The sequence below is a fragment of the Anolis sagrei genome, chromosome 11 (assembly GCF_037176765.1).
Source record: "Anolis sagrei isolate rAnoSag1 chromosome 11, rAnoSag1.mat, whole genome shotgun sequence".
Classification (NCBI taxonomy): Eukaryota; Metazoa; Chordata; class Lepidosauria; order Squamata; family Dactyloidae; genus Anolis; species Anolis sagrei.
In genome coordinates this window covers 23,510,830-23,575,829 of record NC_090031.1, presented here as the reverse complement: position 1 = coordinate 23,575,829, position 65,000 = coordinate 23,510,830, and the positions used below count along the sequence as shown (strand labels likewise).

The 65,000-nt window shown below is 40.2% G+C and overlaps 2 protein-coding genes across 2 annotated transcripts in view; both read right to left on the bottom strand.

Moving 5' to 3' along the window:
- AATF (apoptosis antagonizing transcription factor) overlaps positions 1-154 on the bottom strand; it is a 108,861-nt gene extending 108,707 nt beyond the window's left edge. The window contains exon 1 of the mRNA XM_060757024.2: positions 34-154. Within this exon, the coding sequence (XP_060613007.2) occupies positions 34-121 (88 nt within the window). The 5' untranslated portion in view covers positions 122-154. The remainder of the gene's footprint in view (positions 1-33) is intronic.
- Positions 155-8,386: 8,232 nt separating this feature from the next.
- LHX1 (LIM homeobox 1) lies at positions 8,387-63,260 on the bottom strand. Its single transcript, XM_060757027.2, is given in 6 exon segments — positions 8,387-10,539; positions 15,639-15,804; positions 30,839-30,907; positions 30,909-31,117; positions 36,626-36,852; positions 61,342-63,260. Coding segments are annotated over 6 exon segments (1,224 nt in total). The 5' UTR covers positions 61,512-63,260; the 3' UTR covers positions 8,387-10,156.
- Positions 63,261-65,000: the final 1,740 nt, after the last annotated feature.

Sequence of the window (65,000 nt, the reverse complement as noted above, 5' to 3'; positions counted from 1 at the left end):
AGGCCAAGGGGGTGCTCTCCCCCGGGTCCTCACCATCCTGGGGGTCGTCTTCGGGGTCCTGCGAGGGGCGGGGAAGCGGGTTCAGGAGGCGCTCCAGCTCCTCCGCCAAGGGCGCCGCCATCTTCACCGGCCTGGCTTACCGGGGGTTTCTTTCCCGCCTCCTCTCCGGCCTCGCCGGGCGCGAGACTCCATTTCCCAGAAGCCCTCGCCATTGCCCAGCCCAGCCGAGGCTTCTGGGAGTTGAAGTTCCCCTGCTGTGAGGCGAGCCAATGAGGAGGCGGAGAAGGCGTCCCTCGCTGGAAAGCCAAACCTCTTGGGCCTCAGAGAGCATGCGCAGAATGTTTCTCTCACTACTATCATCACTATTATTTCATTTACCTATTTAAATTATAGTGCATCTTATTTTATTTACTATTTATTCTCTTATCCTATTTACCATTTATTATATTTATAATATATTACTTTATTTACTATTTATTCTATTATTTTATTTACTGTTTATGTATTTATTTTATATTATTCTTGTTTTACTATTTGTTATATTGATTATATATTATTTTATTAATATTTATTTTATTATTTTACTTATTATTTGTTATATTGATTATATATTATTTTATTAATATTTATTTTATTATTTCATTTACTGTTTATTGCATTAATTATATATTAATTTATTTTCTATTTATTTTATCATTTTACTATTTATTATATTGATTATATATTACTTTATTTACTATTTATTCTATTATTTTATTTACTGTTTATTGTAGTAATTGTATATTATTTTATTTACTATTTTTTATTTTACTTACTATGTTATATTGATTATATATTACTTTATTTACTATTTATTTTATTATTTTATTTACTATTTGTTATTTTTATTATATATTACTTTATATACTATTTATTCTATTTTATTTACTATTTATTATATTCATTATATATTATTTTACTATTTTTATTTACATTTATATTTTAAATTATTTTATTTACTATTTATTATATTATTTCATTTACAATGTATTATATATTTCTTTATTTACTATGTTTATTTACTATATTTATTATAAATTATTTCATTTACTATTCTATTTTATAAACTATTGCTTATATTTATTCTATATTATTTTATTTAATATTTATTCTATTATTTTATTTACTGTTTATTATATTTATTATATGTTATTTTACTTACTACTTTTATTTACTATATTTATTCTATATTATTTCCTATTTTTAATATTTGTTCTATATTATTTTGCTCACTATTTTTATTTACTATGTTTATTATAAAAAAAATTTACTATTCTATATTATTTTACTAACTATTTTTGTTTATTATATTTATTCTATATTATTTTATTTACTATTTATTCTATTATTCCATTTAATATTTATTATATTTATTCTATATTATTTTCCTTACTGTTTTTATTTACTATATTCTGTATTATTACATTTAATATTTATTATATTTATTATATATTGTTTTACTTCCTGTTTATTTACTATATTTATTGTAAATTATTTTATTTACTATTTATTCTATTATCTTGTATACTATTTATTATATTTATTCTATATTATTTTATTTATTATTTATTCTGTTATTTTATTTTCTATTTATTTTATTTATTCTATATTATTTTACCTACTATTCTTATTTATTGTATTTATATTCTTTTATGTAGTATTTATTCTATGACTTTATTTTCTATTTATTGTATTTATTCTATTATTTTATTTACTATATTATATTTATTATATATTATTTTACTTACTATATTTACTTACTATGTTTATTCTATATTATTTTATTGTATTTTATTTTATTGGATCTGGATGTGGTTATATTGTTGTTAATAATGTTTTAATTGATATTTTATAATCGAATGTTCTAGCCAATGTTTAAAACATTATTGTTTCTGTAGTTATTATCATCACCATCATCCCATTTCTATCTCTTGATTGAGACGCAAAGAACGCTTGTTATTCTGTCAAGAAACAGGAAAATCGCCTTCAAAACACTCCCGACAGATGGCCATCCAGCCTCTGTTTAAAAGCTTGTATCGATCTACACATATATGTGTGCATATGCATGTGTATGTCTGCATGTAAATGTGTGTATATGTATGTATGCATACAGACACACGTGTGTGTATATATATGTATATACATATATACATATGTGTGTATGCATACATACATATACACATATATACATGCACACATACACATATACATATGTGTGTGTGTATATATATGTGTGTGTGTATATATATGTGTGTGTATAGATACGTATGTGTGTATATGTATATACGTATATATGTGTATACATATAGATATAAATGTGTGTGTATATGTGTATATATGTGAATGTATATGTGTGCTTATATAGAATCATAGAACCATAGAGTTGGGAGAGACCTCATGGGCCATCCAGTCGAACCCCATTCTGCCAAGAAGCAGGAAAATTGCATTCAAAGCACCCCTGACAGATGGCCATCCAGCCTCTGCTTCAAAGCCTCCAAAGAAGGAGCCTCCACCACACTCCAGATAGTTCCACTGCTGAACTCTTCCTCATGTTCAGATGGAATCTCCTTTCTTGTAGTTTGAGGCCATTGTTCCATTGCATCCTAGTCTCCAGGGCAGTGTAAGTGATCACGGGTTTAGGGTGCGGGGTCCCTTTTCGAAGAAATCCACAGAGTCCAATAGGTTCAGGTAAGGCACCGTTTATTCAAGCTGATCAGCATGAGGCGAATAGACATTATTTCTGTAAGTGCTTTCACAGACTGCCGCGCCCCTCCTCGGCTGCAAACCTTTATACTCAAGTAATACAAGAGTGTTTTTGGTCATGGAAAGTACTCTCTTTCCAACCCCCCTCCCTTGACCTTTTGAGGGAAAGTACCTTTTTGCACCTACAGACTTTGCGCTTAACCACAATCCAACTTCCTATGTAAGCTCAAACTTTGTATGACCTCTACATGTCACCTCTTGTTTTTAAAACATTTTCTTCCGTGTTTCTACCCTTTTTTACAGAGAAAGGGTACCTTTCTCCTCTGTTGCTAATTTCATTCAAAGTCCGTTGCTTAGCTATTGCTAATTTCACTCAAAGACCCTTTCAGCAGCAGAAAACAAGCTTGCTCCATCCTCCCTAGAACTTCCTCTCACATATTTATACATGGCTCTCGTCATGTCTCCTCTCAGCCTTCTCTCCTGAAGGCTAAACACGCCCAGCTCTTTAAGCCGCTCCTCACAGGGCTTGTTCTCCAGACCCTTGATCATTTTAGTCGCCCTCCTCTGGACATATTCCAGCTTAGAGTCAACCTCTCTCTTCAATTGTGGTGTCCAGAATTGGACACAATATTCCAGATGGGATCTAACCAAGGCAGAATAGATGTGTGTATATATGTATATGTGTATATATGTGTATCTATCTCATACTGAAGGGAGCTAATGAGACAAACTGACCTGTTTTCCTCTTTTCTCTCTGCTTTTGCTATTCATATGTTCTCCCATATATTTTTCTCTCATATATGTTGCTATTCATGCAATCTGCAGGAAGCTGTAGTTTACCTTACCTCTTGAAGACGGCTTACAGAATAATCCCAGCTCAAACCTTCACTTATTTCTTTATCCTGCTGCTTTCCAGCACCAGAAATCTATTTTCCTAGCCCATGCTGCTAAAGGAGTTTCCAGCTGGATAGAGGAGGAGGAGAAGGAGGAAAAGTAGCACTGAGCAGAGCAATAAGGATTTGTAAGAGAAGAGCTTTGTTGCCAGAGGCTTCAATCAACAAGGTATGCCTCTGATTGTATAATTATTTACCTCATATTTACCTAAACGTTGCCTTGATTCGTTCAGTGTGGCCAAGGATCGGCGCTCAACCAAGTAGGATAATGTGAGGACAAAACACAACATGGAACGCGCAGAGAATTCAATAGCTGATCTGGGTCCTTACGGAAGCATTCAACCTTGTCGCAAAACAATGCCGATATATCGATCGGGGCAAAAAAATTGCATTCCTGACCTCCCAGAGAGAAAGATGAATGCTCCCCCCCCCACCCCACCCCCAATAGAGAGAGGCAGTAAATCTTAATGGGGAGGCCATGCGTCGGTGAGCATATTTCAAACGAGTAGCCACATTTATGTGCAACAGCAAACCTACAAAACAGATAGAATTAATCCTTCGTACTGCAAATCCCAGTGGTAAAGAATACCGGGAATGGCATTTTGGGCACGATTTGGCGGTTCCCATCCTTGCCATCCAAGCAAACCATTTAATTTGGCTGGAGCATTGGAGAAAAGAGAGCAATTGGCCACAAAACTCCTTCATACCAAAGGGAAAGCATCCGCCTCCCATTCTGACACAGCCTTATGCATAAACAACAAGCTATGTGTCACCTTAGTTGTCGATGCACAGTGTTGTGGTGCTATAATTCACTTGGGAGGGGCATAAATGTCAGAATGGCTCCTGCAGTTAGGACCCAAGACACCCCAAACGCAAGAAGAAAGCCATAAATAACAGAACGGCATAGGGATGTGGCCTTGCCCTCATCCTCCATATGCATGTTTCAGTCTTATTCCGTGGAGCTTCTTCACAAAGTTTGGGAATACTCTTTTTTTCTCAATTTGCAAATCTCGGAATCCCCTTTTGGTCCAAACATTAACTTTCCCCAAAGCTCTGTTTCCTAAAGGATATGTTTCAGAGGGTTGAGTAGAGATTTCTGTCTTAGGATGCTGGGAGACCAGCATGTGAAACCTTACTTACCTGTTGAAATCCATTGGGACAAAGCATACTTTCTCAGCCTCAAGGAAAAGCCAAAGTACACATTGGAGGAATACGAGGGTTGAATGAAAAGTAATGCTGCTTCTTGGCAGGGGGTTGGACTGGATGGCCCATAAGGTCTCTTCCAACTCTTTGATTCTATGATTCTATGTGAGGGAAATAAACTGTCAGTTGGAATTTTACTTTGTACCGTAATGTATGAAGAAGGTACTGGCTTGTTCAGTAGACTCTCCTCTACAGTTCCATTTGGCGGGAAGCATTAGCATTGAATGGTGGTGTTGTTAAAGTGCAGAGTATGCAACCCTGCACAGACGGTCGGTCAATACAACTTAAGCAACATGCAGTCATTGAATTTTTGACAACAGAAGGTGTTACCCCAAAGGAGGTTCATCAGAAAATGCAAGTTGTTTAGGGTTATTGCGTTGATGTGAGTTCTGTGCGCCGTTGGGTGAGAAAGTGTAAAGATGTTGAGGTGGGAACAACTGACTTGTGTGACAAACAAAGAGTTGGACATCCTGTGACAGCAACCACCGAGTTTCACAAGCAAAAGGTTGACAGATTGATTCAGGACAATTGTCGTATCACTCAGAGAGAAATTTCAAGCATAATCGGCATTTCACAAGAACGTGTGGATCACATTATTGCTTTGCTTGGCTATTGGAAGATCTGTGTACAATGGGTACCCAGGATGCTGACGCCTGAAATGAAAGTGCACAGACTTGAAAATTCAGAGACTGGATCTCACCACCGTACAACATCCTCCATACAGTCCAGTTTTACACCATCTGACTTCCATCTGTTCCCAATAATGAAAGAAGATCTGCGGGGACATCATTATGCTTCTGATAAAGAGGGAACTGTGAGACGCTGGTTGCAGAAACAGAGTGTTTACTTCTTCCATGACGGCTTCAGAAAACTTGTGTGACAATCAGAGTTGGACATCCTGGAACAGCAACCACTGAGTTTCACAAGCAAAAGGTTGACAGGTTGATTCAGGACAATTGTCGTATCACTCAGAGAGAAATTTCAAGCATAATCAGCATTTCACAAGAATGCGTGGGTCACATTATTGCTTTGCTTGGCTATCGGAAGATCTGTGCATGATAGGTTGTGGAAACAGAGTGTTGACGGCTTCAGAAAACCTGTTCATTGTTGGCAGAAATGTATCCAATTGTCTGGTGATTATGTGGAAAAGTGAATAGTGGTAGTTAAAGAGCACATTCTAAGGATGATTTCTGAGTTTGATTTATTAAAATATTCCCATCCAAACCCAAGTAACAAAGGTGGAGGCATTACTTTTCATTCAACCCTCGTACGTCCATCCAAGGAAACATTAGGATGGTGTTACTGTAAGTTGCCGTCGGCTTTAAGGAAGTTAACAAGAAAGATGACAAATAATAATAATAAACTGGTAGGCTGGCTGGGATTTCTGGGAGTTGTAGGCCAAAACATTTGGGGACCCACAGGTTGAGAACTATGTAAAAAGAAAGATATTATGGTATAATAATAATAGGAGTTGCCTTAAAGGCATGTAACAAGAGAGCCAATATGGGATATTATTAGTGTCCGGAATCGGATTCTGAATATCGGGCTCTTCCCAAGGGCCTGGGATATTATTATTATTATTAGTAGTAGTAGTAGTAGTAGTAGTAGTAGTATTAGTATTATTATTACTAGCCATCCCCTGCCACACGTTGCTGTGGCCCAGTCTGTGTATATGTGTTTATGTGTGTATATATATTTGTGTATAGTATATATATGTGTGTGTGTATATATTTGTGTATTTCTGTGTTTATATGTGTATATGTATATTGTGTATATGTGTGTCCTTGTGTATATACATATATGTGTGTATATATGTGAATGTATATGTATATAGGTGTAGGTGTATATGTATGTGTGTGTATATATGCGTATATGTGTGCGTGCTTGCATATATATGTATGTGTGTGTATATATTTGTGTATTTCTGTGTTTATATGTGTATATGTATATTGTGTATATGTGTGTCCTTGTGTATATGCATATATGTGTGTATATATGTGAATGTATATGTATATGTGTGTAGATATATATGTATGTGCGTGTATATATGTGTGTGTGGTTGCATATATATGTGTGTGTGTGTATATTTGTGTATATGTATATTGTGTATATGTGTGTCCTTGTGTATATGCATATATGTGTATATTGGTGTGTGCTTGCATATATATGTGTGTATATATATATGTGTGTATTTCTGTGTTTATATGTGTATATGTATATTGTGTATATGTGTGTCCTTGTGTATATGCATATATGTGTGTATATATGTGAATGTATATGTATATGTGTGTAGATATATATGTATGTGCGTGTATATATGTGTGTGTGGTTGCATATATATGTGTGTGTGTATATATTTGTGTATATGTATATTGTGTATATGTGTGTCCTTGTGTATATGCATATATGTGTATACATGTGAATGTATATATATGTGTGTGTGTAGGTGTATATGTATGTGTGTATATGTATATAGGTGTATATGTATGTGTATATATATGTGTGTGCTTGCATGTATGTGTGCATGTGTATATGCATATGAATGCATGTGTATATGTATATATGGTTTATTTTGGGGGGGGGGTTAAAGTTTGTTCTGTTGTTTTTGTGTGTTTTTAGGGGTGATGGACACTCATTGGACTATTAGGTGTATTGTGTCAAAATTTCATGTCAGTCCATCCAGTGGTTTCTGAGTTATGTTTCTCCCAGTAACGAACATTACATTTATTTATATATATATATATATATATATATATATATATGGAGCCCCCGGTGGCACAGTGGGTTAAAGCCCTGTGCCGGCAGGACTGAAGACCAATAGGTCGCAGGTTCGAATCCGGGGAGAGGCGGATGAGCTCCCTCTATCAGCTCCAGCTCCCCATGCAGGGACATGAGAGAAGCCTCCCACAAGGATGATAAAAACATCAAAATCATCCGGGCATCCCCTGGGCAACATCCTTGCAGATGGCCAATTCTCTCACACCAGAAGTGACTTGCAGTTTCTCAAGTCAATTCTGAGACAACAACAAAAATTATTATTATTATTATTATTATTATTTGAAACACAACAAGATGAGTCCACAGCAGACATGATCACTCTGCTGGCTGTTGTATTGGATCACACGTCGGACACTTCCCGAGTGTCTAGGACTTTGTGATGTATCAGCAAATAACGTATGCAGATCCCAGTATGGTGGCCTTCTGCAGCTGGCAGATGGTATATTTTGTCAGCGCTGGTTGTGTTTAAGTGCAGGCCAAGACCTTAGGCACTGCACCCAGTGTGCCCATCACCACTGGGACCACCTTGACTGGCTTGTGCCAGAATCTTTGCATTTCGATCTTTAAATCCTCATATATTACTATTTTCCCTTCTGTCAGAATATGAAAGCAGACCATAACACTGTGAGAAAGAACCAGACGACAAAGAGACAAAACCAATGGGTCGCTTTGGATGCTGTTACAAGAAGCAGCCGTCATTCCCTTCCTTCGGTCAGAAAGAAAGACAGAACGCATTGAAAGCACCGAATGAAACACAGGTTATCTAAACATCCGATTTTCTAGTTTTATTAAAAATTCACAAATTCTTTGAATCCGCCTTCTCCGCCCACCTACCCACCCCCTTTTTTGTCATACAGTGAATGGTCTAATATGCACTGGAGGTCACACAAGCTTAGGTTTTATTTGAACAATAAAAGACATATGAGAAATCTTAATATATAAAGTGGGGGGGAAAAGCAGCCGCTGCTGACGGCCTATTTGACCATAAAATTTAAATATTTTGGACTTCTTTTTTTCTTTCAAAGACACAAAAATAAAACCTGTGTGGGTCTATATAAGTCATATTAACAATTCCATTCATGTCGAACAGGACTAAACATTAGCAAAGATGTTCATTGTTTTCCCCCCCTCCCCAGGCTGCGGGCGCCGCGCTCCCAAAAATTAAAAAAAAAGAATATTTGTGCTCTAGAATTGTTTTATTTGGCAACGATCTTGATTTTTATAAGGTATTTTATTATTATTTATTCTTAGTATTATTATTATTATTATTATTATGATTCTTTGCCTTCTGTAAACACCACCTTTACAAACTAGCACAGTGAAACACAAAGCCCTGTAATGCCTTTTAACAGCTACAGAAGAAAAAAAGAAGGAAAATTAACGAGATTTAAGAGGAAAAGGAAACAAACTATTTTGGTTGATTGCTCAAAACACGTTGCTTTTGAACAAGAGGTTCTAAAACAGGGTTTATTTTTCCTTTTAGTTAATAAAACGTTGAGCTCCTGAATTTAACATTCGACGTAAACAGTTGACTGTTCTTTTTTTTTTCTATAGTTCCATAGTCTTTTTTATATATATTTTTTTGTTTGTTTAGCTTTGATTTCTGTGAAGGTAGAATACTTTGTGGTTCGTTTCTTTCAAGTCTTTTTCCCTTTCTTTCTTTAGAACTTTAGAAGTCTAAACAAAGACTTTTTTTTTTGAGGATTATTGGTGTGTGTTGCTCCGAGAAGGTAGAAGAGTTGACGCTGAGGGCTTACGTTTCGATATTTGCTATTTCGGCCAAAACAAAAACCCAAAACAAAACTTTCCCCAAAAAAGAAGAAATAATAATAATAATAACCAACCGCAAAATAAACTACATTTCGTTCGCCTCACCTGACCTTTCTGAGGCTTAAAAGTCTGCCGGTCGGTCGTGTCGCGGGGACGCGTTCGGTTTTCAAAGGCGAAACGAACAAAGCGACAAAAGCGTGGTTTCGAAAACTGCGAGGGATTCTTTGAAGCTTTTCTTCTCTTGCTGCCTTTTGTTCGACACGAGTCTCTTTTCCTATACGAGAAAAAAAAAGTCTTGAGTGATTTTTCCGTGTTCCAGAAGCACTCTCTCCTGACGTTTCGCCTGCATGTATGGCAGAAGTGGTGAGGTCTTCATCTTGCGCACATATTTATGCCATCCCATCCATATTATGTATATGGCAGTAGTATCGAAACACATCCACTCCATCGCTTATACAAAAAAACAGTTTTCTTTCCCTTTCTTTCCGAGTCTCTGTGAGGACGATTGTCCCTCCCTTCCCTTGGTTCTTGGTTCAGTCCGTAGCAAAACTGTAGCTTTGATCTGAAGCAAATGACCGCCTTTGTCTCAAAAGGAGAAACGAAAAACCGGGCAAAAGAGAATCCTTTTAGCCCCCCAAAAAACACAATATATATATATTGTCTTAGGGCAGGGGCGAAAGGAATGTCCGACACGTCTGTACACCTCTCAGGATAAGCGAAGATGGAGGTCGGCCGCTACTCAGGTCCAAGCCCAGCCTTGCCGTTCAAAGCTACCATACGGCGGCTTCGTTCATTTCGGGCGGATGGGACAAGTGGTTCGCGTAGGTGCTGCCCCCGCCGTTGACGGATATCGAGGAGAACGGAGGGCTGGGGCCGAACACTTCCGCGGACATGGAGTGCAAGGAGCCGGGCAAGTTGGGCTCCGGGCTGGGCGAGTCGCCCGGCGGGTGGGACAGGATATCCGTGAAACGCTGGGCCTCGCTGGAAGGGTGGTGCCCCGGCAAAGGGTGCTCCATGCCCCCCAGGGGTGTCCCCGAGGGGCCCGAGGACGGCACGAATGGGAGGTCCACCGGCGTCTGGGCCTGTGAGGAAGGGGGTCCCTGCGGGAAGAAGTCGTAGTTGCTCCCGGGTCCATAGTATTCGCTCTGATAATCTGCGGGACGGAAGAGAGAGAATGGTTGGCATAAAGTCAAGTTCAAGAACAGACAGCAGTTAATGCACTAAACCAGGCACAGGCAAACTTAGGCCCTCCATGTTTTGGAGTTCAACGCCCACAATTCCTATCTAGGAGTCTTAGCGGCTGAATGTAAGTCAACAAAAAAGCCAATGTGATTCTAGGCTACGTCAAGAGGACCATCAAAGGACACCATAGTCCCACTCTTTTCTGCTTTAGTTAAACCTCACCTGGAATAAGCCTGTGTCCACAAACCAAGGAGGATTTATGTATTTTTTATTTATTTATTTACTGTATTTTATACCGCCTTTCTCAGCCAATCGGCGACTCAAGGCGGTTTCCAACAAATCAGTATACATAAATCATAATCTAGATAAAAAAAACATTAAACAGTACAAGACATCACAAAAGCAGGATATGGACAAGCTGAAAAGTGGACAAAATGTTCAAAGGACTCCCAAACTCAAGGTCAGTGCCCACCAAACCCCTCCCAGCATTTTCTGTCTGTGATGGAAGTTCTGTGTGCCAAGTTTGGTTTAATTCCAACATCAGTGGAGTTCAGAATGCTCAATGATTGTAGGTGAACTATAAATCCCAGCAACTACAACTCCCAAATGTCAAGGTCTGTTTTCCCCAAACTCCACCAGTGCTCACATTTGGGCTTGTTGAGTATTCGTGCCAAGTTTGGTCCAGATCTATCACTGTGTGAGTCCACAGTGCTCTCTAGATGTAGGTGAACTACAACTCCCAAACTCAAGGTCAATATCCACCAAACCCCTTCCAGCATTTTCTGTTGGTTATGAGAGTTCTGTGTGCCAAGTTTGGTTCAATTACATCATCGGTAAAGTTCAGAATGCTCTTTGATTGTAGGTGAACTATAAATCATAGCAACTACAACTCCCAAATGTCAAGGTCTATTTTCCCCAATCTCCACCAGTGCGCACATTTGGGCATGTTGAGTATCCGTGCCAAGTTTAGTCCGGATCCATCATTATTTGTGTCCACAGTGCTCTCCGGATGTAGGTGAACTACAACTCCCAAACTCATGGTCAATGCCCACACAACCCTTCCAGTATTTTCTGTTGGTCATGGGAGTTCTGTGGGCCAATTTTGGTTCAATTCTATCGTTGGTGCAGTTCAGAATGCTCAGAATGCACCAACTCTGGGGTTGGTGCTCATCTCCATTTCTAAGCCAAAGAGCCGGCATTGTCCATAGACACCTCCAAGGTCATGTGGCCACTGGCATGACTGCATGGAGTGCCATTACATTCCCGCCAGAGCGGTACCTATTGATCTACACACATTTGCATGTTTTTGAACTGCTAGGTTCTGCCAACTTAGCAATTCGAAAACATGCAAATGTGAGTAGATCAAGAGGCATTGCTTCTGCAGGAAGTGAAAAACTGCAAATGAAGATATTGCTATTGTTTTCCAGTCCAGCTCTGTGATCAATGGTTAGTGGAAACCGAGGACAGAATCACATGGGAGGACGCAGAGTTTCCTGGAGAGTTCTCCAAATCAGAATGAACTCTCCTCCCATCAACCTCATCCTCGTTTTGACCCTATGAAGCATCTGCACAAATCTGAACTTGATATATGTATGATAATGATGATGATGACTACTAAGGTTTCCAGTCAGGTTCTGGCTGGTTGGAGTGAATGTAAAACCCATAGGATCTCAGTGTCCTAAAGGGTGGATTGAGTAGGAGAAGGCCATCCGAAAAGACAGTGAAAACTCACGGCAACCCAGATCCTTGTGGCACTCCTGCCTTACATCTAAAGTTCATGTTAATGATTGCAATACATTTATTAGGCCTATCTCTATTTATTATCCACCGCATCCTATTGGCGCAACAGGTTCGGGAAATGGCCAGAAGGGATTCACAAGGCCTTTCCCTCCCTGCCAATACAAAACAAAACGAGAAACTAGGCAAGTAGGGTTTATATATCTGTGGAATAATGCCTAGGGTGGGAGAAAGAACTCTTGCCTGGGTTTATGTGAGTTTTCCAGGCTATATGGCTATGTTTCAGAAGCATTCTCTCCTGACATTTCACCCACATCTATGGCAGGCATCCTCAGAGGTTGTGAGGTCTGTTGGAAACTAGGCAAGTGGGGTTTATATATCTGTAAAATGATGTCCAGGGTGGGAGAAAGAACTCTTGCCTGGGTTTATGAGTTTTCCAGGCTATATGGCTATGTTTCAGAAGCATTCTCTCCTGACATTTTGCCCACATCTATGGCAGGCATCCTCAGAGGTTGTGGGGTCTGTTGGAAACTAGGCAAGTGGGGTTTATATATCTGTGGAATAATGTCCAGGCTGGGAGAAAGGACTCTTGCCTAGGTTGCTGTGAGTTTTCTGGGCTATATGGCTATGTTTCAGAAGCATTCTCTCCTGACATTTCACCCACATCTCTGGCAGGCATCCTCAGAGGTTGTGAGGTCTGTTGGAAACCAGGCAAGTGAAGTTTATATATCTGTAAAATCTATAAACTCTTGCCTGCTTGAGGCAAGTGTGAATGTTGCAAAGGTCCAACCTGTTTAGCATTGAATGGCCTTGCAGCTTCAAACCCTGGCTGCTTCCTGCCTGGGGGAATCCTTTGTTGAGAGGTGTTCGTTGTCCCTGATTGTTTCATGTCTGGAATTGCCATTATTTTTAAAATGTTGCTCTTTATTTACTGTCCTGATTTCAGAGTTTAGCCAGATTGTGTTCATTTTCATAGTTTCCTTCTTTCTGTTGACATTGTCCACATGCTTGTGGATTTCAGTGGCTTCTCCGTGTAGTCTGACATAGTGGATGTGAGAGTGGTCCAGAATTTCTGTGTTCTCAAATAATATGCTGTGTCCATGGTTCTGATTCCAGCCATGAAAGCCTCCGACAACACATTGCGATACCGCTGCTCGCTCTATATATTCCATTTACGGCCTCCTTTTCTCTCAAAACTGGGACATCACACTTCACCACGACTGATTTACCGCAGACTGAGCCAGGGGGTGTTGTGTAATGTTTTCGATACGTTACTAGGTTTTTAAATGGTTTTAACCCTCTATTTTTAATAATTTTCATCTTGAATCCTATTTCGGTGTTTGTACAGTTTTTAGTGTTGTTGATTGCTGTGAGTCTCTTTCGAGAGAGGAAAAATTGGTCTATAGTAACTACAATCATAATATATTGTCAAAGGCTTTCATGGCCGGAATCACTGGATTGTTGTAGGCTTTTTTGGGCTATATGGCATGTTCTAGAGAAGCATTCTCTCCTGACGTTTCGCCTGCATCTATGGCAAGCATCTTCAGAGGTTGTGAGTTCAGACCTCACAAACTCTGAAGGATGCTTGCCATAAATGCAGGCGAAACGTCAGGAGAGAATGCCTCTAGAACATGTCCATATAGCCCGAAAAAACCTACAACAACCCACAATCATAATAATCAATAATAGGCCCTCTTCTTAGAGAGAAAACACAGCTATGTTGTTGTTGTTGTTGTGGTTGATTTATACCTTGCCTTTCTTTGCAAGGTGGCAAACAGCCACACACTTGGATCAATTTGAAACAGTGTTTCTCAACCTTCCCAATGCCGTGACCCCTTAATACAGTTCCTCATGTGGTGGTGGCCCCCAACCATAACATTATTTTCGTTGTTTCTTCACAACTGTCAATTGCTACTGTTATGAATCATCATGTTAATATCTGATATGCAGGATTATTTTCATCCACTGGATCAAATTTGGCACAAATACCCAATATGCCCAAATTTGAATACGGATGGGATTGATTGTGTCATTTGAGAGTTGTAGTTGCAGGATTTATAGTTCGCCTACAATCAAAGAGCATTCTGAACTCCACCAACAATGGAATTGAACCAAACTTGGCACACAGAACTCCCATAACCAACAGAAAGTACTAGAAGGATTTGGTGGGCATTGACCTTGAGTTTGGAGTTATAGTTCACCTACATCCAGAGAGCACTGAGGGCTCAAACAATGATGGATCTGGATCAAACATTGCACGAATACTCAATATGCCCAAATGTGAACACTGGTGGAGTTTGGGGAAAATAGACCTTGACATTTGGGAGTTGTAGTTGCTGGGATGTATAGTTCACCTACAATCAAAGAGCATTCTGAACTCCACAAACAATGGAATTGAACCAAACTTCCCACACAGAACTCCCAAGGTGAAAAGAAAACACTAGAAGGGTTTGGTGGGCACTGACCTTGAGTTTTGGAGTTGTAGTTCACCTACATCTAGAGAGCACTGTGGACTCAAAACAATGATGGATCTGGACCAAACTTGGCATAAATACTCAATAAGCACAAATGGGCCAAACTTTCCACACAGATGCCTCATGAACAACATAAAATACTGGAAAAGTTTGTTGGGCATTGACCTTGAGTTTGGGAGTTGTAGTTCACCTCCATCCAGAGAGCACTGTGGACTCAAACAATGATGGATCTGGACCAGTTTGGCACAAATACTCAAAATGTGAACACTGGTGGAGTTTGTGAAAATAGACCTTGACATTTGGGGTTGTAGTTGCTGGGATGTATAGTTCACTTCCAATCAAAGACCATTCTGAATCCCACCAATGATAGAATTGGGCCAAACTTCCCACACAGAACTCCCATGACCAACAGAAAATACTGTGTTGGAAATAAGACACTCCCAGTTGTAGGTGAACTACAACTCCAAAAATCATAAATGACCCCCCCCCCAAAAAAAAAAAACCCTACCAGTATTCAAATTTGGTTGTATTGTGTATTTGTGCCAAATTGAGCCCAGTGAATGGAAATACATCCTGCATATCCGAGATTTACATGACAATTGCAATCAGTAGCAAAATGGCAACAGAAATAATGTGATGGTTGGGGGTCAGCACAACAAGAGGGGCTGCATTAAGGGGTCAAGGCATTAGGGAGGTTGAGAGTGGATAAGGCCTGAGTGTTTCTGCAGGGAGTGAGATTGGACTCAGAGAGAGCAGCAGGCTTTGGGGTTGGCCTAGCTCTCTCCCCCTCTTTCTCTGCGCCTTTCTCCCCCTGGAGAGGCCGCCCCACATTCCCCGCCGGCCCAAGCCCGCGACCCACCTCCGTAGAAGGCGAAGGGCCCGTTGGGGAGCAGCTCTCCGGGCTCGAGGCGGTCCACGAGCGGCCTCATGCGGCGTGGGCTGCGGAAGAAGGCGTGCCGCCGGGCCCCCAGGGCGCTCAGCTGCTTCATGCGCCGCTCCTTGGAGCGCCGGTTCTGGAACCACACCTGGAAGAGAAGGAGCAAAACAAAGCCCAGTCAGAGCAGAGGAAGGGAGGGAGGAAGAGGGGGAAAGGCCCGGAAGATGGGGTTCGGGGTTCGGAAGGGAGCCCGGGAAACAGACGCACACATTTGAAAGGTTTCCCTCCTTCCAGCGCAGAGAGAGACCCTTTGCAAAGGGTTTTGGGGAGGTTTGGGGACCTTCCATCCAGCGCAGAGAGAAAGGTCGTGGGGGCTTTTCGAAGGACATTTTGGGGGACCTCTTCCCAAGCCCACGGAGAGGACATTTGGAGAGGTTTTGGGGACCCTCCTTCGAGTGCATCGAAGGGCATTTGGAGAGGTTTTGGGGACCTCTTTCCAAGCCCACAGAAAGGCCGTTTGGAGAGGTTTTGGGGACCCTCCTTCGAGTGCATCGGGCATTTGGAGAGGTTTTGGGGACCTCTTTCCAAGCCCACAGAGAGGCCCTTTGGAGAGGTTTGGGGGACCCTCCTTCGAGTGCATTGGGGGGCTGTTCGAAGGCGTTTGGAGAAGTTTTGGGGACCTCTTTCCAAGCTCACGGAGAGGTCATTTGGAGAGGTTTTGGGGACCCCCCTTCGAGTGCATTGGGGTTTTTTTCGAAGGGCGTTTGGAGAGGTTTTGGGGACCTCTTTCCAAGCCCACAGAGAGGTTATTTGCACAGGTTTTGGGGACCCTCCTTTGAGTGCATTGGGGGGCTTTTCGAAGGCGTTTGGAGAGGTTTTGGGGACCTCTTTCCAAGCCCACAGAGAGGTCATTTGCACAGGTTTTGGGGACCCTCCTTCGAGTGCATGGAAGGGCATTTGGAGAGGTTTTGGGGACCTCTTTCCAAGCCCAGAGAAAGGCCCTTTGGAGAGGTTTTGGGGACCCTCCTACGAGTGCATTGGGGGGCTTTCCGAAGGGCGTTTGGAGAGGTTTTGGGGACCTCTTTGGCGATGTTTTCGGGGGCCCCTTCAAGCGCGCCGAGAAAGGTTGGGACGCCTTTTCTAATGACATTTGGAGAGCTTTTCGGGACCCTCTTTGAAGCGCCCAGAGAGGCCCTTCGGATAGGTTGAGGACCCTTTTCAAGGGCACTTTTGGGAAGTTTTAGCGACCAAGAGGCCATTTGGTAAGATTGGGGGCTGTTCTAAGGCATTTGGAGAAGTTTTCGCCCCCCCCCCCCTTTCAATCGCAGAGAAAAAAAAGTTAGAGGAAGGGTTTTCCGAAGGACATTTTGGAAAAGGTTTTGGGGACCTCTTCCCAAGGTCCTCCAACCTCTCCAAATCCTCTTTGATAAGAGGTTGGGGACTCTTTTCAAAAGGGATTTGGAGAGGTTTTTCCAAGAGGCCGTTTGGAAAGGTTGGGGGACTTTTCGAAGGCGTTTGGAAAGGTTTGGGGGCCTCTTCCCGAGCCTTTGGAGAGGTTTGGGGGCTCCTCCTTCGAGTGCACTGGGGGGCTTTTCGAAGGGCATTTGGAGAGGTTTTGGATGTCTCTTTCCAAGCCCACGGAGAGGCCCTTTGGAGAGGTTTTGGGGACCCTCCTTCGAGTGCATTGGAGGGCTTTTCGAAGGCGTTTGGAGAGGTTTTGGGGGGCTCTTTCTAAGCCTACTGAGAGGCCATTTGGAGAGCTTTTGGGGACCCTCCTTCGAGTGCATTGGAGGGATTTTCGAAGGCGTTTGGTGAGGTTTTGGGGGCCTCTTTCCAAGCCCACGGAGAGGTCCTTTGGAGAGGTTTTGGGGACGCTTCTTCAAGCGCACAGAGAGACCTTTTGGAGAGGTCGGAGATCCCTTTCGAGGCCCACTTGGAGAGGTTTTGGGGAGCCCTCTCCAAGCCCACGGAGAGGCCCTTTGGAGCGGTTTGGGGGACCCTCCTTCGAGTGCATTGGGGGGCTTTTCGAAGGGCATTTGGAGAGGTTTTGGGGGCTCTTCTTCAAGCGCCCAGAGAGGCCCTTTGGAGAGGTTTGGGGACCCGTCTCAAAATGCCTTTGGAGAGGTCGGAGATCCCTTCCGAGGCCCACTGGGAGAGCTTTTGGGGAGCCCTTTCCTCACTCGGGGGGGGGGGGCTCTTTCCAAGCGCGCGGAGAGGCCGTTTGGAGAGGTCGGGGGACCCTTTCCCAACCACGCTTGGAAAGGTTTTGGGAACCTCATTCCGAGCGCCTTTGGAGAGGTTGGAGGGAGCCCTTTCCAAGCACAGTGCGGATCCTTTTCAATGCGCATTTGGAGAGGTTTTGGGGACCCCTTTCCGCGCGCAGAGCTGTTCCCTCGCCTGGCAGCGCCGAAGGAAGGAAGGAAGGAAGGAAGGAAGGAAGGAAGGAAGGAAGGAAGGAAGGAAGGAAGGAAGGAAGGAAGGGGCCCCTGCTCTTCCCTTCTCCTCTTTCCCCTGCCTCTCTCCTTCTCTCTCCTTCTCTGCCCGAAATCCCAGCCCCGAAGACACCTTGCAAACCAGGACAGTTCACAACACGGGGAAACACGCGTCACGCATTCTCATTTCGGCGGAGGGAAGAGCGGGCCTTGCTTTCCCCAACGCCCAAAGGGAACCGCGATTGAAATCATTTCACGACCACCTTGTAGACGCCCTCGGAGCGCAAACCAAAGCCTCCTCTGCGTCCCCTCCGAAATAAAGAAACCAACGCGAGGCGCAAAACCCGGCCCGAAGCGAACACGCAAGGCTCTGCTCGTCTGAATGCAGGACACGCGGAGGGAGGATCGGGCCCTGCCATTCCACATACATCTCATACCCACAGACATTGATTGACACACATCGAGGCCCCGTCTACTCGACTATGGAATCCGCAGTCCCAGAATGCAGATTAGCTGCATGCCACGGATTTCTATGGCAGTCCAGACTCATCGAATCCCCATTACCACATCTCATCCAGATGCCATTGCAATGTCGTTCAAACTACATAATATATCGTATGTGTTATATATGTTAGATTTTTTATATATCACATATATACATTAATACACATATCCATATTTACACATATACACATATCTATCTATTAGGCTTGGGCAATCCATGGTTCTAAAGTACTTACAAAACTAAAGTTCTGGTGGTGAAAATTCCAGAATTCTAACAAAACTCTCAAAATTTCATAATAAATGGCAGTTCCTAATTGGTTCTGTCATTAAAATCACCAATAATGAAATAATAATTAAATTTTGAAAGTTTTGTTAGAGTTCTGAAATTTTCACCACCAGAACTTTAGTTTTGTAAGTACTTTAGAACCATTTAGAACCATGGATTGCCCAAGCCTACTATCTATCTATATGCACGTGTGTCTTTAGTGTTCTAATGTAGCACAAATCCTATGTAAAACCATACTACGGACTTTTGACATTAATATTGAAATCTGAAATATATACAGAAAATCTTTACGTTGCACACATATATACATGCCCATTATATATACATATATACACACATATACACATAACACACACATATGCACATAACACACACACATATAAACACGCGCATATATACATATATACACACACATATATGCTCATAACATATATATATGCACACATATATGTACATAACATATATACATACACATATATACATATATACACACACATATATGCACATAACATATATACCTATATATACACATATGCACAACATATATACATATATATACACACATATATGCACATGACATATGTATACACACATATATACATACATATACATATATGCACAACACATATATATGCACAACACATATATACATATATATACACACATATATGCACATGACGTATGTATACACACATATATACATATATATACAGATATGTGTACATATATAACATATATGCATGCACATGTACATATGCACATAACACACACATATACATACATATATGCACATAACATATATACATATATACACATATATGCACATAACATATATACATATATACATATATATGCACAACACATATATACACACATATATGCTTATGACATACATATATATGTCATATATAGATAAATGTATACACACATATATATGCACATAACATACATATATATCTATATGCACATAACACACACATATACATATATATATACACACACATATATATGCACATAACATACACACATATATATATACACACATATATAAGCACATAACATATACACACATGCACATAACATATATGCACATAACAAATATATATATACGCATATATATGTATACACACATATTATGCGTATAACATACACACACACACACACATATATATATATATGCATATAAAATATATATATACACGCGCACACAGGGTGTCTCCTCCCCAAATGTATCCATACTTTGAACAGTTAATAGAAAGGCAATTGGAAGGCTAAGGAAGAATAATCCTTATTTCCTATGTTCTGCACAAAGCATCTCTTCTCAGCAATCCAGGGAAGAATAGTTTGGGGGCACCCTTTCCGAGGGCACCCCCCCCCCCCAAAGGCCTTCTTGAGCCACAGCTTTCCCATCCAACCCTGTTTCTGGACCAACCTGGGCAAACTGTTACCAACAATTAACACACCAATAAACATGGGAAGGGCCACAGAAAGGGGGAGTGTAAGCCAGGCCTTGCCTGGAGGTCCCTTCTCTCCTTTGTGGCTCTCCCTGCAGCATTCAGAGAGGGGACGTATGATGGCAAGGTCTCCCCTTGGCTCCAGAAACACACACAAGCACAACAGGGCTTCGGCAGATCCCTCTGCCTTGAGCCAGAGACCCTCTGGGCATACGCAGAGTGCCATAAATCAACCACACTTCCATCTCCAAAAAAGCAGGGGAAAAACAGGTTGGCACAATTTGATACATGTTGTTGCATCCCAAACAAGCCAAAGTGAAAGACTTCTGAGCCAAACAACAACAACAACAACATGTTAGCTTTGGCCTGCTTCTTACCAAAACAGAGGGGAAAGCCACAGTTCAATGACTAGGGAGAGCCCTTCCTCATCATACATGAGATGTGCCAACTCTAGGATCCTATTGGACTCATTTGTGGTGGTTCATGTGGAACACTATTGTGGAACACTATTGTTACAATTGGGGAGTACAGAAGGGTCCATCACCCCCTCAATAATGCATTGAGACCCATTTTTTAAAAAGGCCCTAAAGCCAACTGGGCAAAAAAGGGACTTCCTGGGCCTACATTGGCTTGAAAGTGTGGTGGAAAAGCCCCTTCAGCCACTGGAGGGCATTATTGATCTGAATTTAATGACCTTTGGTTTGTCCCTTTGGGAGCCTGAAATTATGGAAACAGTCGCAATACTAATAATAATTTTATTTCAGGTCAGGAGCGACTTGAAAAACTGCAAGTCACTTCTGATGTGAGAGAATTGGCCATCTGCAATGATGTTTTATCATCCTTGTGGGAGGCTTCTCTCATGTCCCCGCATGGGGAGCTGGAGCTGACAGAGGGAGCTCATCTGCACTCTCCTCGGATTCAAACCTGCGACAGGGGTTTTACCCACTGCACCACGGGGGGGGGGGGGCTACTAATACTACTACTACTAATAGGTTAAAGGTAAAGGTTTTCCCCTGACATTAAGTCCAGTCGTTCCCTGGAATCGAACCTGCGACCTTTCGGTCAATAATAATAATAATAACGAATAATAATAACGAATAATAATAATAATTTATTTATTTCCTATACCTATACCCCACCCTTCTCACCCCTGGGGGGGGGGACGGACGGACCTCAGGGCGGCCTCACAACAAGCATCGTAAGATGCATTACTATCATAAAACAATTAAATAGCATTCAACGAATACAATTAAAAACAATTGATTAAACACGCCAGTTAAAAATCAAATCCGAGTTTGGGCCAATTCATTGTCATTGCTCTCCTAGGTTTCCTGATCATCATCATCATCATCATCATCATCATCACACAGTCCTAGACACCAAGAGAAACTACTGGAAAGGCTGACACAATAAGAGGATTTAAAGATCAAACTGCAATGTCTCTGGCACAAGCCAGTCAAAGTGATTGCCACAATGGGTGCAATGCCTCAAGACCTTGGCCTGCACTTAAACACAATCGGCGCTGACAAAATTACCATCTTTCCGCTGCAAAAGGCCACCTTACTCAGATCTAGACACTTGGGGAATGTCCGATGTGTCATCCAATACAAGCCAGTCAAGGTGATCGGCACACTGGGTGCAATGCCTCAAGACCTTGGCCTGCACTTAAACACAATCAGTGCTGACAAAATTACCATCTCTCCGCTGCAAAAGGCCACCTTACTCAGATCTAGACACTTGGGGAATGTCCGATGTGTGATCCAATACACACAGTCAAGGTGATCGGCACACTGGGTGCAATGCCTCAAGACCTTGGCCTGCACTTAAACACAATCAGCGCTGACAAAATTACCATCTGTCCACTGCAAAAGGCCACCTTACTCAGATCTAGACACTTGGGGAATGTCCGATGTGTCATCCAATACAATAGTCAAGGTGATCGGCACACTGGGTGCAATGCCTCAAGACCTTGGCCTGCACTTAAACACAATCAGCGCTGACAAAATTACCATCTGTCCGCTGCAAAAGGCCACCTTACTCAGATCTAGACACTTGGGGAATGTCCGATGTGTGATCCAATACAACAGTCAAGGTGATCGGCACACTGGGTGCAGTGCCTCAAGATCTTGGCCTGCACTTAAACACATTTATTATTTATTTTATTTATTTATTTGATGCACTTATTAACCGCCATTCTCAGCCCATAAGGGCGACTCATGGCGGTGTACAGTACACATAAAAGACAATTACAAAAAGCCAGTTTCAACAACATATAAACTATACAACAATTACAGACTACACTAAAAATCCGCTTCGTCTCTTAGTGGAATCATAGCCAGTCTCATATTCCTTGTTCCATTCCAGTTCTCATTACCGTATTGTTTAGCACTTAATTAAATGCCCTCTCGAACAGCCATGTCTTAAGGCTTTTTCGAAAGGACATGAGGGAAGGCGCCTGTCTGATGTGTGCAGGGAGAGTGTTCCACAGCCGGGGGGCCACCACCGAGAAGGCCCTCTCCCTCGTCCCCGCCAGCCGTGCCTGTGAGGCAGGCGGGATCGAGAGAAGGGCCTCCCCAGACGATCTCAAGGTCCTCGTGGGCTCGTAGGCCAAGATGCGGTCGGAAAGGTATTTTGGGCCGGAACCGTTTAGGGCTTTGTAGGCCAAAACCAGCACCTTAAATTGGGTCCGGTAGCAAATCGGCAGCCAGTGGAGCTGGGACAACAAGGGCGTTGTGTGCTCCCTGCCACCCGCTCCAGTTAGTAACATGGCACTGGCAAAATTACCATCTGTCAGCTGCAAAACTGGGATCTGTACGCATTATTCGCCGATACATCACATAGTCCTAGACACTTGGGAAGTGTCCGACGTGTGATCCAATACAACAGCCAGCAGAGTGATCTTGTCTGCTGTGGACTCATCTTGTTGTGTTTCAAATAATAATAATAATAATTAATAATAATAATATGGGATTTCAGTGGGGATTGAATAAACAAAATAATAATAGTCCCAGTGGTGATTGGCATGCTGGGTGCAATGCCTAAAGACCTTGGCCTGCACTTAAACACAATCAGCGCTGACAAAATTATTATTATTATTATTATTATTATTATTATTATTATTATTATTATTTCCAGTATTTATATTCCACCCTTCTCACCCCGCAGGGTACTCAGGGCGGATTACAATGTACATATACATGGCAAACATTCAATGCCACAGACACACAACATATATAGACAGACACTCAGAGGCTATGTAACGTTCCAGCTTTTCAAGAGGGTATTCCAGCTACCAGGGGAGCTGTTGCTTCATCGTCCATTTGTGGACAATATACTTCCTCAGAACTAGACACTTGGGAAATGTCCAATGTGTGATCCAATACAACAGCCAGCAGAGTGACCTTGTTTGGTGTGGACTCATCTTGTGTTTCAAATAATAATAATAATAATAATAATAATAATAATAATAATATCCTAGGCCCTTGGGAAGAGCCCGATATTCAGACTCCAATTCCAGACACTTGGACCTAATGTGCATGTTTGCTGTGTTGTTATGTACATGTAAATAAAAATAATAATAAATAGTATCATTCATTAGATGTTAGGTTTTAATGCTACTTTTATATGCAGGGTTTTCTTGGGATTTTACGTTAGGATTATATGTTTTATGTATGTTTGCCATTGTTATGTTGGAATCCGTTGAGTCCCCTTGGGGAGGGGATATAAATATAATATATTGTATAAAATATAAATATGAAATATAATAATAATAATAATTTTCTGCCCATCCTGGCTCTGAGGATTTGCATGCAAACTGCACACCGCACTTTGCCCACCCCTATAATATTGGAAAGTGCCGAACATCTCTATTTTTTATGGAGTATGAATGGTTTTCCATTCTTTCACCGTGTTGCTTTTGCTTCTGGGACTGATCCATCTTGCCAAAGAAGCCATGGGCTTTGTGATCCCTATACCTGGGCACCAGACAGGGCGGAGTTTGCACCTTCCCTGGGAATGGGCAAGGCCCCCATACCATTAACTTCAAACGGGAGAGGTGAGGAGGGAGATTATCGCCTCTGCAAACTGGGAATGTCACAACTTCGAGTGACACTTCCTTCCTGAAAGTGTCCTTGGTTCCATGGTGGTTGCGCCACTGATGTTTACAACAGGAAGATGTGCTTTAGGAGGGATTTGCCACCAGCCATGGCTCTTGTTTGGGGATGCATCAAAAGGAGCCGAGTGTCCAGATCAAGGGAGGTTGTGATGCCCCTCTCTTCTAATTTGGTTGGACCTCTTTCCCTGGAATCACCTTGTCTCCAGTTCCGGGTTCCAGAATTTAGTTATTGACTCTAAGCTGGAAGTTGTCCAGGGAAAGAGGGCGACTACAAGGATCAAAGATTTGGAGACCATGAGGAGTGGCTTAAAGAACTGGGAATGTTCAGAATGTTGAGAGGAGACATGAGAACCATGGGTTGTTGTGTATTTTCCGGGCTGTCTGGCCTTGTTTTAGAAGCACTCTCTCCTGACGTTTCGCTTGCATCTATGGCGGGCATCCTCTGAGGTGGTGAGGCCCTCACAACCTCAGAGGATGGCTGCCATAGATGCAGGCGAAAGGTCAGGAGAGAGTGCTTCTGCAACATGGCCAGACAGTCCGGAAAACACACAATAAACCAGTGATTCCTGCCATGAAAACCTTCGACAACATTGTTTGTATGTTTAATAATAATAATAATAATAATAATTTTTAAACATACAAACAATGTGTTGTATGTTTGTGTCTTCACAACCTCAGAGGATGCCTGCCATAGATGCAGGCAAAAGGTCAGAAGAAAATGTTTCTGGAATATAGCTACACAGTCCGGAAAACACACAACAACCCAGTGATTCCTGCCATGAAGACCTTTGACAACATTGTTTGTATGTTTAAAATAATAATAATAATAATAATAGTTATTATTAGTATTTTAAACATACAAACAATATGTCATATGTTTGTGTCCTCACAACCTCTGAGGATGCTTGCCATAGATGTAGGCGAAAGGTCAGGAGAGAATGCTTCTGGAACATGGCCACACAGTCCGGAAAACACACAACAAACCAGTGGTTCCTGCCATTAAAACCTTCGACAACATTGTTTGTATGTTTAAAATAATAATAATAATAATAATAATAATATAATAGATGCTTATATATTATTATTTGAAACATACAAATGATGTGTTGTATGTTTGTGTCCTCACAACCTCTGAGGATGCTTGCCATAGATGCAGGCGGAAGGTCAGGAGAGAATGCTTCTGCAACATGGCTACACAGGCCGGAAAACACACAACAACCCAGTGATTCTGGCCACAAAAGCCTTCGACAATACATGAGAGCCATGTTGAAAGGATGTCCTAAAGAAGAGGGAGCAAACCTTGTTTTCTGATGCCCTGGAGACTAGGACTCAATGGAGCAATGGGTTCCAATGATAGGAAAGGAGAACCCACCTAAACCGTAGGAAGAACCCCATAGAATCCTAGAGTTGGAAGAGAGACCTGGTGGGCCATCCAGTCCAAACCCGTTCTGCCAAGAAGCAGGAAAATTGCATTCAAAGCACCCCCAACAGATGGCCATCCAGCCTCTGTTTAAAAGCCTCAATAGAAGGAGCCTCCACCACACCCTGGGGCAGAGAGTTCCACTGCTGAACAGCTCTCATACAATAGAATCATAGAATCCTAGAGTTGGAAGAGACCTCATGGGCCATCCAGTCCGACCCCGTTTTGCCAAGAAGCAGGACGATTACATTCAAAGCACCCCAACAGATGGCCATCCAGCCTCTGTTTTAAAATCTCCAAAGAAGGAGCCTCCACCACACTCTGGGGCAGAGAGTTCCACTGCTGAACAGCTCTCACAGTCAAGAAGTTCTTCCTAGTGTTCAGAAGGAATCTCCTTTCTTGTAGTTTGAATCCATTGTGCCATTGCGTCCTAATCTCCAGGACAGCAGAAAACAAGCCTGCTTCCTCCTCCCTATGACTTTCTCTCACATATTTATACATGGCTACTGTGCCTCCTCTCAGCTACTCTTCTTCAGGCTAAACATGCCCAGCGTTTTAAGCCGCTCCCCATAGGGCTTGTTCGCCAGACCCTTGATCATTTTAATCAACCTTCTCTGGACACATTCCAACTTGTCAATTGTGATGCCCAGAATTGGACACAATATTCCAGGTATGGTCTAACCAAGGCAGAATAGAGCATGGGGAGCATGAATTCCCTGTTCAGCAGTGGAACTCTCTGCCTCAGAGTCCAGTGGAGTCTCCTTTAGATGATAAAAAGTACACTTCAAGGTACTTTTAAGAACATCGACTACAGATTCAGTTAGGTTTGTCTGCCTTTCTTGTTGACTTAGGGTACCCCTCTTAGAAGGTTTTCTCAGCAAGTTAGATCAATGAAGATCAGAGGCTGAGAGAGTGTGAGGCTCCATCTACACTGCCACTTAATGCAGTTTGAAGATGCAATAGGGCTGCAGGTAAATTCCCTCGGATATGGTTTTTCCTTTGAAGGAAGACAAGATTCCTCCCCTTCCTCTCCTCTCTCCCTGTTGAGTTGAGACCAAACTATTTCCAAACTCTTGGAGTAATTTGATGCCAAAACGGGAGGGAGAGAAACTAGGACTTTGTAAAAGCAGCAGAAACAGTGGGATAGCGGGTGGTGAATCGGCTAAATTGGGACAGTTGGAGGATATATGGGTGGTGGCGCAGCTGGTTGGGAGTCAGCTGCATAAAAATCACTACTGACCGAAAGGTCACGAGTTCAAAACCAGCCCATGTCAGAGTAAGCTCCCGACCATTTGTCTAGCTTGCTGTTGACCTTTGCAGCTCGAAAGACAGTTGCATCTGTCAAGTAGGAAATGTAGGTACCGTTTATGCGGGGAGGCTAATCTTTTTTACAACACCATAAAACTGTCCAGCAGCATGCAAAAGAATGAGGAAGTACTCCATTGGTGTCACAAGTGGACGGTGAAGCGACAGCTCCCCCGGTGGCCGGAATTCAAAAAGCATACCCTCATGAAGCTGGAAAGTTAAATAGCTTCTGTGTGTCTATATATGTTGTGTATCTATGGAATTGAATGTTTGAAATGTATATGTGCATTGTGATCTGTCCTGAGTCTTCTGCGGGGTGAGAAGGGTGGAATATAAATGCTGCAAATAAACAAATACTAATGTTGAGGCCTTTCTCCCACTGAGGCCTCTCTCACTCTGAAGGTTTTCTCAGACTGAGGCCTCTCCCACACTAAGGCCTTTCTCCCACAGAGGCTTCTCTCACACTGAGGCCTCTCTCACTGAGGTCTGTTAACATTGAGAGCTCTCTCAGACTGAGAGCTCCTAAGCTACAGACACACCTGCTTATATTGAACTGCAACTTTTGCTGAGTTGTGTGTCTATGGCATTCAATGTTTGTCATGTATATATGCATATGTGATCCACCCTGAGTCTCCTGCAGGGTGAGAAGGGGGGAATATAAATACTGTAAATAAATACATAAATAAATAGCAGTGGAATCCAATGCGTATCCCTACAGATGTTTGAGAATACAGCTCCCAGAATCCATGGCCATTGAACAAGCTGGCAATAGGGGTTTCTGGGAGCTGGAGGCCCAATCTGCAAGTTTCATCCTTCTGATATAGATGAATTGGAGTCCCACAACAAACAATGGGAGGGCAATGGGAGCTAACTAGCTTACTAAGTCTTATCTTCTAAAGGAGGTAAAAAGTAAAAAGATCCATGCAGCTACATTTTGCCTAGAGAGAGGCAAAATGCATCCTTACTGGAAGAAAAAAAAGGGAGAAGAGGAGACTTAGTAAGCTAGTTACCTCCAAGGCCTTTTCTATCAAGAATGTATTTCTTTTACTTCAATAAATATTTTCGACTCGACAATCCTGTGTTGGAGCTCAGCCTGTGAATGTGTTTCAGGATCAGGGTGCTTTGGATGTGGGGAGTGATGTCAATGAGTTGCAAGATGAGTTTCAAGATGGCAATGGTTTAACCAGTGATATTGATGAAGAGAATGACCAGGAGACCCCTGTTCAAAGTGTAGTTTCCCATGAGCATGTTCTTGAGGGGTGTGGGGATGATGGTGTGCTTTCTGAATTGTTACCGGAGAATTCCCATAATAGGGAACATTAAAATAGCTTGGCACCTGGGCCAGCTGCTGAAATTAATGAGCAAATGCATAGACGGGAGGATCAGTCAAAACAGGAGAGCCAAACAGTGGCTTTGGCGATCTGCCAGGCTCCAAGAGAAAAAGATAAGAAATTCTCAGCTAAAGCGAAACCAATTTCTGAGTGCTAGGGACAGACATGTAGCCGGGGGGGGGGGGGGGGGGGTTTCGCGAAAAGGCCTTACTGATGCATTATTTAAACTGTTATGTTTATTCATATCATGATCTGATCACCATACTCAATATATCCCATATGCATGGGGTATTGGGGTAATGGTACAAAAGGTTTGCTAGGCTAGACCCTCTTTCACTCAGACTCAGCCACCCCCCAAAACTCAGCTCCCTCGAACCCCCCCTGAAAAAAATTCAGCCCCCCCCTCCCCGAAATGAAATCCTGGTTATGGGCCTGGCTAGGGACATAGCTAATGAGGAGATAAAAGTCCCAAGTAAACCGCATAGAGTCGCCTGTCTGGCTGAAATATGCGGTATAAAAATAAAGCAAATAAATAAAGCAAATAAATAAGTACTGGATATGTAGTCAGATGAAGCATCATTTGGAATCAAGTCAAGATCTCGTCCTTGTTCATGGAAACTTCGCTTGGGAAATTCATATTTAAGTGCCTTCGATCAGGCCCGTAGCCAGGATTTCATTTCCCCCTGGCTACATGCCTGCCTTCGATTCATGGTTTTGGTCTATGCTTTTATATTGATGCCTTGGATTCATGTTTCCTGATTTCTTGCAGTTTGTTTGGAAAGTTTTGACTTTGTTTTCATTGACTTTGCTGGACTGTTACCCTGGACTGCTTTCTTCCTGCTTATCTTCCTGCCTAATTGGATTTACCTATTTCTTTAAAGTGCTTTTTCACCTTAATGCTTTTTAATTATCTTCAATAAAAGGATTGTTTTCCATCCAATGGTGTGGTGTTTAAAGTCAGAGAGCGTTTTCCTGTCCTGGAGTGCAACATCCTGATCCAGCCGAAGATATAGAAGGCTATCCTAGTTCGCCACACGTACGTTTCTACTGGTTATAAAGTTTACTTCTGGCACTCTGCTACAGTTATCGTGGAATCACACCAACTGAGGGTTATCTTGAACCTAACGGCTCAGATTCTCCAACAAAGGGTTATGGGCCCAGCACGATTCCGCTGCGCAGCTCTACCGTTGTAAACCTCGAAGAATCATCCGTAAACGTCAAACTGTATATATTTTTGCGAATAGATTGAGTTCTCAAAAATGACACAAGCTAGTAAGCTAGTTACCTCCAAGTCCTCTTCTATCAAGAATGTATTTCTTTTACTTCAATAAATATTTTTGGACCTTAAATTCTGACTCGGCAATCCTGATCCATGCTAAGATATAGAAGGCTACCTTAAAAACTCTGGCATAGACACTGAGAACTGGGAAGCCCTGGCCCTTGACCGCTCCAGCTGGAGGTCAGCAGTGACCAGCAGTGCTGCAGAATTTGAAGAGACACGAATGGAGGGTGAAAGGGAGAAGCGTGCCAAGAGGGAGGTGCATCAAGCCAACCCCGACCGAGACCACCTTCCACCTGGAAACCAATGCCCTCACTGCGGAAGAAGATGCAGAGCAAGAATAGGGCTCCACAGCCACATACGGACCCACAAGAATATTGGAAGACAATCATCCTCGGAAAATGAGGGATCGCCTAAGACCATAGAAGGCTATCCTAGTTCATCACATGTACATTTCCGCTGGTTATAAAGTTTACTTCTGGAGTTCTGCTATATTTATGGTGGAATCACCCCAACTGAGGGTTATCTTGAGCCTAACGGCTCTGATTCTCCAACAACGGGTTATGGGCCCAGCACGATTCCGCTGCGCAGCTCTACCGTTGTAATGCGTTGGAATCCATCTGCAAAGCGTTGCAGCAGCAGAGTAATAGCACGTGGGATTCTTATCATGCTTTTGGGTTTAATACAGTTCTGATGTGCCATTTTTACGTGTGGTTGTAAAATCAATATGCATTCCATTCGCTAAAATCTCACGAAAATGGTCGTTTGAAACTTCTGTGCAATATTAGGATTATTTGGGGAGGGGGGGAGTGACTAGGCAAGTACTCAAACAGATTGCCAGGAGCCAGCCTGACGTGATGTGATGTGTCAAAGGACAGTATTTTCCAAATGTTAGAATTGGGCGTGACGGGGTCAATAAGCATGCCATCTGAATATAGTATGCATCTAGTCCTAAAAAAACCTGAGTAGTGATATAACGGCGGTGTATAAGGTGATAAGGTCCCTCGAGAGCAAAACAACGATGCCGTATTTCCCGGAGAGGCTGTGCCTCGCTTACCTGGATGACTCGCATGTTGAGGCCTGTCTCCTGGGCCAACTGCTCACGGATGTGCCGAGTGGGTTTCGGGGGTGGCGGCGAAGGCAGCCTTGAGGGTCTCCAGCTGCTTGGCCTTGATGGTGGTGCGGGGGCCCCTCCGCTTGGCCCCCAGGTTTTGGTCGTCGTTCTCGTTGCTACCCACCTCCTTGTCGGAGGCATTGGCGCATTCAGAGTCCTTGGCGTCGTCCTGGCAGGGGTCCTGGGAGTCCGGAGAGAGACTGGGGTCGCTGCCAGTGGTGACTGGAAGAGAGGGAAGCACATAGTTAGGTCAGGCAACCGTCCAGAGTTTGGGCCTCCGACTCTAGTTTGTCCAGTGGCCTGGAATCCTGAAAGCTCAAGTCCAAAACACCTGGGGGACTGGTCCAGAGATGCATTGCAGAGTACAATTTAGATCAGGTATAGGCAAACTTTGGCCCTCCAGGTGTTTTGGACTTCAACTCTCACAGTTCCTGATAGCCAGCCAGCTTTTCTGCAGCCTTGGAGACTAGGCCTCAATGGTGCCATGGCGTCAACATGAGGAAAACATCCTGACCATAAAAGCTGTTCAAAAGAGGAACTCTCTGTCTCGGAATCTGGTGGAAGATTCTTCTTTGGAGGCTTAGAATCTGGATGGCCATCTGCGGTGGGGCTGCAGTGGCGCAAATTGGTTAACCCTTTGCGCTGCTAAACTGCTGACCTGAAGGTTGGCAGTTTGAGTCTGTGAAACGGGATGTACTCCCGGGTGTCAGCTCCAGCTCCTGCCAACCTAGCAGTTCAAAAACATGCAAATGTGAGTGGCGGGAAAAGGCAAAAAGGACACTCCAAGCAGTCATGCTGGCCACACGACCAGGAGGTGTTTACAGAGGCAGGCTCCTAAGTTGGAAATGGAGAAAGAGCATATCTCCCAGAGTCGGAAATGAAAGGAGAAGCCTTTGCCTGTGTATTTGTGTCTCAGTGTATGTCATTGTAACAAGGCATTGAATGTTTGTCTGTGTCTGTGTATATACTGTAATACACTCTGAGTCCTCTCAGAGAGATGGGCGGAATATAAATAGTCTTGTTGGTGTTGTTATTACTATTATATTGTTATTATCTGTTGGGAATGCTTTGATTGTGCTTTTCCTGCATGGCAGGGGGTTGGACTAGATGGCCCATGGGGTCTCTTATTCGCAAATGCTTATGCAAATAAAAGAACATATGATGAATGGCTGTCATGGGTCGACATTCTGTTATGTTTGTATATATTGTAGGGCTCAGAGATTATCTTACTGGAGGATTTGACAATATAGATTTCATACAGATGGATGGTGTTTAGAAATTACGTCAGCAGAGAAGCAAAGTGTTGGGCAAACTATATTATAGAGTAACTGACAAAAAGGAAGCATTTCTTTTATATTATTATTATTATTATTATTATTATTATTATTTTTCTGACACAAAAACACAGCAAACGAGATATATATGCTGGATATTGTTTTGCAAAATACACAAGTCAAATACTTCCCAAGCATTTAGGACTGTGTGGTGTATTTTCAAATTATGTACGCAGATCCAAGTAAGGTGGCCTTTTGCAGTTGACCGATCGTGATTTTGTCTATTATTATTATTATTATTATTATTATTATTCTGACACAAAAACACAGCATGTCACAGCAAACAAGATATATATGCTGGATTTCATATCACAAAATCATAAGTGGAACACTTCCCAAGCACTTATTATTATTATTATTATTATTATTATTATTTAATTAATTATATAATATAATAGTATTATTATTATTATTATTATTTAAAACATACAAACAATGTGTTGTCAAAGGCTTTCATAGCTGGAATCACTGGGTTGTTGTGTGTTTTCGTGGCTGTAAGGCCATGTTCCAGAAGCATTCTCTCCTAACGTTTCGCCCACATCTATGGCAGACATCCTCCGAGGTTGTGAGGATCTCACAACCTCGGAGGATGCCTGCCATAGATGCAGGCGAAACGTCAGGAGAGATTGCTTCTGGAACATGGCCAGACAGCCCAGAAAACACACAACAACCCAACATACAAACACTTAACATGGAATTAAAACATCAACAATCAGGGAAGTCCTAATTAAAAACCTATTCATAGTGAAACGTTTGTTTGTATTTGAGAGTTACCTGTCGTTAGAGATGTTAAGAGAAAGTATGTCATTATGTAATTGTTGTTTAGGTCTGTTTATGGATCGATATGTTGCTTCCTTTAGGTGTGGTTTTCTTACTGTCCAATTATAAAGGGAAAGTCACACTCTCTCTACCTCAAAGGAAGGCAAATTGGACCCATTTTGTCATGAAAGGGATAAGACTGCCATAGATTAGAACAGTGTTTCTCAAGCTGGGGATCGGGATCCCGGGGGGTGGGGTGGGATTGCGATTGGGGGTGTCAGAGGGGTCGCCAAAGACCATCAGAAAACGCAGTATTTTCTGTTGATCATGGGGGTTCTGTGTGGGGAAGTTTGGTTCAATTCCATCGTTGGTAGAGTTCAGAATGCTCTTTGATTGTAGGTGAACTATAAACCCCAGCAACTACAATTCCCAAATGTCAAGATCTGTGGGAGTTCTGTGTGCCAAGTTTGGTAGCAATGAAAATAATGTTATGGTCGGGGTCTCCACAACATGAGGAACTGTATTAAGGGGTCTTGGCATCAGGAAGGTTGAGGAACATTGGATGAACTGTACATCCCAACAACTACAACTCCAAAATGTCAAGGTCTATTTCCCCCAAACTCCACCAGTTTTCACATTTGGGCATATTGAGTATTGGTGCCTAGTTTGGTCCAGATCCATCATTATCTGAGTCCACAGTGCTCTCTGGATGTAGGCGAACTACAACTCCCAAACTCAAGATCAATACCCACCCAACCCTTCTATTGGTCATGGGAGTTCCGTATGCCAAGTTTGGTTCAATTTCATCATTGGTGGAGTTCAGAATGCTCATTGATTGTAGGAGAACTATAAATCCCAGCAACTACAACTCCCAAATATCAATATCTATTTCCCCCAAATTCCACCAGTATTCGCATTTGGGCATATTGAGTATTGGTGCCGAGTTGGGTCCAGATCCATCATTGTTTGAGTCCACAGTGCTCTCTGGATGTAGCTGAACTACAACTCCCAAACTCAAGGTCAATGCCCACCAAACACTTCCAGTATCTTCTGTTGGTCTTGGGAGTTCCATGTGCCAAGTTTGGTTCAATTCCATCATTGGTGGCGTTCAGAATGCTCTTTGATTGGAGGTGAACTACAAATCCCACCAACTACAGCTCCCAAATGTCAAGATCTATGGGAGTTCTGTGTGCCAAGTTTAGTAGCAATAAAAATAATGTTATGGTTGGGGGTCTCCACAACATGAGGAACTGTATTAAGGGGTCGCGGCATCAGGAAGGTTGAGAAACATTGGATTAGAAACTATTCTAATCCAAGTAAGTGTTTTTGACATTCCTGAGATGAAGCCATTGGGTCTGGAAAACAATTTTCTTACTCCTTTGTTTCTCTCCTCCTTTCTTTGCTTAAGAGGGGAGGAAATAGCACCCCAGTTTTCTCAGGGAATCGCAAGAGGCCTCCACACTTTGCACGTGGGCCGTGACACTCGGGTGCCAACTCCACACCAAACACACGTCTGACACAAGGTGTGCCTCTCTCTCCCTCCTCCTCTGATCTCCTCCCGAAAATGGAAATCCCATCTTCAGGGAAAAGGAAGAGATCCATAGGCTCCCAGCAGGTTGGCATCCAAGTGTGGACTGTAAACTCCACAGATAGGCCTTCTTCCCTCTGATGTGTGGGCCTCCAGAGGCTCTCAGCCCCCCAGGAGCAAATGAAGGGAGAAGAGGCGCCTTTCATCCTGTGGATTGCAAGCCGCAAATATTTGCTCGACTACGAGGCTGGCATTTCTTTCCCTTCCTCTCCTTGAGTTTGTGGAGGCTTTCATCCCTATCACGGCAAGGAAGGTGAGAACTTCCCCGTTGGCAAGCGAGAAGAAGAGCCAGCCTTTGCTTTCCCCCAGATATGAGGCTTCTTTGAAGGGAATAGAAAAAAGGAAGAGAGGGAGGGACAAAGAAGGAAGGAAGAGAGGAAGAGAGGGGAGGGAGGAAGGGAGGGAGGAAGGAGAGAAGGAAGAGGAAAGGAGGGAGGAAGAGAGGGAGGGTGGGATAGAGGAAAGAAGGAAGGAAGGAAGAGGAAGGAAGAATGACAGAAAGGGGGAGAGGGAGAGAGGGAGAAGAAGGGAGGGAAGGAGGAAGACAGGAAGGGAGGGAGGGATAGAGGAAGAAAGTAATAAAGAGGATGGAAGGAAGGAGGAAGAAGAAAGGAAAGAAGGGAGGGAGGAAGGGAAGGAAGAGGAAGGGAGGGAAGAAGACAGGAAGAGAGGGAGGGATAGAGGAGGGAAGAAATAGAATAGAACGGAAGGAAGAGGAAGGAAAGAAGGAAGGGAGGGTGGAAGGGAAGAGAGGAAGGGAAGGAAGGGAAGGAGGAAGAGATAGAGAAAGGAAGGAAGGATGACGGGAAGAGGGAAAGAAGAAAGGGATGGATAGAGGAAGGAAGGAAGAAATAAAGAGAATGGAAGGAAGGAAGGGAGAAAGGGAGGGAGAAAAGAAGGAAGGGAAGGAAGAGGAAGGGAGGGAAGGAGGAAGAGAGGGAGGGAGGGATAGAGGAAGAAATAAAGAGGGAGGAAGAAAGGAACAAAGGAAGGGAGGGTGGGAGGGAAGGAAGTGAGAAAGGGAAGGAAGGGAAGGATAGAGGAAGGATGAAAGGAAGGAAGAGAGGAAGGAAAGAAGAATAAATGGAAGATGAAGGGAAGAAAGAAGGGAGGGGGGAGGGATAGAGGAAGGAAGGAAGGAAGGAAGGAAGGAAGGAAGAGAAAGGAAGGAAGGAAGGAAGGAAGGAAGGAAGAGAGGGAGGAAGGGAAAGGAAGGAAGGAAGATGAAGGAAGAGAGGAAGGGAGGGAAAAAGGAAGGAGGAAAGTATAGAGGAAGGAAGGAAGGAAGGAAGGAAGGAAGGAAGGAAGGAAGGGAAAGGAATGAAGGAATGAAGATGAAGGAAGAGAGGAAGGGAAGGAGGAAGAGGGGAGGTATAGAGGAAGGAAGGAAGGAAGGAAGGAAGGAAGGAAGGAAGAGAAAGGAATGGAGGAAGGAAGATGAAGGAAGACAGGAAAGGAGGGAAGGAGGGAGAGAAGGAGGGAGGGAGAGAGGAAGGAAGGAAGGAAGGAAGGAAGGAAGGAAGGAAGGAAGGAAGGAAGGAAGAAAAGGAGTGCAGAGGAGGAAGGAAAAGGGGAAGGAAAAAGGGAAGGGAGGGAGATGCTGGACAAAATGTAAAGATAGTACCTAAGGGCAACTAAATAAAAGAATATGACTCATGTGGTCTCTTCTAACTCTATTATTCTTTGGTTCTGGAACTCCCATATCTTTGCAGAATCTGTGGATACCTGAAACTGCCGATAATAGTGAACCCTACATTTGGGGCATACCATAGAACGGCACTAGAAAGGCCCACAAACACTTCCAGGATGTGTATATTGAATATTTTTCGGAGCATCAATCAGTGGATACTGAATAGGTGGATAAGGGGTTGTATTGTACTTGGACTGTTGTATTTCTCCCATTCTAGGCAGGGCCAGCCCTGGTTAGGCCTTGGATGGGACCGAGGTGCTGAAGGCAACCTTTCAGACCAGCTCCCTGTCTAATTTTGGAATCCACAAGCGAAAGCGGTCCCTGTCTGTCGCTCTGCGAAGAGCCCCCTCCCTCCTCACCTGAGTGCAAACTGTTCTCTTTGGCAGTGTTGCTGTTGCTCAGGTAATCTTCTTTGCAGACGAACTTGTTCTCATCGATGATGTAGAGCTCCTCGCCGGTGGAGAGCTGCTTGTTGCACATCATGCACGTGAAACAGTTCAAGTGAAAGACTTTGCTCCTGGCTCGGCGCACCAAGTCGCTGGGAGAGATGCCTTGCGCACAGCCGGCGCACTTGGTCCCAAAACACCTGGAGACGCAAAGAGGCCAGAGGTTAGGAAGGCAGAAGGAGGATTTATAGCTCATCTACATCAAAGAGCATTCGGAATACCACCACCGATAGAATGGGGCCAAACTTCCCACACAGAACCCCCAGGATCGATAGAAAAGACTGTGTTTTCTGCCTTTCTGTTTGTACCACAGTGAAGTAGGCCTTTTCAGAGCTGGAGAAGGGAGAAGGAGGAAGGAAAGGAAAGGAGAAAGGGAAGGAAGGAAAAAGAAGGAAGGAGCTACAAAGAGAGTTACCTTGCCACAGAGAGACATTGGAAGTAGGCCTTCTCAGAGCTGGAGAAGGGAGAAAGAGGAAGGGAAGGGAAGGGAAGGGAAGGAAATGGAAGGGAGGAAAAGGAAGGAAGGAGTAACAAAGAGAGCTACTTTGCCACAGAGAGACATTGGAAGTAGGCCTTCTCAGAGCTGAAGAAGGGAGAAAGAGGAAGGAAAGGAAAGGGAAGGAGAAAGGGAAGGAAATGGAAGGAAGGAAGGAAGGAAGGAAGGAGCCACAAAGAGAGCTACCTTGCCACAGAGAGACATTGTGAAGTAGGCCTTTTCAGAGCTGGAGAAGGGAGAAAGAGGAAGGAAAGGAACGGAAAAGGAAGGAAAGAGAGAAAGAGAAAAAGGAAAGGAAAGAAAATGAGACAGGAAGGAAGGGGAAGGGGAGGGAAGGGAAGGGAAGGAAGGTAGGAAGGAAGGAAGGAAGGAAGGAAGGAAGGAAAGAAAGAAAGAAAAGGAGAAGGGAAGGGGAAGGAAGGAAAAGGAAGAAAAGGAAAGGAAGGAAGAAAAGGAGAAGGGAAGGAAGGGGAAGGAAGGAAAAGGAAGAAAAGGAAAGGAAGGAAGAGAGGAAGAAGAAAGGGAAAGGAAGGAGAGGGGAAAAAGGAAAGGAAGGAAGGAAGGAATAAAAAGTGAAAGGAGGAAAGCGGAAGGAAGGAAAATGAAGAAAGAATGAGAAGAGAGAAAGAAGAAGGGACAGAAGCAGCTCCAACATATATGTTAGTATGTATGGATATATATAGAGAATGGGGGGGGAGGGAGGATGTGTACATGTATGTGTATCTCCCCAGGACATCCCAGGAATCCAAAATAAAAATCGTATTAGGTTAGGGCCATGAACATTCACTAAAACATTACATACAATCCTTAGAAATGGCTTCACACAGCATGAAAAGCCCATTCCAGTCAGTTTCTACAAGCCAGGGAGCATTAAAATATCTTAATATATTGACAGAACGAAAACAGGGACGGGGCCAAGCGGGCTTCCCTTGGGAGGGAATTGAGCCATGAACTCCAATCCTTACTGATTCTAAATGTCGAACTTGGATTGTTGTAAGTTTTTCAGGCTGTCTGGCCATGTGCCAGAAGCATTCTCTCCTGACGTTTCGCAAGCATCTATGGCAGGCATCCTCAGAGGTTGTGAGGTCTGCTGGAAACTAGGAAAATTGGGTTTATATATCTGTGGAATGATGTCCAGGGTGGGAGAAAGAACTCTTGTCTGTTGGAGCTAGGTGTGAATGTTGCTATTGGCCACCTTGATTACCATCCCAACAAAGGATGCCCCCAGGCAGAGAGCAGCCAGGCATTGAAGCTGGTTTATATACCTGTGGAATAATGTCCAGTGTGGGAGAAAGAACTCTTGCTTGTTGGAGTTAGGTGTGAATGTTGCCATTGGCCAGTTTGATTACCATCCCAACAAAGGATGCCCCCAGGCAGAGGGCAGTCAGGCATTGAAGCTGGTTTATATACCTGTGGAATGATGTCCAGGGTGGGAGAAAGAACTCTTGTCTGTTGGAGGTAGGTGTGAATGTTGCCATTGGACACCTTGATAGCATTTAATAGCCTAGCAGTTTCAAGGTGTAGCTTCTTACTGCCTTGGGGAATCCTTTGTTGAGAGGTGATTAGCTGTCAAACTTGTCACCTTCTGGATTTGAACTTCAGTTCCCAGAATCCTTAGCCATTGGACAAGAAAGTTAGAGCTTCTGGGAATTGGAGGCCCAAACATCTTGAGGGCCACAGGTTGGACACCACGGCATCTAAAGTAAATACATGTGGTACTGGTCTGTAATATGCGTGTAAGAACCAAAGTGACCTTTCTTGCAGCATATTCAAGAAAACCCTTCCATCCCAATATATCCCAGGATCCTAGAGAGGGAAGAGAACACATAGGTCATGATGGAGGAGCCCCAACCAGAGATCCTAGATCTTCAACCCCTTTTGAGAAGGTCTAGATAAAGGGACCCCACCATTTCTTGGTCCATTGGTTTCTTTCCAACATCTTCTTGACCTTCTTTTCCATCCCCAGCTCAACCTTCCCTCCTTTCTTTTGTTTTGCATCCTTCTGATCATCCTCATTGTTCTCTGAACCTCCTCCAACTTCTCAACATCCTTCCGAAAACAAGTAACCGAACCCAATACTCAAGTATGAGGCCTAACAGAGAATATAGTAGGGTTGTATTATTTAATGAGGGTACATCCGGACTTATTGAAAAGTCCTAGACGTTGCCTTTTTTGGTTCGATGCTGGGATGACATAAACCAACCAGGGAAGCTGATACAAGAAGTCTCCAAGTGTACAGACAATAGTCTGGGATGAAAAAAAACACACACAATATTTCTTCAATTCTAAGACACAGTTTTGCCTCTTAAGAATGGGGTGTTCCTTAGAATCACAGCTGCACATACATATTATCTATATAAATAAAAATGTAATGTTCGTTTGTGGGGTTAACATAACTCAAAAACCACTTGATGAATTGACACCAAATTTGGACACTACACCCCTAACAGACCAACAAGTGACCATCACTAATAAACCCCTCCAAAAAACAGCGGAAAGGGCTTAAACACCCCAAAAAGTTAAATGACGATACAGCGCATGCATGGAAACGACAGTTCTCAGCATCTCCTTCACCAGGCCCTTTAGGGGATGAGGATGCTCCAAATGCACTGCTTCCAAGCTGTAAGCTTGCTTCTCCTTGGATCTCTTTGAGTGCATCCCAATCTGTACATATTTCCGATTTCCTCTTCTTGGACCGCAACTCCCAGTAATCCTCCAGATTGATGAGATATATAGATTAGATAGAGATAGACAGTAGGTAGGTTGATGGATCAGGAGGACTGCTGGGAGTTACAGTCCAAAAATTAGTAGAGAAGGAAGAAAGGAGAGAAAGAAAAAGGGAGGGGAAGGAAGGAAGGAAGGAAGGAGAGAGGGAAAGAAAAATAGGGAGGGAGGGAGGGAGGGAGGGAGGGAAGGAAGGAAGGAAGGAAGGAAGGAAGGAAGGAAGGAAGGAAGGGAGGGAGGGAGGGAAGGAAGGAAGGAAGGAAAGAAGGAAGGAAGGAAAGAGGGAGGGAAGGAAGGAAGGAAGGAAGGAAGGAAGGAAGGAGAAAAAAGAAAAAAGGGAAGGAAGGAAGGAAGGAAGGAAGGAAGGAAGGAAGGAAGGAAGGAAAGAGGGAGGGAAGGAAGGAAGGAAGGAAAGAGGGAGGGAAGGAAGGAAGGAAGGAAGGAAGGAAAGAAAGAAAGAAAGGAGGAAGGAGAGAAAGAAGGAAGGTTGGCCACAGCAACGCGTAGCGGGTACAGCTAGTATATGTATGTATGTATGTTGTATGTATGTATAGAGATAGACTTTTTCCCCTGTTGCTGGTGTTGGAATTCAAGTACATCTTACAATCGGTAGCGTCTTACAATCAAAGAAATACGGTATATATGGGTTTTCAAAACGGATCACAAAGAACAGGAACAAAATCAAAACAGCGACGGATGAAAACACCGTAAGAAACACTTCCATTAAAAACAAATGAATAAGGAGATACAACAATGTTTCTCAACCTGGGGGTCGCCAAAGACCATCAGAAAACACTGTATTTTCTGTCGCTCATGGGAGTCCTGTGTGAGAAGTTTGGCCCAATTTTATCTTTGGTAGAGTTCAAATGTTCTTTGATTGTAGGAGAACTATAAATCCCAGCAACTACAACTCCCAAATGTCAAGGTCTATTTCCCCCAAACTCCACCAGTGTTCACCTTTGGGTATATTGAGTATTGGTGCCAAGTTTGGTCCACATCCATCATTGTGCGAGTCCACAGTGCTCTCTGGATGTAGGTGAACTACAACTCCCAAACTCAAGGTCAATGCCCACCAGATCCTTCCAGTATTTTCTGTTGGTCCTGGGAGTTCTTTGTGCCAACTTTGGTTCAATTCCATTATTGGTGGAGTTCAGAATGCTCTTTGATTGTAGGTGAACTATAAATCCCAGCAACTACAACTCCTAAATGACAAATCAATCCCCCACCAACCCCACCAGTATTAAAATTTGGGTGTATCGAGTATTTGGTCCAGTTAATGAAAATCCATCCTACCAATCAGATATTTACATTACGATTCATAACAGTAGCAAAATGACAATTATGAAGTAGCAACGAAAATAATGTTATGGTTGGGGGTCACCACAACATGAGGAACTGTATGAAGGGGTCACGGCACTAGGAATGTTGAGAATCACTGATAGATAGATAGATAGATAGATAGATAGATAGATAGAGGGAGCCTTTCCCCCCTGTTGTTGGTATTGAAATTAGTGTGCATCTTACAATCGGTAGCGTCTAACAATCGAAGAAATACGGTATATATGGATTTCTGAAACGAATCACAAGAGCAAAATCAAAACGGCGACGGATGAAAATACCATATGAAACACTTCCATAGAAAACATATGGAGAAATGAGAAGGTGGCCACCACCATTTTCCCAGTTTGTCTGCCCGGGAATTGTGTTTGTTTTATCCGGACTGATAGAAGTGCTCAGATCTGGTTTTGATACAGGGTTATAATGAATTGGTGGGCAAAATGTCTGTGATACTACTGGAAACGGAGAGGGAAATCTATGCAAAATCAGATGGGAGCAAGAACCAAACTTGGAATGCAAATGACAAATATAGCTAAACAATGTTGTCAACCCACCGATTGACAAATGAAGACCCTTAAGACATAAGAAACAGAATTAGAACACATATTGAAAAAAACTCGAAATCAAAATAATACTAGAAAATAGGCACCAGCGTAGCCGTGTCTCTGCGGGGAAGTATTTCACAAAGCGGACAACCGAACAGCAGAAGAGCGTTCCCTTTCCGTCACGTAATGAGCAAAATAGACTTCGAGATGGTAAGGATTGTAAGGGCATTTGAAAGCAAACCAAGATAAGTCAGGGCCGGGACACACTCTCATCAGCGACAGGCTCACTACCATCAGGGCCAGGCACACTCCCAATATTACAATTATTAATATTATTGCTTACCCGCCTCTCCCCGTGGCTCGATAAGATTTGAATACAAAATTGGTGCGTTGTATTTAGCACCAGTGTGAAGAAGACACAAATAAAGGAGTTGGCGATGCGTAACACTTGCCCCAGGAATGGTGATGCGAAAAGACAAATGAATACATTGAACCTGAACTCGGACTAGAAGCGAAAACGACCAAACGGAGGCTATTATGCTTTGGCCCTATCATGAGACGGCATTGTCAATTTGGAAAAGGGAAGAAAAGAGAAGACGGGCACTGGACGATAGTTTCAGAGGCCAGATTTCAAGTCCATCAAAAAACAATGGATAACACTCTCTCAGCCTCAGAGGAAGACAAAGGTTCTGAACTAACCTGGCCAAGGCACAACAACAACAACAACAACAACAACAACAACAACAACAAAACAGACAGGGTCAAGGTTCAGAGAAGGCCTTCGTATCAGAATCATAGATTCAAAGAGTTGGAAGAGACCTCATGGGCCATCCAGTCCATCAGAGGAGGAAAGGTCGCAAACACATGCCTTGTGTTCCTTCCCAACTCTTCATTTCCTCTGCCCATTCCTTGGATATTATGCCTTTCCCTCAAAAGAAAGGACCCAGGATTGCACAGCCTTCCATATCCATGGATTCCACATCCACCCTCTATGGCTTCAAAACATCCATAACCCCCTCCCACAACTGTCACTCTTTATTTCTGTGATGGAAAATGCTTCTACTGCTCTATTCTCATCTGCGTCAAAGCAGAGGTGCAATGCATAATAATAATAATAATAATAATAATAATAATAATAAATCATACAGTCCTAGAGGCTTGGGAAGTGTCCGACTTGTGATTTTGTAATACGAAATCCAGCATATAGATCTCATTTGCTGTGACATACTGTGTTTTTGTGTCAGTAAAATAATAATAACAATAATAATAATGATACATCACCCAATCCTAGAGGCTTGGGAAGTGTTCAACTTGTGATTTTGTGATACGAAATCCAGCATATAGATCTCATTTGCTGTGACATACTGTGCTTTTGTATCAGTAAAATAATACTAATACTAATACTAATAATAAAATACATCACACAGTCCGAGACACTTGGGAAGTGTTTGACTTGTGATTTTGTGATACAAAATCCAGCATATAGATCTCGTTTGCTGTGACATACTGTGTTTTTGTGTCAGTAAAGTAATAATAATAGTAATAATAATACATCACACAGTCCTAGACGCTTGGGAAGTGTTCAACTTGTGATTCTGTGATACGAAATCCAGCATATATATCTCGTTTGCTGTGACATACTGTGTTTTTGTGTCAGTAAAATAATAATAATAATAATAATAATAATAATAATAATAATAATAATCACAGTCCAAGAGGCTTGGGAAGTGTTCGACTTATGATTTTGTGATACGAAATCCAGAATATAGATCTAGTTTGCTGTGACTTACTGTGTTTTTGTGTCAGAATAATAATAATAATAATAATCATCATCATCACAGTCCTAGAGGCTTGGGAAGTGTTTGACTTGTGATTTTGTGATACGAAATCCAGCATATAGATCTTGTTTGCTGTGACATACTGTGCTTTTGTGTCAATAATAATAATAATAATAATAATAATATATTACCAGTCTCTATTTGCAGATCAAATATTGACAAGTTGGTTCAGAAGAGCCAGTCAGTGGAAGGAGTAAAATAAGGCAGGAATTATAATAATAATAACAATAATAATAATAATACTATTATTAATAATACTGTGACATACTGTGTTTTTGTGTCAGCAAAATAATAATAATAATAATAATAATAATAATAATACCAGTCTCTATTTGCAAATCAAATATTGACAAGTTGGTTCAGAGGAGGTAGTCGGTGGAGAGGGGAAAATAAGGCAGGAATAATAATAATAATACTATTAATAATAATACTCAGCATTAAACGTGTAAATGTTCTAGTGCTTTAGTGCTGGATTACAATTTGATAGGCCCCTAGTATTTTAGTGCTGGGTTACAATTGGATAGTCCCGAATCCCAGTCTTCACGCACACCACCACAGAGCTCAGAAAAAGTTACTTTTTGAGGGATGCTATTCCTCATATTTCCCTATAGCATTAATGCTGCTCTTCTAGACATGAAAGATCACTTTTTCCATCTCTCTTCGCTCTTCCCTTCGTCCTCTTTTCTCTCTTCTTTCCATCTATTTCCCTCCTCCCTTCCTCCTCTCTCTTTCCTCCCCTTTGGATGAAGTTAGGAAACAAATGGCAGAGTAGTATAACGATATTGTGAAGGAATTAGTGACCAATGTGTAATTTTTTACTCCTTGGCAATAACTACGATGCGCAGCGAGAGAAAACGCCTTCCCCAGATCTCACTAGTTACTTGTGTTCTGTACCACAATTTCTAGCTATACTAGGATAGATATAAATGGAATAATAATGTAAAAAACCTGATATTCATAAAACAACGCAACTGACATGTAGCTACTTTTTTGGGGCCTAAATCTGGTTATTGAAGACATGAGATCTGTGTTGACGCCACAACTGCGTCACCGGATCGATCCTAGCAAAGATTCAGCTATAAGGTTCAAAGCCATGGTGAGAAATGACTGAGTGGGCTTTGGATTTGCTCACTCTCATTTGGCCTTTTAAGAAAGTAACTTCTCCAGCTCTGCCCATTGTGTTCAATAGAGGAAAGACATACATGGCATCGTCGCAGTCCGATTTCTAGATGCAACGTTTCAAGCCATCTCCAAGTCAGGAGCTCTTATTCCCTTTTACCCGGAGAATCATCTGCGGCACCAGATGAATATTTTTTTTATCACTGTGGTGTTATTATTAATCATGATTAATAGATGAATAATATTTTACAGTTGTTATTAGAGGGTTGTTATTAGTGCCATAGCCAGGCCATGCTATGGGTGCTCCTAATAAAGCTTCACAGAAGAAAAAGAACATTAAACGAGTCTCCCTATGGAGAGAAAAAGCGGGATATAAACAAACATAATAATCAGAGATATCTCTAATATCTTTCTTTAGGAAGATATTCAGAAACTAATCCCACATACTTGGACCTAATGTGCATGGGTGTGTGGTGTGATGTTATCTACATGTAATTAATAATAATAATAATAATAATAATAATAATCTTCATGTATTATTTGCCAATACATCACACAGTCCAAGACACTTGGGAAGTGTCCGATGTGTGATCCAATACAACAGCCAGCAGAATTATCTTGTTTGCTGTGGACTCATCTTGTTGTGTTTCAAATAATAATAATAATAATAATAATAATAATAATAATAATAATAATAATGGGACCTGCACGCATTATTCGCCAATACATCACACAGTCCTAGACACTTGGGAAGTGTCCGACGTGTGATCCAATACAACAGCCAGCAGAATGATCTTGTTTCCTGTGGACTTATCTTGTGTTTCAAATAATAATAATAATAATAATAATAATAATAAATAATACATCACACAGTCCTAGACACTTGGGAAGTGTTCAACATTTGTGATTTTGTGATACGAAATCCAGCATATAGATCTCATTTGCTGTGACATACTATGCTTTTGTATCAGTAAAATACTACTACTACTACTACTACTACTACTACTAATAAAATACATCATACAGTCCTAGACACTTGGGAAGTGTTCGACTTTTGTGATACGAAATCCAGCATATAGATCTCGTTTGCTGTGACATACTGTGCTTTTGTATCAGTAAAATAATAATACTAATACTACTAATACTACTACTACTACTAATAATAATAATAATAATAAAATACATCATACAGTCCTAGACACTTGGGAAGTGTTCGACTTTTGTGATACGAAATCCAGCATATAGATCTCATTTCCTGTGACATACTGTGTTTTTGTGTCAGTAAAATAATAATAATAATAATAATAATAATAATAATAATAATATACTATAATAATGCCTCTAATACCCCAGGCCCTGGGGAAGAGTCCGATATTCAGAGATGAATCCCAGACACTTTGTCCTAATGTGCATGGATGTGTGGTGTGATGTACATGTAAATAATAGTAATAATAATAATAATAATAATGATACCCAGCTCTCAACACAAAATTCATGTGTTCCATAGACATAATAACAATCATAATATAATACCTCTAATATCCCAGGCCCTTGGGAAGAGCCCGATATTCAGAGACGAATCCCTGACACTTTCATCTAATGTGCATGTACGCTGTGTTGTTATGTACATGTAAATAATAATAATAATAATAATAATAATAATATTCTAATAATACCTCTAATACCACAGGCCCTTGGGAAGAGTCTTATATTCAGAGACAAATCCCAGACACTTTGTCCTAATGTGCATGGATGTGTGGTTTGATGTACATGTAAATAATAATAATAATAATAATAATAATAATAATAATGATACCCAGCTCTCAATACAAAATGCATGTGTTCCATAGACATAATAATAATAATAATAATAATAATAATAATAATATAATACCTCTAATATTCCAAGCCCTTGGGAAGAGTCCGATATTCAGAGACCAATCACAGACACTTTGACCTAATGCGCATGTGTGCCGTGTTGTTATGTACAGTACATGTAAATAATAATAATAATAATAATAATATATAATATATCATAATATTCTAATAATATCTCTAATACCACAGGCCCTTGGGAAGAGTCCAATATTCAGTGACGAATCCCAGACACTATGTCCTAATGTGCATGGGTGTGTGGTGTGCTGTGGTGTTATGTACGTGCAATTAATAATATTAATAATACCTTACTGGGATCTGCGTGCATTATTCGCCGATACATCACACAGTCCTAGACACTTGGGAAGTGTCCGACTTGTGATCCAACACAACAGCCAACAGAGTGATCTTGTCTGCTATGGACTCATCTTGTTGTGTTTCAAATAACAACAACAATAACAACAACAACAATAATAATGATGGTACCCAGCTCTCAACACAAAATTCATGTGTTCCATAGACATAATAACAATCATAATATAATACCTCTAATATCCCAGGCCCTTGGGAAGAGCCCGATATTCAGAGACGAATCCCTGACACTTTCACCTAATGTGCATGTACGCTGTGTTGTTATGTACATGTAAATAATAATAATAATAATAATAATAATAATAATATAAAACCTCTAATATCCCAGGCACTTGGGAAGAGCCTAATATTCAAAGATGAATCCCAGAAACTTTGACCTAATGTGCATGAACGCTGTGTTATTATGTACATGTAATATCTATCTATCTATATATCTATCTATCTATATCTATATATAGATATATAGATATATATAAAATCTAATAATACCTCTAATATCCCAGATCCTTAGCAAGAGCACAGTATTCAGAGACGAATCCCAAACACTTGGACTTAATGTGCATGTGTTCTGTGTTGTTATGTACATGTAAATAATAATAATAATAATAATCTAATAATACCTCTAATATCTAATATTATCTCTGGGATTCATGATGAATCCCAGACATGAATCCCAGACACTTTGACCTCATGTGCATGTTGTTATGCATATGTAAATAATAATAATAATAATAATAATAATATAATAATAATAATAATAATCTAATAATACCTCTAATATCCCAGACCGTTTGCAAGAGCCCAGTATTCAGAGACGAATCCCAGATACTTGGACCTAATGTGCATGTACGCTGTGTTGTTATGCACATATAGAATCATAGAATCCTTTGGTTGGAAGAGACCTCATAGGCCATCCAGTCCAACCCCATTCTGCCAAGAAGCAGGAAAATTGCATTCAAAGCACCTACAACAACAACAACAACAACAACAACAACAACACACTAACAACAACAGGGATGTTTCTATTTCTGCTAAAATAAACCATCTGTCTCTCTGTCTCTTATAGTGAAGATGATGGAGAAAAGAAAGAATGAAGGAAGGGGAAGGAAAGTGAAAGGAAAGGAAGAAAAGAGAAAGAGAGGAAAGGAAAGGAAAGAAGAAGAAGAAAAGAGAAGGGAAGGGAAAGAGAGGAAGAAAGGGGAAGGGAAGAAAGGAAAGGAGAAAAGAGGAAGAAAAGAGAAGGGAAGGGAAATAGAAGAGAAAAAAGAAGAGGAGGGGAAGAAAAGGGAAAGGAAGAGAAAGGAAGAAAAAGGAAAGGAAGAATAAAAGGGAAGGGAAATCGAAGGGAAGGGAAGGAGAGGAAAAAAGGGAAAGGAAAGGATGAAAGGGGAAGGAAAGAAAGGAAAGAAGAGGAAGAAAAGGGAAGGAAATGGAAGGGAAAGAAACGAGAGGAAGTAAAGGGAAAGGAAATGAAAGTAAGAAAGGGGAAGGGAAGAAAGGAAAGAATCGGAAGGAAAATGGAAGGGAAAGAAAGGAGGGGAAGAAAAAGGAAGGGAAAGGAAAGGAAAAAAGCAAAAGGGAAGAAAGAAAATAAGAGGAAGAAAAGAGAAGGAAAATGGAAGGGAAGAAAGTAGAGGAAGAGAAGGGAAGGAAAGAAAGGACAGAAGAGGAAGAGAAGAGAAGAGAAGAGAAGAGAAGAGAAGGGAAATGGAAGGGAAGGGAAGAGAGGAAGGAAAGGAAGAAAATGGAAGGAAGAAAGGAATGGACAGGAAAGAAAGAAAGGGGAAGGGAAGAAAGGAGAGAAGAGGAAGAAAAGAGAAGGGGAGCAAATGGAAGGGAAGAGAAGGGAGGGAGAGGAAAGGAGAGGAAGAAAAGGGAAAGGAAGGGAAGAAAAGGGAAAAGGAAGAGAAAGAAGAAAGGAAAGGGAGAAAAGGAAATTAGGCCTCTAATCACATGAATGTTGATGGTCTTATGTATTTTAGATGTGTGGCATCTCTCCTCTAGCAGTGAGGAGAGGCAGGCCAAAATAACAACAACAACAACAACAACAACAACAACAACAATATGCACCAAGTCCAGCATTTACATGCCTATCAACATTTGCTTCTCTAAAGTGCATGGAAACTAAAAAACAATTCTGAGTCCCACATGTTTCCCTTTCTTCTGCTTTAGGGATCCAGACGCTTCTTGCAAATTTGATATATTGATTACTCTTGAAAAGGAAAACACCAGATAGATAGATAGATAAATAGATAGACAGATATTAAAGGACATCCACCTGCCTTTCTCTCAGCCATGTTTTAGGACTTCCCAATTTTGGAGGAAGGAAGGAAGGAAGGAAGGAAGGAAGGAAGGAAGGAAGGAAGGAGAGAAGGAAGTAAGGAAAGAAGAAAGGGGAGAAGGAAGGAAGGAAAAAAAGAAGGAAGGAAGGAAAGAAGGAAGGGGAGAAGGAAGGAAGGAAAGAAAGAAAGAAAGAAAGAAAGAAAGAAGGAAGGAAGGAAGGAAAGAAGGAAAGAAGGAAAGAAGGAAAGAAGGAAAGAAGGAAGGGGAGAAGGAAAGAAAGAGGGAAGGAAGGAAGGAAGGAAAGAAGAAAGGAAGGAAGGAAAGAAGGAAAGAAGGAAGGGGAGAAGGAAGGAAAGAAGGAAGGAAGGAAGTACAGAAGGAAGAAAAGAAGGAAGGAAAGAAGGAAGGAAAGAAGGAAGGAAGGAAAATCAAGTAGTCTTTAAGGGAGGAAAACACACCAGAAGGGGAAAAGGGAGGAAGGAAATAAAGGAGGGTGGAAGGGGAAGCTGGCTGGATGGATGGAAAAATAAAAGAAGGAGAAAGTTGAAGATGGGAGGAAGAGAGGAAGAAGAGAAGGAAGGAAGGTTGAAGAAAAGAAAAAGGGGGGAAAGGACAAAAGAAAGAAGAAGCGGAAGGAAGGGCAAGGAGAAACAGAAGGGGGAAAAAGACTGAAGGAAGGAAAGAACACGGGACTGATGGAAGGAAAGAAAGAAGGAAGGGAAAAGGAATAAAGGATAGAAAGGGGAGACGGGGAAGGAGGGGGAAAATAGTAGGCTGTAAGCGAAGGAAGTAGGCAAGAAAGGAGAAAAGAAGGAAGGAGGGATGGAAGGCGAGAAGGGAAGACTGAAGGAAGGAATGAGAAAGTTAAGGATGGAAGGAAGAAGGGAGGGAAGGGAAGGGAGAAAAAAGGAAGGAAGAAAAAAGAGGGAGGAAAGGACAAAAGAAAAGGGAGGGAGGAACGGAAAGGAGAAAGAAAAGAAAAGGAAGGGTGAAAAAGAAGACCGAAGGAAGGAAAGAAAGGGAAGGAAGGAAGGAAGGATGGGGAGAAGGGGGGAAAAGTGAGGGCAGGAGGGAAGAAGGAAGGGAAGAAAGGAAAAAGAAATGGGCTGTAAGGGAGGGAAGCATTCGGGGAGAGAGAGGCGGTTAAATAATAATAATAATAATAATAATAATAATAATAATAATAATAATTGTTACTGTTATTAAGATTAGAAGGGTAGATGTAAGAAAGGAAAGGGAAACAGCCTAGAAGGAAAGTTAAGAGCGGGAGGAAGAAGGGAGTGAAGGGAAGCGAAGAGGGGAAAAGTAAGGAAGAGTGAAGGAAAGAAAAGGGGAGGAAAGGACAAAAGAAAAGGGAGGAATGGGAAAGATAGTGAAAGGAAGGGGAAAAAGAAGAATGAAGGAGAGAAAGAGGGATGGGGGAAATGAAGAAAGGAAAGGCGGCGAAGGGAGAGAGGGAGGCAGCGGGTCTATGAATGATCTACCCGAATGATTCGGATCTTTTCCCTTCCTGTTTGGTGTGAGAAGCACTTTCCCGCTTCCTTCTCTTCTTTCGGAAAGAAAGAGAAAGAAGGAGGGAGGGAAGGAAGGGAAGAGAAAAGGAACGAAGAAAGGCGTTCCTTCCTTTCCTCCTTCTTTCCTTTCTTCCTTCCCTCCCTCTTTCTTTCCTTCCTTCCTTCCCCCCTCTTTCTTTCTCTCTTTCCTTCTCTCCCTCTTTCTTTCTCTCCTTCCTTCCTTCGCCCCTTTCTTTCTCTCTTTCCTTCTCTCCCTCTTTCTTTCTCTCCTTCCCTCCCTCCCTCTCTTTCCTTCTCTCCCTCCTTCTTTCTCTTTCCTTCTTTTCTCCCTCGTCCCTTCCTTTCTTTCCCCCCTTCCTTCCTTCTTTCACTCCTTCCTTCTCTCCTCCATTTCTTCTTTCCTTCCCTTCCTCCTTCCTTCCTCTCTTCTCTCCCTCCCTTCTTCTTTCTCTTTCCTTCTTTCCTCCCTTTTCCTTCCTTCCTTCTTCTTTTACCCCTTTCTTCTTTTACCTCTTTTTTCATTCCTTCTCTCCTCCCTCCCTCTTCCCTTCCTTCTTTCTTTTCCTTCATTCCTTCTTCCTTTCTTCCCTTCTTTCTTTTACCTCTTCCTTCCTTCTTTCCTTCCTTCTTCTTTTACTCCTTTCTTCATTCCTTCTCTCCTCCCTCCTTCCCTTCTTTCCTTTCTTCCCCCTCCTTTCTCTTTCCTTCTTTCCGCCCGCTTCTTTCCTTCTCTTTACACCTTCCTTCCTTCATTCCTTCTCTCTTCCCTTCTTTCGTTTACTCCTGCTTTCCTTCTCTTTCCTTCTCTCCTCCCTCCCTCCCTCCCTTCTTTCCTTCCTTACCTCCTTTCTTTCTTTCCTTCCTTCCTTTCCCCTTTTCCCGGCTCTTTCTCCCTTCAAACGCGCTTTAAAGCCGCGGTTTCTTTCCATAGTAAGCCGGGACCAAAGTATTCCACGCGTGTGTTTGCCTTGCTTTGGATTTCCCGGCTGGAAAGTCTACTCTTGGAAGGAGAAAAATCCCTAAGATTTCCCGAAGACTCCCATTTGGCAGCCTCTCTCCTGTCCCTTTGTAACCGCTACGCTTTGTTTTCCTGCTCCTTGAGTCTCCACCTCGAATATAATATAATAATAGATAATAAATGTAATCTAATGTAATTAATATAGTATAAATAAGAGATAAATATAATAAATATAATAATATAAGATGCAATGTAATATGATATGGCAAGAGATACTATAATAAAATACTATAATAATGCAATCTAATAGAAATATAATCAGAAATAATAAATATGATATAATTAATATAGTATAAATATAAGATGCAATGTAATATAATATGGCAAGAGATACTATAATAGAATAGAATTAATATATTAAAATACAACAGAACGGTCTAATGTAATATAATGTAAATATAAAATAAATATAATATAATTAATATGGTATAAATATAATAAGAGATTAAATATAATAATAATAATATAAGAGAGAATAAACATAATATAATTAATATAGTATAAATATAATAAGAGATAAATATAATAATAATAATATAAGAGAGAATAAATATAATATAATTAATATAGTATAAATATAATAAGAGATAAATATAATAATAATAATATAAGAGAGAATAAATATGATATAATTAATATAGTATAAATATAATAAGAGATAAAATATAATAATAATATAAGAGATCATAAATATAATATAATTGTTATAATAAATATAATAAGATGCAATGTAATATAATATGGCAAGAGACAGTATAATAGAATACTATAAAAATCAATCTAATATAAATATAATAATAAATAATAAATATGATATAATATAGTATAAATATAATAAGAGATAATAATAAGAGATAAATATAATAATATAAGGGATAATAAATATAATATAATTGTTATAATAAATATAATAAGATGCAATATAATATAATATGACAAGAGACAGTATAATAGAATACTATAATGATGCAATCTAACATAAATATAATAAGAAATAATAAATATAATATAATTAATATAGTATAAATATAATAAGAGATAAATATAATAATAATATAAGAGATCATAAATATAATAGTTATAATAAATATAATAAGATGCAATGTGTTATAATATGGCAAGAGATACTATAATAGAATACTATAAAAATCAATCTAATATAAATATAATAAGAAATAATAAATATAATATAATTAATATAGTATAAATATAATAAGAGATAAATATAATAATAATATAAGAGATCATAAATATAATAGTTATAATAAATATAATAAGATGCAATGTGTTATAATATGGCAAGAGATACTATAATAGAATACTATAAAAATCAATCTAATATAAATATAATAAGAAATAATAAATATAATATAATTAATATAGTATAAATATAATAAGAGATAAATATAATAATAATATAAGAGATCATAAATATAATATAATAGTTATAATAAATATAATAAGATGCAATGTAATATAATATGGCAAGAGACAGTATAATAGAATACTATAAAATCAATCTAATATAAATATAATAATAAATAATAAATATAATATAATTAATATAGTATAAATAAGAGATAAATATTATAATAATAATATCAGAGATCATAAATATAATATAATAGTTATAATAAATAATATAATATGGCAAGAGATACTATAATAGAATACTATAAAAATCAATCTAATATAAATATAATTAGAAATAATAAATATGATATAATTAATATAGTATCAATATAATAAGAGATAAATATAATAATAATATCAGAGATCATAAATATAATAGTTATAATAAATATAATAAGATGCAATGTAATATAATATGGCAAGAGATACTATAATAGAGTTAATATATTATAAAAAAATAATAGCAGAAAATAGAAGATATATTTATATTTCCCATAATAACGAAAAATATAACAGGATATATTTAAAATTACCATAATAAAATACAAGAGAATATAATATAAATATGATTAATATCATGAAATAACTTAAAAACGACAGGAAAGATAAACATAAAATAAAATAAAATATACAGCGTGGCCAGGACTATAGATTTCGGATTTCCCCTGATTTTGGAATCTTGGCGGCGGGAATTAATGCGGGTTGATCGCGCTTTAACTAGCCCTGGAGCCCTGCTTTGTCAAGCTCCCAAATCCCAGGAAATCCCACAAATAAACAGATCTAATCTCCGGTTTTTTCCACGGCCTCTTCGATCTCATTTCAGACCAAGATGCGAATCTGAGGATGTATGTATACCATACGTTCCCCCTCTCTATATATTATTTCAGTGTTTTTCCCCTATAGGAAGATATAGATAGATAGATTCTCATAGAAAGATATAATAAACGTTCAAAGTTTTTCTACAGGAAGGTGTGTATGTGTATATATGAACAGTTATTATATCTTTCTATGAGAAACCTATACCTATATATTCCTATAGTAAAAAAACTAACCTTGATAATACCTTTCTGGAAGAATATAGATATGACATATTTCTTCCTATCACATCTTTCTGTAAGAATATAGCTATCTAGGAAAGATATAGATAACTATATTCATAGGAATATCACAGAATCAGCAAGGTTCCCTTTGTAACCGCTACGCTTTGTTTTCCTGCAACTTTCGTCTATATTCATTCCTATAGAAAAAAGCTTGCCTGTTTCTATAAGAAGGTAGCTACCTATAGCATCCTATAGAAAGAAAAAACTCTACTCTTTATTTTAGCTTTCGATATCTATCTATTTGTTTATATCTTCCTATAGAGAAAAAAACTAACGGTTATTATATCTTTCTATAAGTATATCCTATATATCCTCTCTCTCTCTCTATATATATATAATATTATATAAATGTGTGTGTTTTTATATATATTATCTTTAGATAAGTATATCCTTTCTTTCGATAAGTATATATATATATATATATATATATAATATTATATACATAGAGAGAGAGGATATATAGGATATACTTATAGATATATATATTTACTATATATATATAAAATATTATATATATGTGTGTGTGTTTTTATATATATTATCTTTAGATAAGTATATCCTTTCTTTCGATAAGTATATATATATAATATTATATATATAGAGAGAGAGAGGATATATAGGATATACTTATAGATATATATACTTACTATATATATATAATATTATATATGTGTGTGTTTTTATATATATTATCTTTAGATAAGTATATCCTCTCTTTCGGTAAGTATACCCCCTTCTTTCTATAATATTATATAATTATATATATATATATAGAGAGAGAGAGAGTATATATAATATTATATGTATATATGTTTTATATATCTCATCTTTCTATAAGTACATCCTCTCTCCCTCCCTCTCTCTCTCTCTCTCTATATATATATATGAATAGAAAGCTGTGTGTATAATTATATTATATATTATATATATTTCTTTAAGTATATCATATATATATAGAGAGAGAGAGAGAGAGAGAGGATGTACTTATCGAAAGATGAGATATATAAAACATATATATGTGTGTGTGTGTGTGTGAATAGAAAGGTGTGTGTATAATTATATTATATATTATATATATTTCTTCAAGTATGTCATATATATATATATATACACACAGAGAGAGAGAAAGGAATGTATATAAACACATATTTCTTTAAATATGTCTCATATATATATATATATATATAGAGAGAGAGAGAGAGAGAGAAAGGAATGTGTGTGTGTATATATATATATATACATACATACATATATATATACATATATATATATACATACACACACACACACACACATCTATCTATCTATCTATCTATCTATCTATATATATATATATATATTCCTATAGAAAGTAACCCAGGTCGCTGGATTTAACGCTTATTGCATCTTTCTATAGAAATCTATATACAGTATCTATATGCTTCTCTCTCTCTCTCTCTCTATATATATATATAGGAATATATATTATAGAATACAAGAATTCTATATAATGTGGAATATAAGGAACTCACTTAGCTGGACTAAATATTTAGTGTATTCTATAGTGCTCTCTCTAAATATATAGGCACATACATACATTATCTCTCTCTCACACACACATATATGTATTATATGTGTGTGTGTATGAGAGAGATAATGTATAACACATATATTCTCTCACACACACATATCATATATATTATATATAATAGAAAGAAATAATATATATGTGTGCGATATATATTATGTTATATATTATAAAATATGTGTGTGCCATATATTATACAATAATATATGCTATATTATATATATTATATAATATATAACATAATGTTATATAATATATATATCACATATATTCTTTCTCTCTCTCTCTCACACACACACACACACACACATATATAATATATATAGCAAGTATTATTATAATATATATTATAATATATAATATTATATATAACACATACATATATATTATAATATATAATATATCGCACATATATTTTGTAATAGATACTATTTCTCTCTTTCTATAGAAGGAAACAGACTTCCCCCAGATTTTACATTTATTATATCTATTTTTTCCGAGTTTAAAATGGTATTTTCTCCTTTGCATGTTTTGCCTTCCTCTTAAATCCGCTATCAAAACCATTGAACCGGTGTATCAACGAAAACAGGATGGTAAAACATCCGGGCAACCTCCCCTGGGCAACATCCTTGCAGACGGCCAGTTCTCTCACACCAGAAACGACTTGCAGTTTCTCAAGTCACTCCTGACACACAAAAAATAATTAAATAATATTAATACTAATAATAGAGCTTTCCTTGCTCCTTTTCAAATAAAATCCTGACTAATAATAATAATAATAATAATAATGTGCTACATTATTATTATTATTATTATTAATAGTAATAATAATAATAATAATGTGCTACATTATTATTATTATTAAAGACAATAATTCTGTGTTGTTATTAACTACACATGCGGATAATACTAATACAAAATAGTATATTGGTATTGAACACCAGTACTATTTTGTGTTGTTGTTATTATTATTATTAGTATTGAGAATAGCAATTCAGTGTCTGTTATTAGCAACGAATGAAGACAATACTAATGCTAATACTAGCAATATAACAAAACAGTATTGGTATTGTACACAATACTATTTTGCATGTTGTTATTGTTATTATAATTAGTATGATTATTATTGAGAATAGTAATTCAGTGTTGTGATAACTGAATTACTATTCTCAATAATAATCATACTAACAACAATCATACTGTTTTGTTATATTGCTAGTATTATCCACATGTGCAATATAACAAAACAGTATGATTGTTACTATTACTGTCATTATTGAGAATAGCAATTCAGTGTTGTGATGGACAACACATGTGGATAATACTAACAATATAACAAAATAGTATTATTATTACTACTACTAGTAGTAGTAATAATAATACTATTATTACTAATATGCTAATGATTGTTATATTGATGTTTAATTGTTGATGCTATTGTTTTAACTGTCCCATATTCGTTTTGTGATGTTTTTGCATTGCATTTTGCTGCTGTTAACTGCTTTGAGTCGCCTGAGGACTGAGAAAAGCGGTATATAAATAAAGTAAATAAATAAATAAAGTAAATAGTCTCGTTTTGGTAATTACCTATTTACCTATTACTATTAGTATTGTCCACAAATACTATTTTGCATTGTTGTTACTGTTATTAATATTGAGAATAGAAATGCAGTGTTGTGATGAACAACACACGTGGATAATTCTAATAATATAACAAAATAGTATTATTATTAGTAGTATTTGTATTGTACAACAATACTACTTTGTATTGCTGTTGTTGTTACTGAGAATAGTAATTCAGTGTTGTGATGAACAACACATGTGGGTAATACTAACATTATAACAAAATAATATTGGTATTATTATTGTTATTAATATTAGTAGTATTAGTATTGGTGTTGTAAACCAATACAATTTCATGTTGTTGTTGCTGCTGCTGTTGTTGTTACTATTAGTCATTATTGAGAATAGTAATTCAGCGTGTTGTGATGGACAACACATGTGGATAATACTAACAATATAACAAAACAATATTATTATTGGGTTATTGTAGGTTTTTCCGGGCTATATGGCCATGTTCTGGAGGCAATTTTTCTCCTGACGTTTCGCCTGCATCTATGGCAAGCATCCTCAGAGGTAATGAGGTCTGTTGGAAGTATTATTATTAGTTTTGGTATTGTACACTAACATGTGGATAATACTAACAATATAACAAAACAAGATTATTATTATTATTATTATTATTATTATTAGTTTTGGTATTGTATACCAACATGTAGATAATATTAACAAAATAACAAATTATTATTATTAGTAGTAGTAGTAATGATATTGTACACCAATATGATTTTGTGCTGTTGATGTTGTTGTTATTGTATATATTGTATATTCTATATGATGAACATTGCCTTCATTATTATTACTATTCCGGTTTGTTCTCATGGCATCCAGAAGTCACTCTGAGTTTGCTTTTGCAGAGAGGAGAAGCGGGTGTATGTAAACAATAATAATAATAATAATAATAATAATAATAATAATTGGTTTATAAGGAAATTGTCGAAATAATGTGGTTTGGGACCACTTGAACACTCTGCCATGAGCTACTGGGAATCAAACCTTTTGTGGAGAGCTTATTATTATTATTATTATTATTATTATTATTATTATATTGACACAAAAATGCACAAAAATAATATAATATTATAATATTATACTACATTATTACTTGAACACTCTGCCATTAACTCTTGGGAGATTATTATTATTATTTTTATTATTATATTTTACTGACACAAAACACACAAAAATAATATTATATTATATTGTGTTATAATATTATATTATTACTTGAACACTGCCATGAACTCCTGGAAGCTAATTATTTTTATTATATAAAAAATAATAATAGTTCAAGTAATAATATTATATTTTTGTGTGTTTTGTGTCAGTAAAATATTATATAATAATATTATTATATATATTTTACTGACACAAAACACACAAAAATAATATAATATTATTACTTGAACTCTTGAATATTATTACTCTGCCATAAACACCTGGGATAGATAGATAGATAGATAGATAGATAGATAGAATATGCATCTCCCTATTTCTGAAGTTGGCATTTCTGTTTAGCTCTGATGGGCCTTGACTGACAGCTGGGAGAAAGGGGAGGGACTCACCCCTGAAAGGGGAACAAAGGCTTGCTTTGGGAAGTGGGGGGGGGGGGGCTCCCTTTTCCTTTCCTATTTTACCTTTACTTCCTTTTTCCTTTCCTTCTACTCAAAATCCTTCCACCCAAAGGACTTCTCTCACCCTCCAAATAGCTCTCAAGGAAACTTGGTGGGACCCCCCCTTTTTAAGGCTCTCCAAGCTTGGGAGTTGTAGTTTCCCAAGGCCTTTTGGCCTTCTCTGCCCACACCACAACTCCCAGGGTCAAAACCCGAAGGCAGGATGGAGGTGGAAGACAACACTGAAGGCAAGCGCCACTACAAGAGCTAATAATAATAATAATAATAATAATAATAATAAAAATAATAACAACAATAATCTGTCCCTGGGGTTTTTGCCCAGCCCAATGGATGCCTATGTGACCCCACTTTCAGGGCCCTGGGAGTTGCAGTTTGGCCGAGAAAGCAAAGGACAGAGCCATGGGGGGAAATTGTAGCACCGTATGTCATATTGAAATTAGTAGTAATATTAATAATATGGTGGAGAAGGAGGAGGAAGAAGAAGGGGAGGAAAAGGAGGAAAACAATGTAGAAGTACTGGAGGAGGAGGAAGTTGAAGGAGGAAGAAGAAGAAAACGAGAAGGAGAACTAATAGTTATGAAGGAGGAAGGAGTCCTAGTAGTGAAGGAGGAGGAAGAAGAGGGAGAGAAGAAAAAGTAGTAGTGGAGGAGGAAGATAAACGGAAAAAGAGGAGGAGAGGAAAAGGAGCAGGAGGAGAGAAGAAGAAGAAAAGGAAGTAGACGAAAAATAGGAGGAGAGGAAGAAAAGGAGAAAGAGGAGCAAAAAAGAAGAGGAGGAAGAAGACGGAAAAAGAGGAGGAGAAAGAAGAAGACAAAAAAGGAGGGAAAAGAGAAGAAAACGGAAAAGAAGAGGAGACGGAGGAGGAAGTAGTAGTGAAGGAAGAGGAGAGGAAAAGGAGAAAGAGGAGGAAGAAGAAGAGAAGTAGGAGGAAGGCGAAAAAGAGAAGGAGAGGAAGAAGAGGAGGATGAGAAAGAAGGAGAGGAGGAAGAAGGAGAAAAAAAGAAGAGGTTTTCTTTTGCAGAGAGGAGAAGCGGGTATATGTAAACATAATAATAATAATAATAATCATCATCATCATCATCTTTGGTTTATAAGACGGAGGAGGAAGCTGTAGTAGTGGTGAAAGAAGAGGAGAGGAAAAGGAGGCGGAGGAGGAAGAAGAAGAGGAGTAGGAGGAAGAAAGCTAAAGACAAAAAAGAGGAGGAAGAGGAAGGCGAAAAAGAGGAGGAGAGGGTGAAGGGGGGAAAGAGGAAAAAGAAGAAGACAAAAAAGGAGGAGAAAGAAGGAGAGGAGGAAGAAGGAGAAGGAAGAAGAGGGGGAGAAAGAAGACAAAAAAGAAGGAAAAGAGGGGTAAAGAAGGAGGAAGAAGGCGAAAAACAAGAGAGGATGAACAGGGAAGGAGGAAGAAAAAGACGACGAAAAAAGGAGGAGAAAGAAGGAGAGGAAGGAAGAAGACGGGGAGGAAGAAGACAAAAAAGAAGGAAAAGAGGAAGGAGCAAAAAGGGGAAAAGGAGGAGGAAGAAGAAGGCGAAAAACAGGAGAGGATGAACAGGGAAGGAGGAAGAAGGAGAAGAAGGAAGAAGAGGGGGAGGAAGACGACAAAAAAGAAGAAAAAGAGGAAGGAGAAAAAAGATGAGGAGAAAGAAGTCAAAAAAGAGGAAAAGGGGGAGGAAGAAGGCGACAAAGAGGAGGAGAGGATGAACAGGGGAAGGAAAAAGAAGAAGAAAAGGAGGGGGGAGGAGAGGAAGGAGAGGAGAAGGAGAAAGAAGGAGAAGAGGGGGAGGAAAAAGAAGGAAAAGAGAATGGAGAAAAAAGAATAGGAGAAAGAAGACAAAAAAGAGGAAAAGGAGGAGGAAGAAGAAGGCGAAAAAGAGGGGGGAATGAACAGGGGAAGGAGGAAGAAGAAGAAGACAAAAAGGAGGGGGAAGGAGAGGAGGAAGAGGAGAAGGGAAAAGACAGAAAAGAGGAGAAGGAGAGGAGGAAGAAGAGGAGTAGGAGGCGAAGCTGCAACCCTACCGCCCCTCTGTCCCTGTCCCGGGTTTGTGCGGAGTCTCCTTCGCGGAGAGGAAAAGCGGGCTCCAGAGCAAGATCCGCGTGTGTTTGGAGGGCCTTCTTCTTCTTTTGGGGGGCGTCGAGCCCCCTTCCCTGCCCAGCCTGGCCCGTCCTTTCTTACCGGAAGAAGTCGTTCTTGCAGTAGAGCTTCCCTTCTCGGGAGAAGCACTTCTCGGTGAGGTTGCACTTGCACTCGCAGCACTGGACGCACTTGACGTGCCAGGCCCGGTCCAGCACGTTGAGCAGGAAGCGGTCCAGGATGGGGCGCTTGCACCCCGCGCAGTGAACCATCCTGGGCGGGAAGGAGGGCGGGAGGAAGGGGGGGGCAGGCCCTCCGGACCGGGGTGGGTGGGGGGGATATTGGACAGGGAAGGAAAGAAGGAAGGAAAGAAGGGCACAGAGGAGGGGAAAAGGAGAGAAGGACTCTAAAGAAGGCTCCAGGAAGGAAGGAGGAAAGAGAGGAAGGAGGAAAGAGAAAAAGGAGGAAAGAAAAGAAGGGGGAAAGAGAGAAAGGAAGGAAGAGAAGGAGGAGGAAAGAGAGAAGGAAACAAAAGAAAGCTCCACGAAGGAAGCGAGAAAGAGAGGAAGGAGGAAAGAGAAAACGGAGGAAAGAAAAGAAGGGGGAAAGAGAGGAAGGAATGAAGAGAAGGAGGAGGAAAGAGAGACGGAAACAAAAGAAGGCTCCACGAAGGAAGCGAGAAAGAGAGGAAGTAGGAAAGAGAGAAAGGAATGAAGAGAAGGAGGAGGAAAGAGAGAAGGAATCAAAAGGAAGCGAGAAAGAGGGGAAGGAGGAACGACAAAAAGGAGGAGACAGAAAGGAAGGAAGAGAAAGAGGAGGAAAGAGAGAAGAGATCGAAAGAAGGCTCCACGAAGGAAGCGGGAAAAGAGGGGAAGGAGGACAGAGAGGTAAAAGGAAAGAGAGGAAGGAGGAAAGAGAGAAAGTATCGAAAGGAAGGAAGGAAGAGAAGAAGGAGGGGGAAAAAGGAGGAAAACAAGAAAACAAAGGGGACTTCACGAAGGAAAGGGGAAAGAAAAGGAGGGAGAAAGAGAGGAATGGAAGAAATGAAGAACAGGAGAGAAAGAGAAAAAAGAGGGAAAAGGAGAATGTAGGAAGAGAAGAATGGGAGAGGAAGAGAAGAAGGCAAGACAAGAAATACAAAGACAACTTGAAAGAAAGGGAAAGAAAAGGAGGGAGAAAGAGAAGGAAAAGAGGCGCGCACAAGGGAAAAGGAAGAAGAAGGAAAGAGGGTTAAAAAAGAGAGAGAGAAGGAAAAGAAAACACAAAAGAAAGAGGAGAAAAAGAAGGAAGGGAGGAAGGAAGAAAGAAGTCTCGGGGAAGGAAGGGAAAAGAAAAGGAGGGAAAGAAAGGGAAGAAAAGAAGGAAGAGAAGTCTGGGCGAAGGAAGGGAAAAGGAAAGGAAGGAAAGAAGGAAAAGCAGTCTGGGCGAAGGGAAGAGGAAAGGAAGGGAAGGAAGGGAAGGGTTTAACTCAGGAGGCGACGTTTGGGAAGGAGGACCATCTGCAGAGCCTTCTTCTTCCTCCTTGGCTCCTTCCTTCCTGCGGAAACGTTTCCCCGGATCTCTTCCGTGTTTGTGAGGTGGAAGCGGTCGGGCTTAAGAAGCATCAGCCCGGAAGCCTTCCGCGACCCTGGGAAGCATCCCGGAATTACCCAAAGAGAGAGAGGAAGAAGAGGGAGAGCATCCGGATTGAGGTAGAGAGAGAGAGCAGTCCCAAGTGCAGCTTGACATGGAGAGCCTGGAGGGAGAAGAAGAGCCTTCAATTCGGAAGTGTCGGAAGCAAAAGTTCGGGTTCCGGCTCCATTCGGAAGGAAGGAAGAGGAAGAGGAGGAAGAAAAGCCCCCCTTGGATCTCCCTTCCTCCTTGGGGCATGGACCCCCTCCTGGCTCCCTCTCCTCCTAAGGAAAGGGAAGCCCCCTCCTTCTCTCCTTGCCTTCTTCTTTTCCTCTTTTCCTTCCTTCCTTCCTTCCTCCTTCTATCTTCTCTCAGCACTAGACTGCCTGCTCCCTCTCTTCCCCAGCCTTATGCAGTGACCTCTGACGTCACGGGCAACGCCGGCCAATCAGCGCCCTCCCTCCCTCTTCCTCCTCCTCCTCCTGCATCCGAGCATCCTTCTGCCTCCTCTTCGGGATGGACCACAGGCAGAGAGAGCCTCCTCTTCCCCCCTCTTCCAAAACAGAGAGAGAGAGAGAGAGAGAGGAAATAGGCTGGTGTGTGGCTTCTCCCCTGCCTGCCTGCCTTCCTCCAAGTTGGAGGAAAGTTTCCAGCCAGGCCAGGAAGGATCCGGTAGGTCGCTGGGGCTGGGGAAGGGGCTGGGGAAGGGAGCCTGGGGGGCTTGCAATGGGTCCGGGTGAGGGGGGGGATTCATTGCCTTCAGAGGGAGGGGGGAGAGCCCTTGGAATTGCCTTTGATAGAGCCATACAGGGAGATCTGGAGAGAGGGAGGGAGAGAGAAGGAGACAGAGAGAGAGAGAGAGAGAGAGAGAGAGAATGTGTGTGTCTGGATATATATATATATATATATATATATATATATATATACTATATTTACTATATTTACTATATTATATATATATATTAGACAGACTGTCCGACAGAGATACACACACACACACACACACATATAAATACAGTAAATATATATATTTACTATATTTACTATATGATATTTATCAGACAGACTGTCTGACTGATTAATATAATATAATATAATATATATTTACTATATTTACAATATTATATATATTAGACAGACTGTTTGAAAGATATATATATATATATACTATATTTACTATATTTACTATATTTACTATATGATATTTATCAGACAGACTGTCTGACTGATTAATATAATATAATATATAATACAGTAAATATATGTTTACTATATTTACTATATTATATATATTAGACAGACTGTATGACTGATATATATATATATATATGATATTAACTATATTATATATATTAGACTGTCAGACTGAGATATATATATATATATAATTTTACTATATTATATATTATATTGCTATATTATATATAAAATGTATTATATAAAATATATAATATGTATTATTTACTATAATATTATAATATATGTATTATTTACTATATTATTTTACTATATTATATATATTAGTCAGACTGTGTGACTGATATATATATTAATTTCACTCTAATATATATATATATATATATAGTATTATTATAGTATTATTTACTACATTTTATATATATAATTTTACTCTATTATATATGTATATTGTTTACTATATGTAGTATCTACTGTATTACTATATACTATATATTATATATATTATTTTACTATATTATATATATTAGATATAATATTATATATTATTTTATAATATATATAAATATAACAGATATAATATAATAGATACTATATATATATACATACACACACATACATCTGTTAATATATATATATATATACACACACATATATCTATCACACACATATTCTCTCTCTATATATATAACATATATATACACACACACAATTTTTATATATATATTTATGTACATACATCTACATACCTATACTATACACACCCACCCACACACCCCTATGCACACACAGACATATATATATATATTCACATACACATGCATATACATACATACCTATATACTCATATCTAGATAGATATGAACATCTATCTATCTGTCCATCTATCTATTCACACCCCTATACACACATCTATATGTGTTTGTGTGTTTGTGGGAAGGGAGGGAAGAAAG